At 45.9% G+C, this 71466-nt stretch overlaps 1 protein-coding gene and 2 long non-coding RNA genes across 4 annotated transcripts in view; 1 reads left to right on the top strand and 2 right to left on the bottom strand.

Moving 5' to 3' along the window:
* Positions 1–2606: 2606 nt before the first annotated feature.
* Positions 2607–29875, bottom strand: LOC102941213 (endothelin receptor type B). The gene is made up of 8 exons (XM_007068806.4): positions 29737–29875; positions 16775–17312; positions 13477–13589; positions 11986–12190; positions 10482–10631; positions 8328–8461; positions 7671–7779; positions 2607–5661 (listed from the first exon to the last, which is right to left on the bottom strand). Exons 2-8 carry the CDS (start codon positions 17267–17269, stop codon positions 5512–5514), a joined length of 1356 nt encoding a protein of 451 aa, XP_007068868.2. The 5' UTR covers positions 17270–17312; positions 29737–29875; the 3' UTR covers positions 2607–5511.
* Positions 8383–59980, top strand: LOC122461798. 2 transcript variants are annotated; one of them, XR_006283986.1, is made up of 3 exons: positions 8383–8488; positions 33035–33109; positions 59824–59980. It is a non-coding gene; the product is annotated as an uncharacterized LOC122461798 (long non-coding RNA). The 2 variants fall into 2 exon arrangements; XR_006283987.1 differs by lacking the exon at positions 8383–8488 and adding an exon at positions 27543–27677.
* A 5107-nt stretch (positions 59981–65087) lies between these two features.
* LOC122461771 overlaps positions 65088–71466 on the bottom strand; it is a 10660-nt gene continuing 4281 nt past the window's right edge. Inside the window, exon 3 of the long non-coding RNA XR_006283939.1 lies at positions 65088–65214. This is a non-coding gene — a long non-coding RNA (uncharacterized LOC122461771). The remainder of the gene's footprint in view (positions 65215–71466) is intronic.

A 71466-nucleotide genomic window follows, 5' to 3' on the forward strand; every position in this document is an offset into this window, starting at 1 on the left:
GCACAGGGCCAGCCTGCCTCTAGATGGTGCCATCAGTTTCTCTGCACTCGTGATCACCAGATTTGCTAACCCCAATGAAAGGGGATTGTTAAAAATAAGCATCCTAGTTAGCAGTAAGGCAATTTCCTCGGCGGGGGAACGGGGGGGAGGGTCACAAACAGGAGCTGACTCACACACAAGAGGCTCATCCCATGATTGCTCAGCTGAGGACACCTGACAGAGAATAAACCTCCTTGTAGTTTACAAGATCTGAAACCCAGCTGGCTTCTGGTAGCTGACGGGTGACTTTCTCTGATATCTCAGGGTGTCAGGATATAACAACTGCTGCTTGAGCCCGAAATTTGGCTCTGAAGCCCTTCTTGTCCTCTCTTTCTCCCCACAATGAGAAGAGAGGAATAGCTACATATATGCTTATATTATACTATCTGCCTCTCAAAGCTGGATGCATCAATGTAGATATGATCTTGTTCCACGGATGTCTATGTCATTGCATTGTCATTTTTGCTGGTAGTGATAGCTAAACTTAAGGCTGAAGAATAGCTTCCATTGGAACTCCCAGTTTTCAGGTGCCCATAATTCAGGCCAACGTTTTCTGGGGTTGGTCTTAGTCCAGAGATGATATTTTAAGGCTGGGGAAATTACATTCAGATGCATCTATCATACAAAAGGGTTCAAAAATGCATATACAGTTTCCTGTTGGGCCAAATAAACTTTGAGATCATTTGACAAGAGAATTACAGAGGGTGCTCCAGTGAGCTGCAAGGGACCAGCTATGAACCCCCTTTCAACTACCTGAAAGGGGGTTCCAAAGAGGATGGCTCTAGACTGTTCTCAATGGTAGCAGATGACAGAACGAGGAGTAATGGTCTCAAGTTGCAATGGGGGAGGTTTAGATTGGATATTAGGAAAAACTTTTTCACTAAGAGGGTGGTGAAACACTGGAATGCGTTACCTAGGGAGGTGGTAGAATCTCCTTCCTTACAGGTTTTTAAGGTCAGGCTTGACAAAGCCCTGGCTGGGATGATTTAACTGGGACTTGGTCCTGCTTTGAGCAGGGGGTTGGACTAGATGACCTTCTGGGGTCCCTTCCAACCCTGATATTCTATGATTCTATGATTCTATGATTCTATGCTGAAGGATACTGAGGCCCTCATTAAACAAGAACATGGCTGGAGCCACCAGAATCCGGAGCTGGAATAAATTTGCAGCAGCCTATTTGTTGCAATATTTATAACATGTGGATCTGAGGCTGTTTTGAAAGATTTGAAACATTTATAAAACTAAAACATTGATTTGCATGCAACAGTTAATGTGGAAATGAATAAAACAGCTCCTTTAGGATGAAAAGGCAAGGGATTTGTAGCTCTTCTGTGTCTGGCTGTTCAATATGGTGATCTGCAGTCCCCCAGGGTGCCTGTAATTGACATCTGTCTGGTCCGAGCACTGCAAAGCACCCTGAGCTCTCCTTCCAGTGCCAACGAGAAGCTTGTGGCTGTTGAAAGTATAGGATGCTGTGTATTTACCGCCACCACTCAATGCTTATGGCTGAGAGCTTCAAAGCAGCATTGGGGGATTTAGAGGCACCTTTCCCATTGAAATTAACGGGAGCGGTGCATCTGTCCCCCCACGCTTCCAGCCCAATATGTCAATATGGCACAAGGCAGAAAGGGGGTCTCCAAAGATGGAACAAAATGAGTCACAGGCACAAATTCCTTGCCAGCCTACTGAACATTAGGAGGACTTGGCTGAGGCCCCTTTCCAGGGTCTAGGTTAGTGAGGAACCCTGGGTGCTTCCTTTATGTGATGGTGTGATAAGGGCTGGCTCTTTTGCGTTGGTACGGGCAACATTTTTGCACAGGGAAGATACTAAGAAGGGGCAAAATTACAGCTATAAACTAATGAGCTTCCTTCTTTCCCCAGAATTTTTTATTTCTTTCCATCTGCAAACCCCGCTTGTGCCACTGTGGCACAGTGTTCAGCTGAGTGCTGTGGACCTGCACAATCTGTCGCTCTGCAGCTCATCCAGCAGGCAGTGCTCCAAGCGCTAGGCGGCTTGGACCCTCTTCCCATGCTTGTCCCTTGAAGCGCTAAGCACTTTGGCCCAGATCCTCAGAGGTATTTAGGCACTTAACTATCATTCAAATCAATGGTAATTAGATGCCTAAATATCTCTGAGGATCTGGGCCTCTGCCATGGTCCAAAGTCTCTCTTGAACCAAGAGAAATAGCCCTAGTTACTGTCCTGATGAAGTGAATTAATCCCCCCTTTGCCCCTCCTTCTGCATTCTGAAATGCCGCTATTCCTAAATGAGGCATCCTCTCTGCTCCTGCCACCTGCTCCCCTGACCTGTCCGCCAGGGAGATGGTTGCTGCCAGCTCTAGTTCTTGAGTGCAGCCCTCAGATCCAGGCATCGCAGGGTCAGGCTAAAATGAACTGCCTGAAAACCAGCAAAGGAGCCAGTGAAAGGTCAAGGACATGAAGAGCAATGGCCAGAAAGCCCTGAAGAGCAGAGGGTAGCAGGAAGAAGGCTAGCCAAGCTGCCTGGGAAGTGCTAGCCCAATGGGAATTGACATGCTGGTAAGGGTCTGCTGTTTTTTCTGGGTTGGTTTCAGCTTGTTTGCTGTGCTGATGTTACCATTCGGGTTGACAGCAGTTTGTCCTGCAATGTCACCTGCTTTGCCTCAAAGTCACCTGAAAATGACCTCCAGACTTGTCAAACGGGCCTTTCCTCTCCCACAGGAGAAAGTCTCCAGGACTTTCTTCTCCAATGGATCCTCTCCCCCCACAAGCAGCGGCTGCCCTCTCCAACCCCAGCTGCCCCTTTTTCTGGCCCATTAGAAATTCTAGGTTGCTCCATATACCAAAGTTTAGGGAAACTTAGCCTATTGACTCACTTGATAACCACTGGGGTGGAGAGATCAATTTAATCAGTCAGCTCTCTCTGGTTTTAAGATTCGCTCAGTCTCTCTGCCACTAAGTGTTCTGATTCTAGAGTGTGGGGACGGTGACCCTGTTTGGGGTTAATGCAGGGTGGTATGGGGCTGAGGATATCAGATCACACGCTGAACAGGAACACAGAGACTGGGGTTTATATAAAGTATATACACACACGCTCACTCAGGTCACCTGTAAGCATAGGAAATACCAGGACCCTGACATAAATCACAATGATTTAAAAATACTTGCTGTTGAGAACGTGCCCTCCAGCCCGGAGCATTTCAGCTACCAATGAAACTGCAGCCACCTCTGTGGTGGCGAGGAGAGAACAGAATAGCAGCAGCACTGTGTAACTCTTAGGAGGTGAAGGCAAGAACAGCCCAATCAAGTATCATGGGCATTTAGCTGGGCAGACTGTAATTACTAGAGTGGCTCAATTTTCAAACAATTTTTTCTCATTGCGAATTGGGCTTTTTTCAAAATGGAAATGTTTGCAAAGCATGTCAGTGTATGTGTCTGTGTGCGTAAAGCAAAATACCAAAAGTGAAACAAAACTAGGATTTTTATTTTCATTTTTTTCATTTTTCCCTACTTTCCCCACCCCTTTTTTTTCATGGCAGAATGGAAAAGAGGGCAAAGGAGCAAAAAAAGAAAAGGAAAGAAAGGAGAAAACCTGACCTCCTCCCCCATGAAAATTCCCCATAAAATTTTTCATGACATCATTGGAATAAATGCCAGATTGTTCCTTTGTGGAAGCTTTGGTGTGAAAGCCTGGCTGAACTGGTCAACTATGTCAGTGAAGGCTCTTCACCATATTCTGAGCAGCTTTCGTAAACACTATGCTGGAATCTGGCCCCAGTGCGTGAGAGCTCCCAGCTCTGATGCTAGCACAGAGAGTGATGGGCCTATAGACCACCACAAGTGGGCAGAATTGTGGGTTTATGGCTAGTCCGCCCAATGGCAGCACCAGCAGCACCATGCTGGAGCATTGTTTCAGTACTGCAAGAGAGGGACCAGCACGTCCTAAGGAATCTCCAACACCGCTTCTTGCAGCATCTGCGGTTTCCTTAGCCATCTCTGAACTGTGTCCCTGAGTTTGACGAACCACACAAACAGACTATCAAAGGAAGTGGTGGCTTGGCCATCTCTAGAAGCCTTCAGATCAAGACTGGTCTTTCTGGTTGACAGGCTTAAGCCAAGCACCAGTCAATGGGCTCAAGCCAGGAGTAACTGGATGACATTTTCTGGCCTGCGATATATAGGAGATCAGACAGATGATCTAGCAGGCCTCTCTGGCCTTAGACTCTATGAATGTATGTGGCCCAGTACTCCTGTAACTAGGTACGCAGCAAACATTGCTCAGACCCAATGGTGATCAAGGGTTCCCTTTTACTTCTAGTTCATCTCCTAACTTAGGTGACAAGTGCAGTGAGCTTGCTGGCATCTGTTCATAGTATAACCCCAGCAGAGCTGATCTTTCCTGTTCAGAAGAGGACCAGGACTGGAGCAACATGGGGTGCTGCAGATAGCAATTAAGGACAAGTTGGCAGAGCTGAGTGGTGGATGAAAGCCAACAGTGCCTGGTTTTGGCCCACCTTGACTCTAGCCAAGGCTGCCATTCCTGTGCTTGCCTTTACAAACCCCAATGTGACCAGACACAGCTCTCACTGTGAAGGAGCTGCTGGAAAGGAGAGGGGAGAAGCTACAGCAGCCCATTTCTTTGTATGATACAATTTCAAAAAAGGAACATTTTCTTAACCCCAGTTCTACTAAGAATATAACATCCCCTAAGCAGCTCTATTCTAAATACACTACTGTGTTGTTACACTATAAACATGCAGGGTGAAATTCACCCCTGGGCAGAGGGCAGCGCAATTCCTAGGTACCCTCTGGGCTTAAACAGGGCTTAAATGGTGTCTCGGACTTCTGCTAGCTGGCTGTCCAGGGTGAATTTCACCCCCAGTGATGGTGTCCCAGCAGCAAAGAGGGGAAGGCTATGGGCCTGTGATGCAGCTGCTTTGGTTTCGCCTTGGCTTCTTAATATATCAGCTTGGAGGATCAGAATTGACCTCCGCCAGTGATGTCCCTTGTCAGTTTAAACGTGACATCACCCACAGCACCATCCCCTCCTCCCCACCCCCCCATCTGGTGGCCTTGCCATCTGGAGACAGATAGCACCATGGGTCACTTGGCTTCTCCAGCAGGATTTAAAACCCAAAAGGTCCTTTGAGGAAAACAAAAAAGACGATTATAAAGGAACAGATGAGAAGTGAGGTTCCAAGGCCCTGGCAGTGGCAGGTTCAACGGTAGGGTGACCAGATAGCAAGTGTAAAAAATCGGGACCTGGGGTGGGAGATAATAGGTGCCTATATAAGAAAAAGCTCCAAATATCAGGACTGTCCCTATAACATTGGGACATCTGGTCACCCTATTCAATGATAAGAAGTTCTGCTGCTTTTTCCAATGGATCTGTGAAAGGAAAGCAAGTGACTCAGAGTCAGTCATGACTCTGTGAGTGGGATGGATGACTCCTTTCAGCTCTTGCGGTGAGCTCTCCAATTGATTTATGGTTCTTTAGGAAGAGCTGTACTTGTTACTCAAGTGGGAGCTGCTTCGGTCCAGCCCCAATTCCTGACCGTTGGCTTTCCACTTCCCAGCAGACCCCTTATCATCCATTGGTGCGCTGCTCAAGGCTGGTCTCTGGCACCAGCAGCACAGACAGGACTGGGAAGAGATACATAGGGAGGGGTTAGGAGCCGGGACTATGGGATAAAGCATGGTGAAATATCCCCTAGTACTATCGAGATGAAGGGTGGTCTTGTGGGTAAGTGATTGGCAGGGTCTTGGCCTGGGAGAATAAATACATATATTATCTGGAAATAAATTATCTGGAAACAGACTTCAGTTTATCATACTTTATACTGTTTGGTGACCCTGTGGTCTTAGGGGCCATGCCCTTAAGGGCTGAGCTTCCCAGACAGAGTATGGTCGGGGCATTGTGACGCTCTTGTTGTTATGTACAGCCATTTGGAACAAGGCACAACATAAAGCAGAGCTCTTGCAGGCACCATAAGCACTGAAGACCACAGCACCCTTTGTTTGAAGGGCTCTCAGCCCATGCATTGTCTGGGAGCCATTTGCTTTGACTGCTGGGCCAGGGGAAGACAAAGTTTAAACTTTACTCCAAGGGGGATTCTGCATCACTGCGCATGCGCAGAATTCATGTCCAACACAGATTTCTTTGCTTCCCTGCAGAAAAATGACTTCTGATGGGGAAGCAAAGGGAAGCCCACAAGGGCGGTCATGTGTCCCTCCCCTGCAGCGCAGGCAGATTGGGCGTCCAGAGCAGCTGGTAAAGATGTAAATCACCGCTGGGATGGGATGGGGTGGGGGGCTATGCAGATGTGCGTGAGAGAGACACACCCTGTCCCTCTTGCTTGCTATTGCGGCATGTTCGGTATGGAGAGGCAGGGCTTTGAGGTGTTTCTGAGGAGGTAGGCATGGGGCAGAGCAGAATCTAGCAGCCTGCCTGCTTAGTGAACTGTTCCCATTGTCTTTGTGAATTCCCCCAGGAATATAAAACAGGTGTAAAAGTTTTAAGGCTCCTTTACATTGCCAGAGTGGTGTAAAGGACAGTATGGCCTTACAAATGCTTATGGTGCTTTAGTGATAAGAATTGGTCTAAATTTTTGGACTGAAAAAAATTCCTATCAAAATGTGCTCCATTACCTCTTTGGTGTTGACCTTTTTGGAGATGGTCAATAGCCAATATAAATTGTGAGTTTGATTCCCTAGCCCTCACTTGCTCTTCAGTTGCCTATGATGTAACACTGAGCATATGGCTGCATATATTTGTTGACTAATAGCTCGAAATAAAGGGTCAAACGTCTCTACATTACTATTAGATTTCCTCTAATGCACCCTCACTCCCATTCTCTATCCATTGTATTGTAGTTTAAATAAATTACCAAAATAATTGAAGTTGGCTTGATTATATTGTATTATTTTGACAAATAAAATATGCAGAATTTTGCAGAATTTTAAAATATTGTGTGCCGAATTCCCCCAGTAGTAAAACTTTACTTTGTTTCCCATGTGCCTTAGGTCACATTTCAGTGCTTCCTGCAAGTGCATGGTGTGCTGCTGCTGCTGATGTTGCAGGGAGCATCAGTTCTTGCTGGCTCTAGATTGAACCCCTCTGCTCCACTTCACAGCCCTGCTGAGTGCAGCACGTGATGGGAGCGAGACCATCAGTAACCAAAATGGAGACCCTTTGAGCCATCGTAAAAATAGGTCACTGTGGAGGTGCTAGGGAGAATTCGTTTGATTTTGGTCCCTCCCCAAATGGGAATTCATCCTCTAAGGATTTACTGGGAGGAAGCGTAAACTACTAGACAGTGCACAGGAGTGGGAGTCAGGAGACCTAGGTTCTATTCCTGAATCTGTCACCCACTCCGTGCCTCAGTTTCCTCTTTCTCTGTTTCATTTCTTTCAACTGTAAACTCTTCAGGGCAGGTCCTGTCTCTCACTATGTGTATGTAGCATACCCAGAAAAATGGGGTCCCAGTCTTGCCTGGGACCTCTAGGTTCTTCTGTACTACAATGATAAACACCCCCCAAAGCTCAACCCACACCCTGCTTCATGCTCTTGCTAGCTTAGACATCTTCAGAAGCCTCCACAGCAAGCACATGGCACATGCAGCAAATCTGAGCAAGCTGCGTTTGTTTCACACCTGAAAGCAGTTCTTGAATTTCCGGCTGACGAAGTAGAGAGCTACGGGATTGATGCAGGAGTTCAGGGAGGCCATGTTGATACCAAAGTAGTCCATCACCAGGAGGAAACTGGGGGTGGAGAGGAGAGAGAATGATGGGTGTACTTGGAGTGGTCCGTGTAGCCCATTGTCCTGCTTCTGTGAAGAAGCAGTGACTGGAGCTTCAAAGGAAAGCAAAACAATCTCCTAACACACCTAGCCAATTGTGCAATACTCTGACATGAGGGAAATATTTGCTTCCTTACCCCTGCAGTGACCAGCTCATGCCTGGAAGCATAACATCTGATTACCTTGATCATCCTGCTTTCCGTAAGCTCAAAACACATGCCTTGCTCTTTGATAACAGCAGCTCCCTGCCCACGTACCATAACCATAATGGGACCTCACTGGAATATCTGCCCCCCCACACCTTTCTGTGGCTATTAAAAGGATACCTCACCTTGAAATTGAGCAAATAAAAACAAACAAACAAACAAACAAACAAACAAACCAGTGACTGACAATTCAGGGATAATTACACAGTCGGCAGCCTGGATTCAGAGTCCAGTATTAATATCACTGCGATCACAAGACTGAAGTACAGTACAGAAGTGAGGGTCTTTTTTGGGTTGTCCTCACCTCAGCAATTCACATCTGTTGGGGTCGGTCTGGTCATAGATGGTGTTCTTCAGGATCCTACTCAGATGGAGAGGCAGCCAGCAGAGAGCGAAGATCACCACCAGGCAGAACACTGTCTTGGCAACTTCCCGGCGCTAAGACTCACAAGTAAAGAAGTGTGGGTGAGTATACACTCAGCATGAGCCTGACTGAGGAGGGGAGCAGAGCACCACTAGCACAACCCTTGTAGGGGTCCTTTAAATCCCTAGGCACGTCCAGCAGCATTTAGTGCTCACTCAGAATGATCATTTCAGAGCACTGGTAAAGGCTGGAGACCCCCTTAAATCCTTACATACCTCCAGCAGCACAGAAATGTTCATGATTGCATGATCAGAGGGGTCAGGTGGTACAGTACAAGCAGTACAATACTGGTGGGGACTAGGAACTCTATGGTCAGCCAGAGTCAGCAATGTTTGCATTAGTGAACACTTAAAGGACCTGACCCAAGCATGCTGAATTCAGTGGAAAGACTCCCATTGACTTCAGTGGACTTTGCATCAGGCCTACAGTGAGCTTGAGCCAGCAGGGGAGGTGAGGCCCACAAGAGCCTCCACTGATGAGGCTTGAGGTCTCCCTTACTCACCGACGCACAGCCAAAGACAGAGGAGTTTACACCATCAGAAGTAAGCCAGAAAGCTGAGCACCAGCCTCTCCTAGTGCAGTGAGTCTGCTATGCTGCCTCAAGGGGCAGCTATTAGGAGATGTGAACACACAATGAGGCTACCAGAGCCTGCCCTTCTGCCTGCTAACATAGTGATATCTCCACTGGCAATGTGCAGCTGCTGCAGTAATACAGGCAGTCCTCAACTTTACAACATTTGACTTACGATGAACAGCACTTACAATCTTCTGAATTGGCCCCCTGATTCAACTTATGGCAATTGGTTTAGATTTTATGATGCTCGGTCCCGCAATGGAGTGTATTGTGGTTCCAAGTTATAACATTTCGACTTATGACGCAATTTTCAGGAACCAATTGTGTTGTAAGTTCGAGGACTGCCTGTACAGCATTTCTTTAAATAACAGACAAACAGGACTATTTATAGCCCAGGTATAATAAATACACAGGGGGGCCTTGGCTTCCCCAAGACAGTCAGATTGGACCAGACTGGGCTGGAGACCTAACCTAACACCTCATGATTGCTCTTGTACTGGTATTTGTAGCTATTGGCTGGGTGGCCCTGGAATGTAACAGGGAACGGGGGAGCCACTGTGGCATGGGGAGGTGGAGATCAAGACATCTTAGACAAAGGGACTAAGGCCCAGCTCCTCAATGGGCGTTAGGTGCATTAAACCCCTGTGAAGCTCTGGGCCTCCCTGCCCCTTCTGTCCAATGGAGATAATAATCTGTCCTTTCTGCCCCCCTTGCCTGGCTTGTTTATTTAGACTGTAAACTCTTCAGGGCAGGGACTGGCACTTGTGGGTATGCGCCATGCCTAGGACAAAGGGACCCTGGTTGCCACTGGCCTTTACGCACTACTGGAATACAACTAAGCATAATGCATTAAAAGTCAAACTGGTTTGCAGCCTTAATGCTAGTGCTTGGAGTTGTACCAGACAATCTCTGGCAACGCTCACCACTGGGCAGAAGAGGGGTGTTTCCTACAGCTCAGACTGGCAGGGACCCCGGCAGGAGGGGTTCAACTTCCTCTGCAACATGGAGCATGGTTTGCCTGCTGGGATCATCTGGGCATGTCTCACCTAGTCAATACCCTGCCATCACAGGGAGTCTTGGGCACTGGTGCCACCTTGGTCCCTCCTGTTCCCTGCCCGTGGCACACAACAGTTTAGTCACCTGAGGAAATTCTTTAGTCTAACTAAAGTCTGTGGGCTTAGCAGAGGGATATCTGGGTGCAATGTGGTGACCTGTCATATACAGGAGGCCAGACTAGATGAGCTGATGATACTTTCTGGCCCTAAACTCTATGAAACTGAGAGATGAGCGGTACAGAGCTAGTGGCCCCAGGCCTCCACGAGTGTCAATTTCCATAACTCCACTGACTTGTCCTCCATGGATTTCACACCCACTGTGGACTAGGGCCAGTACATGGTCTCTTGTGCTGCAGCTCTATCCTCTCTCTGTGGGTTGCCTGGCAGAAGGCTGGATCCCCTCACCCGCTTCATGTGGTCATTGAAGGCAATTCTCATGCCGTTCCTCTTGCTCAGCATCTCGCAGGACATGAGGGTATAGAAGACACCGGTGCATGCCAGAGGCAGGCAGAAATAGAAGCCAAAAAGCCACCAGTCCTTCACATCCCTGTAGAACTACACACAAAACAGAAAGGACATGAATAGGAAACAGGAATAACCAGCCCAGGGCAGAACCAGGCTCCATCTAATCCAGTGTCCTGGCTTTTACAAGGCCCCCTGGCAGATGCTTCAGGGGAAGGTGCAAGAATCCTTGCATTAGGCAGATGTCAGATTATGTTTACATTAGGTCTCCTAATCCAAAATAGTTAGAGGATGGCTTATTCCTGTTTAATATGCCTTCCAAAAGCAGCCCTTTCTTATTCTGGCAGATCATATACAGCACCCAGAGGCAGGAAGCAATCACAAGTCAAAATATCATGCAGAGCTCTATCCTGTCCTGGAAGAGGATACATTTTGATGCTTCATTAGGGATTTTTTCCATCCCCAGATACTATGATCTCAGCTCTGTAAAGCCGTAGTAAAAAGTAAATGGAGGGTCAGCTCAGTTCAACACGTCTTGTCTCTGCAGGTAAACATCCATAATGTTAGTCATGGTAAAGCTGTGTAAATAACAGGGTCTTTGGTGCACTGGCCATTCTGAAATGGCCAAAACAATGCATTTTGGGAGGGAACAAAATGTTTCTTTTTGATTTTGAGGTTTTCTTAACATTTAATTTTTTTAAAATAAAATTGAAGGACATTTTGAAATGAAGTAATTATGAAGAGAAAATCAAAACATTTTGAAAGTAAAACAATTTTGAGTGTTTGTCTGTGGGTTTTTTGACAGAAACAATTTGGTGAACTCTGCAAAAATTTGCAAAATGTTTCGGTGTCACTGAATTTTGCCCAGCTCTGAATCCCGGTGAGTGTCACAGGCCCTGTACTGAATGCGTGGGGGATAGTCCAGTCCAGTTACCTTCACTTTTAGTTTGCTTTAAGATGTTTACACTTGTCTGTGCTCCCCACTTGTCTGGTTTCATCCAGAAGCAAAAGGATCCCCAAATCATTAGGGATGTTGCTCTTATAGTATTTCAAACCCAGGAGAAATCACTAAGTACAAAGAACCTCAAAAGACACCCTGATTTCTACACAGGCTTCCAGACTGAGAGGCTGGGCTTAGAGAAGAGTCCAAATCCAAAACCCTTGATCTGAGCACCATCAGACTTCAGAAGAATGTGGTTCTAGATCGAGATCCCACCTGGCTTCTGGCTCCACAATGGGCTGAACCAAAACTCCATATCCAACCTCCACCCTGCGATTTGCAGCTCGGATACACATGTGAGCCCACTCCCTTCTGAGCTTTTCCCAGTACTGTTATCGCCTTGCTGGCACTGAGGGGCTGTGCACCATCCATTCCCATCTGCATGCTGGGAGTGAGCACCAGAAGGGGAGTGCCTCCTCATCACTAGAACAGGGGTGGAGTACACACCAGGGTGAATCTGGAGCTCTGTTTGGAGGACAGCATGCAGACCCAGAGCATCTCCTCGCGATAGTTCAGCTCCACCATGTCGAAGGCAATGGCTTCAGGGACGGCCAGGATGATAGCCACAGCCCAGATCAGCATCACCTCGACTGCCTTCCACATGGGGATCCCTATGCCCTGGATCCGGCTCCAGGAGGCCACTGCCCTGTACCTGCCGGACACAACAGGATGTTACTACCTTCATTTCACAAGCTGCAACTCACTGTGACAGGGTGAGAGCCCCGTCCCCTGCTGGAAAGGGCTAAGGCAAGCCTTGAGCTCAGGAAACCACCCCATCTGGACTGGTGCTGGGTTTGGTCTGAAAGAGGGGGAAATCCAGCTGGGGCCTGGGAAAAGTGCAGACAGGCAGCTCCTACCGGACACTCAGCTGAGGCCTAGCTGGTGAGAATGGGTTGCTGACAGGAAGGATTGAGCCAAGAAGACAGTGGCTGAATCTGAACTATGTGTCTGAGAGGTGCAGAGCCACTGTGCATTGCTGGTCATTACTTACAGGAGCAGGGCCTGGAGGTGCAGCCTGGCTGGTGAAAGAGTTTGTTGTCTTGTACCTTTTGAGCTTTGTTTTGCAGGACTCCTTTCCCCAATGCGTCAGGTGCTTTGGGCTCAGTTGACTGGAGGGCAAGGCTGCTATTTCAGCTGGGTAGGTCACAGGGCACTGTGGGGAAGCTTAGGCAGAACACACAGGACCATGCTGTGCTGTAAGGTGGCAAGTGTGGGCCGTGCACTGTCACACACAGAAGAGTCCAGGGAGCAGAGAGTCTCAAGAAAAGCAACAGGCTGGAGGGCTGAGAAGGTGCAAATTAAAGTAGTCCCAACCCTGCCTTAGACTTAGAGCATCTTCCATCTCTACTACATGTCAGTTATCCCACTGTCTTGGGCGAGAGTGGGTGTTAGAGGGTCTGAGTGAGTCTCACAGCATGTTAAGCATCTTCTCTGAATTTGGCTCAAGGGGAAGCAGGGACCACATGGGACCAGTGGGCTGCACTGTGGCTATGTGAAGGGGTATGCCCCCCCACAGTCATGAGTTAACTGGAGACCGAGGACAAATAGCGCCCCTGATTGCACCAGGCAGGTGGGAGGTGAAGCCTAGCTGGGGGTGGAGCCGGCTGGTGAGCATCCAGAGGGAAGCCCAGGCTGTAGGGAGAGGGGTGAACAGCTCTGCAGTCCATCTCTGCAAGCTGGAGAGTGGAGGAGCGGCCTGGAGAGAGGCAGGTGCACAGGCAGCCCAGGGAGGGGCTATGGGAAGGGCCAAGGTAGGAGGAAGTCCAGGGAGGCAGCATGGAGTCTGAGGGAGCAGAGCTCAGCTGCTCACCACAGGATGCCTGGCCTGGAACCCAGAGCACAGGGCAGGCCTGAGTTCCCCTGCCCTCCAGGACCGGTGGGGTGCCATCATTAAATTGACCTGGGTGCAGAACGTGGTGGTGATAGCAGGTTCATTACCTGTCTATGCTGAGTGCACAGAGGCTGAGGACAGTGATGCCCACAGATGCCTTCTGAATGAACGGAACCAGCTTGCATACCTGGACGCCGAATGGCCAGTCTTCTGCCAACAGCTGAGAAAGAGGACAAAGAAGCACATGATTAACAGGCCTTGTCAGATTTTTTGGAGCAGGTTGTTCCCTTCATGGAAAGGAGAGGTTGCTATGAAACACATGGATGTTACCTTTGCTGGCATTTGGGGTGACCTCTCTTGGGCTGTGTGAGCATGGGGTTGTAAAATGGCTTGTCACACTGGGACTGAGTCCTCTCCCACAAGCACACTTTTAGGAGGAGGGTTTATTGTGCTGAGGGGTGGTTCAGAAGCCAGTGTTTGAACCCAAACACTGGCATTTTTTGAGAGGTACAAAATTCAACTTTGACTCCTTTGGGCCTGAAGCTCCCCTGGCATTTGGGTTCTGGGCTGGGCTCACATTTGCAAGAGGCTCATCTTTAGCTGCTGCTGACATCTCACAAGAACAGCTGCTGAATTTCAGTGCCATCAGATTCCAGTCCAGCCCGGATTCCGCCTTGCATCCAAACTTGAACTTACTGCTCATCTAAATGTAGATCTCAACACCAACTCCTCCTTGCAGTACTAGCTGCAATGGCCAGTAGTTTACTGCATGACACTGAGGCCCAGATCCTCACAGGCATTTAGGTCCCTGACTCCCACTGGAATCAATGGGAGTCTAGGTGTCTAAATACTTTTGAGGATCTAGGCCTAAAAGCATAAAAATGGCCAACTTGCTGAGGGTTCTAATTGATAGAGCACCTGTCGATATTTCAGAAGTCACCAAACAGACTCAGACAAGTCAAACAGCAAGGAAATGTTTAGGATCAGATCCTAATTAAACTTGATTGAGATCACGATTTGTCATTAGAGAATAAACTAACTAGTGTATAATCTTGTATTTGCTAGGGGTCAAATTCTGTTTTACCTTACCCACTTGACTTCAGTGGAAACCCTTACTTGCTTAAGGCAACCCGGGTTAGTCCTAAGTAGCCACCCATAAAGGTTTAAAAATAATAAGTTCTACAATTAGAGAGGACTCATTTTACTCTAACATACTGGCTCAAATTCATCCCATTGAACCCAATGACATTATACCAGGGCTTAATTTGCCCCATTGAGTTTACTAAGGACACAGTCTCTAATTGGGCACGATAGCGTACTCATGCTAAGTTGTTAAGTTAATTTATTATTGAACATCACCATCTGAAATCCAGTTATGGGGCTTGTTGAGTCAGGATTATACTGGAACAACTGTATTGCTGTACATTAGAATAATTGAATTATATACACGTTCTAAAAAGGAATAATGCAACATTACATTAAGACCGTGGCTTGGTCTACATTACAGAGTTAGGTTGATGTAAGGCAGCTTATGTTGACATAACTATGTCAGTGTCCACACTACAGCCTTGCTCCTGCTGATATAAGTGCTGAGGGGTTGAGGTAGATTTGAAAGCCTGAGCTCCAGCTGAGCCGAAACATCTCTACAGTTGTTTTTGATGTGCCAGCCCACTCCCCACAAGCAAACATCTATGGTGTCAGGCTAGGAGGCTTGCTCAGAGGGCTTGTAACACTTGCACTTATGTCAATATAACTGATGTTTCTGAGGGATGTGACAAAGCACTCCCCGAGTGATGTAAATTATTCTGACCTAAGCACTGGTGTGGACAGTGCTATGTCGGCGGGAGAAAGCTTCTCCCATTGTCATAGCTACTGCCTTGTGCACAGGTGGATTTATTTTGCCAATGGGAGAGCTCTTTCCCATTGGCATAAAGTGTCTGCACTAGCAGCATGACAGCTGTGCCGCTGTAGCAATTCTAGTGTAGACTAGCCCTCAGATGCAGCATAGACATACCCTTAGGGTCTGATCCATTGTCTTCAATAGGGTTTGGAGCAGCCACTTAATCTATCAGTTCCCCACCTATAAAGGGGGTATTGTGAAGGTTGACATGCATTACCATTATGTGATGCTTGGATACTATGGAGATGAGGGTGAGATGAGATGTCAGTGGAGTTAATATCTGGTAGAAGGGCCCGTATTATAAACTGACACCTCCGCTCCTCAGGCATAATGGAATATAAAGCTCATCTGTGCAAGAGTCAGAGTTTTCCTAGGGGCCAGTCCAAGCCTATGCAATGAGCTCCTCCAGGAACTAAGAGCCATCTCCAACCCCCACACCCCACCCCTTCTGCTGCAAGTGCCAGGTGCACCTGACCTGCTGTCTAATATGAATGCAGAGCAGCATGGACATTTTAAAATGCAAAACCAAAACCATAACACAAACAACTTCATGGCACACACAATGACAGCAGGAGATAAAGGAATTTGTTAGGCTGCTTAATGGGCTCCTGGAAGTGCTGAGCAATTGCAGTGATGAGGGTGGCATAAGAATCTGAATAGAACAGAATGGAAGGCATGGTGCTCAGCAAACAGGGATAACTTTATAAAGTATTGTAACACCTGTGATTTCCCTTTGTTTCCAATTGGGGTCTCGTGTGCTGCTCCTTGTCCCCTACCCCTCTGGCAGTCCCTTTTCTGGAAGCCTTGCTACCCACCACCCACCTCATCTCATTACCATCTGGCAGCACCAGGCTCAAGTCTTTCCTCAAACCATTCTTCCCTCTGCCATTAGGGACCTCTGCCTCCTGGTCAGTACAGAATTGTTCTCCAGTCTGGTGCTGAGTAATTTTTATCACTTCCCTGGAGAGATTGTTCATGGTCCAATCAATCTCCCAGCTGATATGTGGCCTAACTGTTTCTTCAAATAATTTCATTTCCCTAAATGTGTCCCCCTTCACCATGCTAGGATCCATCTCTGCACCAGGTGGCACTCATTGCTATAATAGCATCTCCAGGCCTTGGCTGTGACTGTATTGTACTAAGCCCTGTCTGTAGGGAGAGACAGTCCCTGCCAAAGAATTTACTCCCAAGATAGATAAGGACAATGGAGGCTCAGAGACTGTAGTGACTTGCCCATAGTAGGTCAGTGGCAGACCTCAGAAAGGAACCCAAGTTTCTTGGATCCCCACCCAATGCCTTCTCCACTGGCACAGTGGTTCTCTGACAGTTGCTTCAGATACTTGTTTATAGTTATCATACCTCTTGGTGTGCATTAGCCATCCAAACCCGTGTTATCTGTCCAGGTATTTATCATGGAAGGATCTGAGCATCATAATGTGGGAGGGTTGAAGTCCCCCTTGCCACCTTCCCAAATGGCAAGATTATTAGTGCCCCATGGTGCCTACCTTGTACACATTGATGGGAAGAGCTATGAGGATGTAGAGAAGGTCCCCAAGAGCCAAGCTAGCAATGAGGACATTGGGCCCATTCCTCATGCATTTGTTCTTGTAAATGATCCTCAGCAGGGTGGAGTTGCCGATGATGCCCACCATGAAAATGGTGCAGGACACGATGGTATTTATGTACTTGAAGATGTGTCTGATTTCAGCAGGCTTTATGCACATAGTGGGCAGGGGTAACTGTGACTGGGCGTTCCCACTGGCGTCATTCGACTGGTTGGAGGAGGCTTTGACATCCTGGAACAAGCTCGATTGGACAAGACTGTAAACCTGCTCCTGGTGTAGAACCTTAAATGGAATCGTGCTCTCCTTGACGTTCCTCGGGGTCTGACTGCAGACGCTTGAGAAGAGGCAAGTCAGGGAAATGGCTAGTGCTACAGAAGTTGGGATTCTAGCCATTGAGGATGGAACACCAAACCCCAGCCAGATTCCTATGTGCATTTGCTTACAGCAGTATGGATGTCTGTTTGAGTCTTGGCTTCTCCTGTAGAGAAGGAATGGGGGGAAACCAGTTACAGGGGGAAGGGGAAGCAAAATGAAACTGAGGAATTGAATGATGAATCAGAGAAGAAACCCCACTGCCATTATTCTCATAGGGCCTGACCATAAGTCCAGTGTAGTCAGTGGAAGTCTTTCAAACATTGGTTTTATTTCAAGTGATGGCCCAGTAGAAGCTCAGTCAGGTTCAGCCACTGATTGGCTGTCTGACCTCAGTCAAGTCACTTCACCCATCAGTGACTCAGTTTCCCTGTCTGTAAAATGTAGCTAATGCCCTCACTTATAAGGTACTCTGAGATCTGTGGTTGAAATGTGCTAGCTAAGAGCTATCATTGTTACAAGAACCAATGCAGAAAAGGCCAGTCTCCTGTTGAGAATTCTATGTCCTATTGCTCTCAGAACAAAACCAGATTGAATGCTGTGAGTCTGAGGTTTGCCAACAAGCACTGATCTCAGGCCTGCCTTTTATATCTTGCTGGCTATCATCCCATGCCCCCACACTCCTTCCATCTATAATTTGGTCTCAGATAATTACATCTGAGTTTATCTTTAAACAATCTTCTCCCATTCCAAAACCCAGAAGAAATGCTAGTCGGTAAGAGAGCAGCAGTAATATCCATCTAGCTTAGGCATCACCATAGTATCTGAGAACATAATCTTTAATGTGTACTTATCCTCACAACTGCTCTGTGTAACAGGGCATTCATAGATTCATAGATACTAAGGTCAGAAGGCACCATTATGATCATCTAGTCCGACCTCCTGCACAACGCAGGCCACAGAATCTCACCCACCCACTCCTGCGAAAAACCTCTCACCTATGTCTGAGCTATTGAAGTCCTCAAATCGTGGTTTAAAGACTTCAAGGAGCAGAGAATCCTCCAGCAAGTGACCTGTGCCCCATGCTACAGAGGAAGGCGAAAAACCTCCAGGGCCTCTTCCAATCTGCCCTGGAGGAAAATTCCTTCCCGACCCCAAATATGGCGATCAGCTAAACCCTGAGCATATGGGCAAGATTCATCAGCCAGATACTACAGAAAATTCTTTCCTGAGTAACTCAGATCCCACCCCATCTAACATCCCATCACAGGCCATTAGGCCTATTTACCATGAATATTTAAAGATCCCATGTTATTCCCATGGTACAGAGAGGAAACTGAGGATAGTGAGATGAGATGACTTGCCCCAAGTAACACATGCAGTGCCTGGGAGAGCAGAGAGTTGAACCTGGGTTTTCCACGTCCCAGGCTAACACCCTAACCAATGAATCCTCCTTTCTCTTTGATATCCTTGGTAACACTCGATGTAAACCCCTTCTCCACACCCCACACAACAGCACTGCATTATGACATTCTCTCAGGTGCCCACTGTCCTATTGGAACCGGACCTGAGGCTAATGTAGATATTCCCATTGTCTTCAATAGGCATTGGAGCCAGCCCTTGTCAAGGTCCCAGGTGCATGGGGAAGCAGTAGAGATTTGTCCAACAACCCAGCTGTGTGAGGCAGTTGTGAAGCAGCTAAAGATCCATTTTCAGCATGCTCCATTCACATTTTAATCACTCCCTGGCTCCCTGTAGTACTAAAAGAAACCATGTGGCTGAATCCACTCCTGAATAGACCACAAGATTTTCTCCCACTACGGTGTGTTTAAACCAGACATCTAATACCAATTAATATGGTGCAGGAATATTTTTCCCCTCCATTGGTATAGTTCTTTGACTGCAATGCTTAATTTCAGAATCTCCCACAATATTCATGTTCAGGGCTGGCTTTACCATGAGGCGAACTGAGGCAGTCGCCTCAGGTGCCAGACTGGGGGAGGGAGTGAGGGAGGGGTGCCACTAGGACCCAGAGAGTAGAAAATTGTGTCTGCTGCTGGTGCATATGTATTCTCTCTGCTCTAGATGCACAGAGATGGTGGAGTGCTGTGCTGGAGGAAGGAGGGTACAAGAGACATAACAGGCAGACAGGAGAAAAGGTGAGAGGGAATAACAGAAAGCAGCAGGAGCTGCAGGGAGAGAGAGGAGGAGGAGCCTCTTATGTACCTCTCTAGCACCCCCCCGGAGCCTGGACTGATTAACACCAGCTTCTCAGGGAGCTTCCTGTTTCCTGCTGCTTCCCTGAACCCACTTGAGGAGAATAGGCAGCCAACTGAAGTAGTAGGAGCCAGGTAGGCCCTGAAGACGCTGATATCTTTCCTCACTCAGGCCCTGCTACCAGCCTGCTTATTTGTCCCCTTCAATTGAGCATTGAGAGCCACTATAGCTGGCACAGAACAGCAGTCATGAGTGAAAGAAGAAAACGCCCCTCTGGGGCAGCATTCAGAAAAAGAAAGAAAGCAAAGGAAACTTTTCTATCTAAGCAGGAAGGAGCTCTCCTGAGATACATAGACACAAATGTTCACGGTGAGCCTTCCGGCCCCAGGGAGGATGTGAGTGGTGAAGAGATGCCTGATCTTCCAGTTACTCAGAGTGCAGGCAACCTGGCAGCTACTGCAGCATCCATATCTCCATCTCAAATGGATGGAACCATGCACATTCCTGAAGAAAAGTGTAGATCAGAGAAGAGTGTGGTGGAGGTGCAAGAAACAGCTGCTGCTGAGTTAGGTTCCTTAAGTCTAGATGATCCAGGACTGTGAACCCACTTGAGGAGTAGCCAGAGGGACTTCCTTGTACTGCATGGGCCACAGCAAGTGAAAAACTTCTTGTTCCCCAAAGACAATGAAAATAGAAGTTTCCATCCAACACATTACTGGCGTGAAATCCCCAATGGTGACAAAGTGGTGAGGCCATGGCTTATGTATTCAAAAACCTAGAATGCTGCATACTGTTTTTGTTGCAAACTCTTCTGGTCTAATGTTCCAGCCACATTGGGTTCTACAGGAACAAAGGACTGGAAAATTCTGGCTAGAAATCTGACATGCCATGAGAAGGCAGCAAATCACCAGAGAGCATTCCATAGGTGGAAAGAGCTTGAGATGAGACTAAGGTTAAAGGCCACCATAGATGATCAGCATCAAGAGAAGATTGCATCAGAGTCTCTTTACTGGCAAAATGTTCTGAAAAGGCTCATTGCCATTGTGAGGATGCTTGCTACCCCAAACCTAGCACTGCGTGGCACTTCAGATCAGCTGTATGTGCCAAACAATGGAAACTTCCTTAACATTGTGGAGCTGATGGCTGAGTTTGATGCTGTACTCCAGGAGCATCTAAGAAGAGTCACCACCCAAGAAATGTACACACACCACTACCTTGGAAAAACAATTCAAAATGAGGTTACATAGTTACTGGCAACAAAAGTCAAACAGAAGATTGTGGCAGATCTGAAGTCAGCAAGATATTACTCTGTTATTCTGGACTGCACACCTGACATCAGCCATACGGAACAAATGACTTTAAGGGTGTGTTTTGTAACAACAACAGAACCTAGTGAAAATGTCCCTGCAATGGTGACTATCAGAGAGCATTTTCTAGAATTTATTGACATTGATGATACTACAGGAGCTGGTATGACAAATGTGCTTCTTAAAAAGCTGGAAGATACGGGAATTGCGATAGCTGACATGAGAAGTCAGGGCTACGATAATGGTGCCAACATGAGAGGAAAGAACAGAGGAGTGCAGACACGGATCCGAGAGTTAAACCTTTAACTTGAGCTTTTTTTGTCCCATACAGTTCTCATTCATTGAACTTGGTGGTCAGTGATACAGCACCAGCTTCTAGTAAGGCTGCTGAATTTTTTAATCTAATTCAACCACTATGTATTTTTCTCTGCATCAACTCATCAATGGCAAATTTTGAAGCAACATCTGGGAACATCCTCTCTGACACTGAAACCACTGAGTGCCACAAGATGGGAAAGTCGAGTGGCGGCAATAAAGCCTATCAAACACCAGATTGGGAAGATAGATGGTGCCATAGTTGCCATTATGGAGGATAATGCTATGACAGGAACTGTTCATGGGAGAACGGTGGCAGAGGGAAATGGAAGAAACATGCATCACTTCAAATTTCTGTGTGGCTTAGTGTTGTGGCATGATAGACTGTTTGAAATAAATGCTGTAAGCAAGAGACTCCAAGGTGTTGACCTTGATATATCTGGAGCAATGGAACAGCTGGACAAAGCAAAGTCATTCCTACAGTCTTACCGGTCAGATGAGGGATTTCAAAACGTTCTGAAGAGTGCACAGAAGTTGGTGGAGGAACTTCACACTGAAGCTATTTTCCCACCCACTCAAGAATACAAGAGTCACCGAAGAAGAAGATATTTTGATTACAAGGCACAGGATAATCCCATCAGAGACCCCAAACAACAATTCAAAGTTGAATTCGTTAACCAGGTGCTAGATTGTGCAATACAGTCAGTTGAAGAACTTTTCATGCAGCTCAAGGGAACACAACAGTATATTTGGGATGTTGTACGATATTCCCAAACTCCTCACTGTACCTGAAGAAGACCTACACCAGCAATGCAGGGCACTAGAGACAGTGTTGACACATGATGACATGGGGGGAAGGGATAGCTCAGTGGTTTGAGCATTGGCCTGCTAAACCCTGGGTTGTGAGTTCAGTCTTTGAGGGGGCCATTTAGGGGTCTGGGGAAAAAATTGGGGATTGGTCCTGCTTTGAGCAGGAGGGGGTTGGATTAGATGACCTCCTGAGGTCCCTTCCAACCCTGGTATTCTATGACATGTGCAATATTGATGTGAATGATTTAGGTGATGAACTGAAAGCCCTTTCAAGATACATTTTAGTAGGATCAACTCCAAAGGCTGTTCTGGAATATATGTGCACAAATAAGATGACCACCCTCTTTCCAAGTGCTTTTGTTGGTCTGCGCATACTTCTAACACTTCCTTTAACAGTTGCCAGTGGAGAATGTAGCTTCTCCAAGCTGAAGTTAATAAAAACATATCTACGCTCCACAATGACACAGGAGAGGCTGGTCGGCCTTGCAACCATCTCAATAGAGCATGAGCTGGCCCAGACTGTGGACCTTCGGGAAGCAGTTCAAATCTTTGCAACCAAGAAGGCACGGAAAGCACCACTTTGATTATTAAAACAGATAAAAATGCCAGTTTTTACTATACATACAAGAAAAGTTACATTTGCTGTTCAGGTGTTTGAAAGTTAAGTGTTACTTAAAATTTTTGAACAAGGCATTTTAAGTTGTTAGTTCTCCTTTATTGGGGTAGGTAGCAGAGCAGTACCATGAGAGGAGTAGAACAGGAAGAAGACAGAATTGAGACCTTTCAAAGTTTTGGCTCAAACGAGGGGGCATGGGGGTGTCATTTGAGCTCCCCGCCTCAGGTCCCAAAATATTGTGGGCCGGCCCTGTTCATGTTAAATATTAGCGGATGCATGTAACTATCCCAAAGCAATATGCTGCTTTGAGGAATGATAGCACTATGGTGCTCACCTCCCCAGTTGAGGCCTCTAGGTGCTCCCATAATGCAAATAATACACGTTAATGCTTGTTCCACTTCCCAGCTCATGGCCACTGTTTTAAAATAGCAGTGTGAAAATCTCAGGATTTCAAAACACTAAGCCATTTAACCTTGTTACTCTTGTTAAGAGTAACAAGAAGGGTTTCTTCAGGTCTGTTAGCAACAAGAAGAAAGTCAAGGAAAGTGTGGGCCCCTTACTGAATGAGCGAGGCAACCGAGTGACAGAGGATGTGGAAAAAGCTAATGCCTCTGTCTTCATGAACAAGGTCGGCTCCCAGACTGCTGCACTGGGCAGCACAGCATGGGGAGGAGGTGACCAGCCCTCTGTGGAGAAAGAAGTGGTTCGGGACTATTTAGAAAAGCTAAATAGGGGCCAGATGCGCTGCATCTGAGAGTGCTAAAGGAGTTGGCGGATGTGATTGCAGAGCCATTGGCCATTATCTTTGAAAACTCATGGTGATCAGGGGAAGTCCCGGACGACTGGAAAAAGGCTAATGTAGTGCCCATCTTTAAAAAAGGGAAGAAGGAGGATCCTGGGAACTACAGGCCAGTCAGCCTCACCTCAGTCCCTGGAAAAATCATGGAGCAGGTCCTCAAAGAATCAATTCTGAAGCACTTAGAGGAGAGGAAAGTGATCAGGAACAGTCAGCATGGATTCACCAAGGGCAAGTCATGCCTGATTAATCTAATTGCCTTCTATGATGAGATAACTGGCTCTGTGGATGAGGGGAAAGCAGTGGACGTGTTGTTCCTTGACTTTAGCAAAGCTTTTGACATGGTCTCCCACAGTATTCTTGCCAGCAAGTTAAAGAAGTATGGGCTGGATGAATGGACGATAAGGTGGATAGAAAGTTGGCTAGATTGTCAGGCTCAACGGGTAGTGATCAATGGCTCCATGTCTAGTTGGCAGCCGGTATCAAGTGGAGTGCCCCAAGGGTCAGTCCTTGGGCCGGTTTTGTTCAATATCTTCATAAATGATCTGGAGGATGGTGTGGATTGCACCGTCAGCAAGTTTGCAGATGACACTAAACTGGGAGGAGAGGTAGATACGCCGGAGGGTAGGGATAGGATACAGAGGACCCTAGACAAATTAGAGGATTGGGCCAAAAGAAATCTGATGAGGTTCAACAAGGACAAGTGCAGAGTCCTGCACTTAGGACGGAAGAATCCCATGCACCGCTACAGACTAGGGACCGAATGGCACGGCAGCAGTTCTGCAGAAAAGGACCTAGGGGTTACAGTGGACAGGAAGCTGGATATGAGTCAACAGTGTGCCCTTGTTGCCAAGAAGGCCAATGGCATTTTGGGATGTATATGTAGGGGCATTGCCAGCAGATCAAGGGACATGATCGTTCCCCTCTATTCAACATTGGTGAGGCCTCATCTGGAGTACTGTGTCCAATTTTGGGCCCCACACTACAAGAAGGATGTGGAAAAATTGGAAAGAGTCCAGCGGAGGGCAACAAAAATGATTAGGGGACTGGAACACATGACTTATGAGGAGAGGCTGAGGGAACTGGGATTGTTTAAGTCTGTGGAAGAGAAGAATGAGGGGAGATTTGATAGCTGCTTTCAACTACCTGAAAGGGGGTTCCAAAGAGCATGGATCTAGACTGTTCTCAGTGGTAGCAGATGACAGAATGAGGAGTAATGGTCTCAAGTTGCAGTGGGGGAGGTTTAGGTTGGATATTAGGAAAAACTTTTTCACTAGGAGGGTGTTGAAACACTGGAATGCGTTACCTAGGGAGATGGTGGAATCTCCTTCCTTAGATATTTTTAAGGTCAGGGTTGACAAAGCTCTGGCTGGGATGATTTAGTTGGGGATTGGTCCTGCTTTGAGCAGGGGGTTGGACTGGATGACCTCCTGAGGTCCCTTCGAACCCTGATGTTCTATGATTCTATGATTCTATGATTCTCACAATGTCCCAGGCAATAGGTTAATATTACAGAGGCGAAAAATGGCACAGATAGCACATGACACCTCCAAAATCACACAACAAAACCACGGTGGAGCCAGAAATACAGTCCAGGTCTTCTGACTCCTTCACAATTCCCTTAATTACATGACCATCCTTCCTCCTGCTTTAGCTAGTTGCAATTATAAAATAAGTTTTAGATAACTACAGTCCACCATACAACAGACTCAGACAAATATAACAGAATTAAAACCTGAGATGTACCAGGGCAATACATTGCTGATCAGATAAATAGATATGAATTTGGCCTTCTGTATTTAACATTGTACAAAGTGGCACAGGGCTTGATCCCTCCTCCAGTAAAGTCAAGGGGAGCTTTGACTTAGTATGAGTCACAGTAAGACCATAACCTCTGGCAAGTTGCTTGTTTAACTATGGGACCATTTGTGACAGGGATATTCAGAGTACCGGTAAGGGATGGTGTGTGTGAAGCAAGGAGATTCTTTTCCCCAAGAATTGGGCAGGCACAGACAATACTGAAGGGGTTTATTTCATGGTGCCGGGAAGACTGATAAACAGCTTCAAAAGTGTGGGGTTACAGTGACCAGTTATATATCTTTCTCTTATCAGTTCATTTGCATTTATCTTGTTCTTACAGAGACAAACATTGTTTCAGAGACAGAGAACGCACTTAACATGACAGTGACAGGAACAGAACATACTCATTAAAACTATTTTGATTACTTCAATTATCTATAACTGTCCTTTAGGCGAAAGGGTGGGGTGGGGGTGAGTACTTACAAATATCCGGAGGGCTGTGAAGGGAGCGTTTGTTCTGTTCTAAGAGCCGAGTTACTGGGTGGACATTTGACCATATAAGATTATCAAGTGTTTACAGCTACCAGTGTCCTTGGGCCTCTGGTGTTTCTGTTTCTAACTCAGCAGCTAAGTAAATTTTTAACTCTTGCCTAACAGGTGGAAAGAAATGTGGCAGGCCAAGATTCCAGGAAAGGGGTATGGAGTGGGGGCATGGAGATGAGGGCCAGGGACTGGGAGGGATGTGAAGGGTAGTGACAAGGTGTGCTGCTTGGTCTCAGGATAGGGAGGGCCCAGGATAGGTAGAAGGAGGGAGTGTTTTTCCCCTTTCTATCTTGAATTGGGACAAAAAAGCTAAAAACTAGAGCATTTTTATAGAACTGAAATCCCACAAAGTCTTGTGTTTCTGAAATGAAATATGCTTCTGGATTCCCTGCTGACTGAAATGGATTGATTCTTGTCAGTTTCACAGCTGCCCACAACTAGCTGCAGTGAAACTAACCAGACTCTTGTTGGGAGGCAGGGATCCTAGATAGCCAGCTGACCCAGAGCTGCAGACCCTAGAAGCCCTGAACTCACTAGTTCTGAGACAGTCTGCACGGTGGGGCTGCCTCAGAGCCCAGCCAACAATCTGGCAGAAAACCAGGCAGTTTCTGTCTCTGCTTATGTTCTGCTGGAAGTTCACTGAAACGGAACCATTCCAAAAGTGTTTCTCCTTCCTTTTAACACCTTAATCCTAAAGGCAATTGAGTCCTTGGTGGTTTAAATCATAAACAAACAACTTTGGGAGGGAGATTATAGCATTTGTTTCTGATTATATGCCAAATATTGATAATAAAAAATTAATCAAATCTTTTAATCACAGAATGGAGCTTCTAAGTGATGCTGGAGAATTCAAATTGCTGCAGAGGTTATTAAAGGGATTAGTAATGAAAGCTACTTTTTAAAGTCAATTCCTTTGTATTATAACTGCTTATGATAGAGGAGAGGAAGTCAAAATGCCCCATCAATTTTTTCACCAGCTGATAACTGGGATTGCTTCTGTGTGCTAATGATCACACATGTGCATAGCGACTTTCATCCAGAGGGGGCCCAAACAGCTTTACAAATATAACAGTGGATAAACTATATGCCCACATTACTCCATTCACCACTGTGGTAAAGAGCAGCAACTGCAAAACTGCACAACAGTTTAGGACAGAAAGTGAAGAAGATCATATTCAGTTGCAAGGGCAAGGGAGTTGGGATTTTAGGCAGAATATAATATATCCCAGTTGGGAATTCAGTCAGGACATCAATCTATTGATCATCATAGTATATAAGGTCCTATGGCTAATACCCCATCTCATGCAAAAAGTGACATAAGATCTTTAATGACCTCAAGGGGTCATGACCTTGGTTTTATGTCACATCCAGAAAATGGCAGCTTATAGCCAAACAAAATGATATATTTGAAAATTCTATCTGCCAATATTATTTAATTGTTTGCAGCACTTTGTGCCAGGCTAATGTAAGATACTGACTAGATGCTCTGTGTCCCTCTCTAGGGGCTCGTCCATCTATAGGCTAACTGATGCTGCCAGCCAACAGAGTTGCTTGGTCTGTGCTTTGACACTAAGGGTCCAGGATTTCAACATGGCTGATAGTGGGGGATCCTTACATATGCAACTCAGTGGAGTGAAAGACATTTATCAGCTGTTAACCAGATAGACACCCACCAAACACAGCTACACTCATGCCTTAATTATGTTAGCACTAGAGCTGAGTGAAATCTTGTTTGGAAAACAATGCCGATTCGGTGTTACCGAAACACTTTTCAAATTTGTGTCACTTTTGCCAATTTGCTTCATTAGAAAAAAAATTCCAAAAAAAGATCCAGATGTTTCAGTTTGACATTTTTGAAACAAAATGTTTCATTTTTACAATTCAAAATGACTATCCTTTAGTTTTATTGTTTAAATTAAAATCAAAATGAAATGTTTTATTCAACCTGAAACTTTTTTTAATGTTTTTTCAGAATTGCCAACAAACCAAAAAATCAGTTATCATACGGCTGTAATTAGCACAAGAGTTGCCTGCTACCGAATGCTGCCCCCTTTTGCTTTGCCAGCCTTTGGTCCTACTATTCTTATGCAAGTGTGCCGCCACATATACTTCAATGGGACAGCTCATGTGAGTAAGGGGAGACTGATCAGGCAGTTCCAATCCCTACATATTCTTTTCCACAAGGTGCTTGTAAAACAATTAACTGAAAGCAGCGATTGTCTTTAAGACTGCTTGGTCTTAAAAGTCTGAAAGTCCAAAAGTTAATGAAAAAGTGTCTTTGTTGATTCATATTTCCAGGCTTTTGTGAGTGTCTGAAACGTTAGCATGCTGGTCTGAAACAATACAATCTCTTTTAAAGGGAGACCACCCAGATAAGTAATCATTGTAATATCTCTTTATAGGACTAATAGGTGAAGGATATGGTCCATGCTTCATCAATCTAATTTTACAGATGGGGTAATTGAGGCACAGATGGGAAGAAACTTGTCCAAGGACACCCAGCAAGTCAACTAGAAAGCCAAGGGTAAAATCCCTGGACCATGCTATGCTCCTCATAATAAAAAAAAAATCCATCCTGGTGTTACTAACAGCTCCATTAACTACCATACTGACAGAATCATTTACATTCTCTTTTTGGAAAAGTAATAGGAATTAAACCAATATGGTTCTCTAGAAATTCAATAGTGGTATACAGAAATTTCTGTAGAAAGCTAAAGAATTTAATGGAGAATGAGATCCTCTCTGTAGAATCTTTAAACCATTTTATAGATGGTAACAGAAAATTATATCCCCGCACTAGAAATCTGTGGGTTGGTTAAAAATGTTATTCGAAGGTTAGCAGCATTTCCTACTAAATCCTAATGGGTTTTCTCCCAAGGCTTCCTTTTTGATTTTATGTTTTTTCCATATAATTCTTGCATTTCACTCAGCTCCAACAATGAAAATAGACTGGTCAATGTCACTTTCTGGGTCTCATGCACTAGTGCAGTGCTGCAATGTTTGCATTGTCAACACTGCAGGGAAACATTTAAATGCAAACAAAAACTGTTTGGACTAAAACAATTGATGAAAACGCTTCTAATACTATCTGGTTGTGTAACTCTCCCCCCACTACAAGTTGGGCCAGATCCTGAGCTATTGTGGAGCTGTGCCGATTTAAACTAGCTGCCGATGTAGCACCTTTGTGACAGGAATGTGTCACCAGTCCGTTTCCTTCTAAATAGCATGAAACATATCAGATCAGAATTATACCTGTACCAAGCTGGAATTAGACTCCGCAGAGGAGAGCCCCTAACTGACCTGATATGCTTGAATGTTAGAGTTTTTTGCAGGAAGACCCTCACATTAGTATATACACCATATGTGTAAAAATATCAGCATCCATCTCCAGTCAACTCTCTGATTGAGGCGTTTGGGATGAGGCTACAGAGCATAAATGAATCCACATAAGGTTGTGTTCTGTTTATACTCCTGAGGTAGCCTTCATTGAAACAGTTTGCAGATGTGAGGCTAGCCACAAATGGAGCAAAAATCACCACAGCCCTACCCCATACCGAATGCTTGCATCCCAGAGGTGGCATAAGCCTGGGAATTAAGACCTCTCTTGAGGTAAGGATGAACCCACTAGATCCTTAGTTAGCCATTCACTTTGATGCAGCCTCTCCCTTATCTACCTGCTGTGTGATGGCATGCTGATTTCAGGGGGACAGACATATGTACCCAGCAGCACTGCCGGTGTGTGCTCTTCCTGGACAAACCTGACATATTATACAGCAGACAACAGGGTAAGAACCTTTCTGGAGATAAACACCTATTGCCATGAAAGATAACTGAAATAAAGGGCAGAGTATTAACATCACATGCCCAGCTGTCTATTGGGTCCGAACACAATCAGATTCCTACACAAACAAGGGAAAAATGCAGGGTTGGCCCTATAAACTGCTGAACGCCCTTTCTTGCTTTCCAAGAGACTTATTGCTCACACCCTCTTTCTCACACACCTCAGGAACATCTTGAGCAGTTCTCAACCTCCTTTTTAGCTTGTCACCCAGAGAAGGGACTGGGGAGAGAGAGGGAAAATGACATTCAAACACGCAAAAGTTCTTATTAGGAGGTTCAGTTGTTGGATTGGCTTGTTTGCAAAACACAGCATGGAACTACACAGCCTTCATAAGGATTAAGTTACCTTTCTCGTCCTTAGGAACTCAGAGGTTCCTTGGGTTAATTTCATTCACTCTTATGGCTTTTTCTTTCTGGATAGGCAGCTGGGCTTGATCTGGAGGCCCCAAGGATGTTAGATCCCAGAATTTTCTTTAATGTGCATGAGCTGGGCGAGGATGCTGTCACCGAGACTGACTGCTTTTACCAGCTGAAGTGGCTTTGAATGGGGTGGTTAGTTATATAGCAGTCCCTCAGTGCCCCCCCCCCGCCCCCCCCCGGACACTAGCACTACAGCCAATGGTTGAAGGCCAGGGTGAGGCTGGAGGAGGAGGGGGAAGTGGGAGAAATAAAGGATGGCTCTCATAAGGGAGATGAAAATAATAAACAAATAGTGTGCTGCAGGCAGGAAGGAGCAGGGGGAGGGATCCACAGGCGGGGGTGGGGAGGCAGGGGGATGGGGAGGGAAGGCTGGTTTGGACGCCTCATTATTACAAGAAGCATAGCTGGTCTGATACTGCACTGGAGCATTTTTGTAATGGGGCCCGAATTCCTGCGCTGTTTAACTGTCTTTCAGAGTGCAGGTTGCAGCCAGAACTGAGCCTGTTTGGGGAAAGGGTGCTGAAGAGATACACACCCTGCTGCCAAGGGCTGGTCAAAACCATCTGCTCCCATAAGGAGCTGATAGCTTGCTCCCTCTACACCAGGAATGTGTCACCAGAGTGTGCTCTAGCCCAGGTGTGATGTGTCCATTAGCACCTGAGCCCAGCAAGGGGTGAGTAAGGCAGGATGCAGACGCTTCATCCAGGCCAGCACTCCTGATGGAGGAGTGTGACAGCGGGGCAGATGGCAGCTCAGTTGATTGCCTCCCACTGGAGACAGCCTCGGCTGCCTCACTTGGGAAGAAAGTCAAGCACTCGTGAGTGGGAAGAGTCGATCTGGAGGGGATGAGAGGGCTAGTGCTAATGTCCCTTGCAGCTGGGAAGAGAAAGTACTCAGCTGTAATGAATATAAAGGGGATTCTTGATTGAGACAGACCTGTGGTTTTCTCTGGATCACAGACTGACCTACCTAACATCTCCCTATGTTCTGGCCTGGAGTCAGCAGTCATAGAATGGTTGCAGCATGACACTACTTTTTTAGAATTCAGAGTGATAACACACAAGACCCACAAAACAAACAGAAATCAGGCTGCTCACTAAATCAAAGATACAATTCACCTCACTCTAGGCTTGCAGCAAACTGACTGCTGCTAGGCCCATGCATCCCTGAAATTTAAGCGAGAGTCTACAATTTCAACATGTTTTTTAAATACACCACAATGGTGAGATCAGGTATAAGGCAAAGCAACTTCTCTTGAGGACTTCGGAGTCATTCATCTCAGACGCTCAGGCTGAGAAAATGCATGGACACTAGAGCCAAGGATCACTTGAAGCACTGCTATCCAAACCCACCGAGCTGTGCCCAGCTCTCACTGGATTTCCTGATTGTTACTTCAGCTTGTGGAATAACAAATGTTAGTTGTGTTCATGTAGTTACCTGGTCCGTTCCCAGATTTGGCTGCAGTATTGGCCTTGGTGTGACTTCCTGTTACAAGGGATTTTGCAGGCTGGCTACACAATTATTATGGCTGTGTATGGCACTGTGATAGTGATTCTAGAGTGGAAGTTGTAGCTTGCTCTAACCTGCTTTCTCCCAGCTACCCAAAACAGCTTTTTTAAAGCTGAAATTCCACATGTGGTTTCCATCCAGAGGAGACTTTTATTTTTCTGATCTTCACTGGACAAGATGAATGTTTTTCATTAATGATCCCTTAAGCCACTCTGTCACTGTAAAGGGGCTTTAAAGTAGGTGGGAACAGCCCCTGAGCATGCCCCCCCCCCGCCTCCCTGGCTAGTGCAGAGCTGGTAGAGGGGCTCTACCTCAGGCATGATCCCGCTTCTCAGTGTAGGGACCATGTGATGGTGGGCCGGACCTCAAGAGTGGGAAGGAGTGGGTATAACCAAGGCATGACTGAAGCGCACTGCCCTATGGCTATTCTCATCTTCCCAGGTTATAGGGAGACATGGAAAATAAAGCATAATTTAGAGCAGCCCTGAGGCTGTTCTAATTCAGGGGCCAGCCAGGTCTCCAGCTGCCCCAGAATATGCGGAGTACAAAGGTAGCTCAAGGCAACTTTTATTCCTCATCTGTTCCTGCCCCAGGTGAAGGATCAGAGAGATTGAGAATCAGGCTTTTTTAATGTCTTCTCGTGTTATTTGCAAAGTCATGCAAAATTCACAACTTGGACGAGAACTTTTCCCATTGGGCTGTAGTCAGTAGTCCTGGATTAGATGCACAAGGAATTTTCAAATAGTTTTCTTTGGGTGTTCTGCATAGGATTGGGCTGGCTAGTTTTCAAGGAGAATTTTCAAAGCAGCATGTGGGCAGTGCATGGCCTTTGAAAATCTGCTCTTAGATGGGTGATTTTGTTAGGAACTCCACTATATCTGATGCAACCTTATGAAACTGTCTCAAACTTTTAGCAGTCTAGGCACAAAACTTACCCTGTGCTACGTGGGTTGACAATAATGAACAAACAAAACAAACATTAATGATATAGTCCTGACTCATCAAACCAAACCAAACCACTCCTCCTCCGGGTGAATAGAATTTGTGAATGAAGTTCTAAAAGCACTCAGGGAGAGCTGTTCATAATGCTTTCAGTGGAACCTGCTTCCATGTGAAACAGCTGGTTCTGCATTTCACTGTAAACTCAGTTAGAAACTAGATCACCAGCTGGTGTAACTCACCAAAGATCCAAATCTCTTCTGAGATGCATCTGGTCCCTCTTTGCCCTCACCAGACCCGTGATATAACTCTTGACCTGTGTGCTGTCCCTACAAAGCAACTCTAAGTTAAATTGGAGGACCCAATTTTCAAAGCTGTCTATGGGAGTTAGACACACAATTCCCGTTAATTTTGGTGTTGGGTGTGTGGCTACACCTCCAAGCTCAGTCTTAACCTCAAAACTGACCAAAGTCTTTAAATCAGAGGACATAAAAAGATCAGAGTAAATTAAAATCTCTTCAAGAAACTGAAATAACAAATCTGCTCTAACTGAAGAAAATAAATAACAGAGCTAGGAATTAATAAAGCACTGCTTCATGCATCATGAAGACCAAACCATGGTTGGGTCAGGCCAACATTTCCCAGCAATGGGAACTTCAAAGAGTGTATTTTAGTAGTTACAATGCAACACGGGATGCTACATTAAAGTTTTCTTCTAAAATGATACCAATAACATTAAAAATTGTGGTTATGCTTTTTCATCCTTTTCATATTAGTGATGCTCTGAAATGTTCCTGCAATATCTATGCTACTTATGGGTGAACATCAAAAAGTTCTGAGGCTCAAGATATGTAAGTATTAAAATGCATGTAAACTTTCTGTATCAGAGCCCTTTCTCTGATGTGTTCCGAGTGTTCCTGTATGGAATGGAAATCCCTGCTCCTCCTCCCCCAAAAGGACTTTGCTGAGAGATTTCTGGTGCACTTCTTTAAGATGGAATCATCACTTACATGTCTTTCCTTGGGAGATTTTGATGCTTTCAGTTCTGGTCAGGGAACCAGTGACTTGGCAGGGGTGAAAATGAAAAGTAACTCATTTTTACCTCAGAAATTGTCTCAGTTTTGGATGGTAATTGCAATTTTTTATAGGAACTTTGAACACCTGAAAACTGAAAAAAATTGAAGTTTTGGCTAAAACCCAAAATATTTCTCTGGAAAAACTGAAATATTTTGATTCTGAAATGCTGTTGCAGTACCTCCTGGCAGTTGTAGTGCAGCTGCCTCATGCTCCATTTTCTTTTATGGGCTGAGCTCCCCAGCTGGACTTCCTGACCCATGGTGCACCCCAGCCATGCAGCCGCCATGATGTACCTTCTTTGTGCTGTGTGGTAGGAGATATAGTCTCACCAGGGATTTGGGTCTGCAGAGGAGAATGGGGGGGGGGGGGAGCATGAGGCACCATAGCAGCATTTCTAAATTGAAATATTTTGTTTTTTTTATTTTTCACTCAAAACTTGAAATGTTGTGTGTGGGATGGGGGGAGGGGATGGAGACCCATTTTTCAACCAGTTCTAATTAGAACCTAGGTTTCCTGATTTCCACTGGCCTGGCCATTAGCTACCACTGCCTCCTACGTGTTCTTTAGTCCACTAGCGAAGGCTGCAGGTGTGGCCAAAATCACTGCTAGCGCATGCTGCAAATGCCAGTTGGAGGCTCAGTTCATGTGATATTGGCATGAATCTCCTTGAGAGGGGCAGGAGCACTTCATTTTTCTGTTTGCAAATCAATCTGTGACTGAGTCTAACACAGAAAACTAAAAAAATCCAGCTGAAACTAGCTCTTGAATGAAAGGGCCAGTGGGAGTGAATTTGGAGCCAGGAAAGAACATCATAGAACCATGGAGAAATGAAGGCACAAAGAAATTATCTGAAACCAATGTCATTTACCCTCCACTTTGATTGAAAATGTTTGTTAGAGCTGAAGCGCGAAGACAGGAAGCAAACTCTTCTGAGTGGGAAAGGGATGTGGGACTGTTAGTTCAGTCTCCAAAGGCTGCTTGAGGACAGAGGGAATGTATTTAGCAGCTCAGTGAAGGAGCAGAGAAGTGGGCACTGGCCTTATGGCTGTCAGGCTAGCATGTAGGTTTCTGACACCCAAGATTAAAAAAGTCTATTGTGCCAAGCCAGCCAGCCACCTGGAGCCCTGGGGTTTTCTAGAGAGCCCCAGCTCCCAATTGCCTGTATCTTGGGAAGCCAAGCAGCCCGGGAGTCCAGTGCACCAGGGAGCTGGACAGCCAGGCAGGGAACTAGTTTCTGTTTAAAGTTTTGACAAATCAGCACATGCCCCCAGAACATTTAGATTCCATCGAATCAGCATTTTCTGACTGAAAACTGCCCCACCTGAAATCTTTTATCTTTACTAGTCAGCCCATAGATAGGGGATGTCATAGTAGTGGTAGGAAGCTGTGTTGGTGGTGGTCTTCTAACTCAGCACTGAGCCAATAGTGACAGGGGATGCCTACTGGCTGGAGGCTTTCTTTCGGATTAGACAAAAAAACGAGGGCCTAGTAATCTTTAGAGCCCTACTGGGGCTATCTGTAAGAGTAGCAATGTTCACTGTGGTATTCTGGCCAACTGCCAAAATCAGTAATTAGCTCCTTCTTCCAATATTCCTGTTGCAATTTTAATTGGATGCATGTTCTATTTCATGCCCTGCCCTCAGCGGTTGTGTAATGGTGCTGTGCACTATTAAACATTGCCATGGTTCACAGTAGAGTGATGGAAGTACAAGATCAGATTCTTTCCTACATTAGGGCCTTACTATGTGATTCTGCATGGTAGATATACCCAGCCATGGGAAGATTATCCCAGCATAGGGGGATCCTGTGTATCACAGAACCAGCATGACAACTTCTAAGCCATCCCCCTCCCTGTTGCTGAAATGGGGGCACGGCTGGCCAGGGAAAAAGGGCTATGCCCACAGTTCCCTTAAGTCTGTCTGATACCTGGCTGCCATTATGGTTGCTTGGGACCATAAGCAGCTGGCAAAAGTTAGAGTAGTCACCAGGCTGGAGCAAAAAGCAAACAGCAGCTGCAGGATCAGTGACCCCAAAGGTGGCTCAACATGCCTCCTTACTCTTGAGTTGCACTGTGTGTTCCTTATCTGCAGGCAAAGATTTGGAGCAAAGTCAATAAAGAACTTTGGAGGGAAAGGTACAATATGCATGTAAGAATCCACATGCCATATGAGTCAGAGAGAGAAGAAAAGTCCTACTAACTACTTCCTATTGTGCATTTCCTGGTGGTTTGTCAAGGCATTTTGGAAAACCAAAAATCCTCTCATGTTTCTAACTCCCATTTGGTTTATAACCTCGGGATCAAGCTACAAGCTTTATTAACCTGAAATCTGATTGTCCTCTGGCAACACACCTGAGAAATTTCAGCAAATTGGTTTGTTTGGGAATCTGGTGAGATGTTTCCAAATTTAGCTTAGAATGGAAAGCTAGTTATACTCAGAGCTGGCATGGACATCTTCCCCTGGAGAACATTTTTGACAAAAATGAAAATTTCCTTTGAATTTTTTTGGGTTTTCATCAAAAAAATATTTTTGGTCACTGAAAATCAAACCATTTGGAGTGTTTTGAATAAGACGTTTTGACAAAATGGGAAATTCCTCCCCGCTATTAACCCAAACATTTAATGGAATTAGAAAGTGTCACGGAGTATTGGGGAGTCCAGGCCCTGCACCCCTCTTCCTGGGATTCACTGAGACTCTCAGCCAGCCAGTAAAACAGAAGGTTTATTGGACAACAGGAACACAGTCCAAAACAGAGCTTGTGGGTACAACCAGGACCCCTCAGTCAAGTCCTTCTGGGGGAGCAGGGAGCTTAGATCCAGCCCTGGGGTTCCCTGCGTTCCTCCACCCAGCCCCAAACTGAAAACTAAACCCCCCCAGCAGGCTCTCTCCTGCAGCCTCTGTTCACATTCCTAGGCAGAGGTGTTACCTCCCCTGCGCCCTCCTGGCTCATGTTACAGGCTCTCAGGTTTCCCATCCCCAGGGCACATTCCCAGGTCAACACTCCCCCCTCCCTGCTGCGTCACATCGTCACAGAAAGCCATTCTGTGTTTCAAAAACAACAATCCCAAAAAGATCATTTTGGTGAAAATTTTTTGTTCAGCCTTTGTTATAATCTTCACCAAGGAATGACTGTACATAATAATAATGGCTAGTGCTGTGCAGCATAAAAGCATGAAATTAATTTTCCTACGCATGGCTCACAGCTTGGAAGGTGCCAGTGTTAATTTCATAGCTTCTGGATTTTTTCCCCTTAATTACATTAATTTCTTCAGCAACAATTCTGTGTACTATATCTGAAAGAATGTCTGTTTGCTTTGCATTGATCTCTGGCCATGGCCTTGCTTTTTGGTTAGCATGGCTTCCAAATTGCATAAATCTATTTCTCTCTCTATTTCCCATAATTAGGATATCATCAGTACAACTTAAGCAGATAAGGATATTATATTATCTAGCTATCCAATTAGCTTGGTTATCCTGTTAGCTAACTTACCATACAGATATCCTGTTAGGGCTTAGTTATCATTTTAGCTCTTGCAATGTACGGCTCATGTTCTAACACATTGGAAATCAAAATCAATGGGGCAACAGTCCTGCCACTCAGTAACTTGTTCTATTACAAAACATCTTTTAAGATGGATTAATGACAAGGCACTGTTTACAATTTTATTTGCTGGTTTGCCTTTGTCATATCTAATTTGGTGGCCTTTCCTCTTTTAATAGTGAATACCAGTCCTGAATTTTAGATATGGAGCTTTGATCTACAGGAGAAATTCTCACTTAATAGGAGAGCGGCAGACATTACCAATGTGGTCAACTTAATGTATCCTGTGTATACAAGTGCACATCATACATTATTTGAAAGACTTTAAGATGAGGTATGATGTGGAGCTGTCAAGTGGTACTATTTCCACAGAAATGGGACTAAACAATAATACCATGAACATATTAAAATGTCCACTTTGAAATATTTGCATTAGTTTCTGAACATAAGAACATGAAAATGGCAATACTGGGTCAGACCAAAGGTCCATCTAGCCCAGTATTCTGTCTTCAGACAGTGGTCAATGCCAGGTGCTTCTGATGGAATGAACAGAACAGGCAATCAAGTGATCCATCCCCTGTCGTCCACTCACAACTTCTGGCAAACAGAGGCTAGGGACACTCAGAGGATGGGGTTGCTTTACCATCCTGGTTAATAGCCATTGGAGGACCTATCCATCATATCCCCTTTTAGTTGTCACTTTTCCAAGATGAAATGTTCCAATCTTTTAAATTTCTCCTCATAAAGAGCTGTTCTAGATTCTTAATAATTTTTGTTGCTCTTCTTGGTTCGTTTTCCAGTTAAAATATATGTTTTTTTGAGATTGTGTCATTCATACATCAGAACTGCATGAAGTATTCGGTGTGTGGGCTTACCATGGATTTATATAGTGTCATTATGATATTTTCTGTCTTATTATCTAACTCTTTCCTAATGGTTCCTAACATTCTGTTAGCCTTTTTGACAGCTGCTGTATATTGAGTGGATGTTTTCAGAGAACGATCCAAAATGACTCCAAGATCTCCTTCTTGAGAGGCAACAGCTAATTTAGACCCCATCATTTTATTTGTATAGTTGGGATTATGTTTTCCAATGTGCATTACTTTGCATTTATCCACACTGAATTTCATCTGCCACTTGGTTGCCCAGTCACCCAGTTACCCAGTTTTGTGAGATTCCTTTATAACTCTTTGCAGTCTGCTTTGGACTTAACTATCTTGAGTAATTTTGTATTGTATGCAAATTTTGCCTCCTCAGTGTTTACCCCTTTTTCCAAATCATGTACGAATATGTTGGACAGCCCTGGTCCCAGTACAGACCCTGGGGGACACCACTATTTACCTGTCTCCATTCTGAAAACTGACCATTTGTTGCTACCCTTTGTTTCCTACATTTTAACCAGTTACTGATTCATGAGCGGACCTTCCCTCTTATCCCATGACAGCTTACTTTTCTTAAGAACCTTTGGTGAGGGACCTTGTCAAAGGCTTGCTGAAAATCTAAGTACACTATATCCACTGGATCACCCTTGTCCACATGGTTGTTGACTCCTTCAAAGAATTCTAATAGATTGGTGAAGCATGATTTCCCTTTACAAAAGGTCATGTTGTCTCTTCCCCAACAAACCATTTTCATCTATGTGTCTGATAATTCTGTTCTTTACTATAGTTTCAACCAATTTGCGTGGTACTGAAGTCAGGCTCACGTCTAAAGCCTTTTTTAAAAATTGGCCTCACATTAGCTATCCTCCCGTCATCTGGCACAGAAGCTGATTTAAATGATGAGTTACATACCACAGTTTCTGTTAATTTAATGACTCTATTTCAAGACATAAAAGTGGATTTCTTTGTGACTTCACAGCGTCACAACAACAATCTAAAGGGTAAAAAAAAATGTAATAATAAATTTGTACAGGTAGTCAACATCATTATCATCTTGTTCCTCATTATGATCTCCGTCAAGAGTGCATGTGTTACCACAGTCCTCACTGCCTTGGTATGGACATAGTTCTGTGCAGGGAAGACTGTTCTGACTACAGACACAGTTGATTGTGCAGTGACCCCTTCTGGTACAGAAGATAAGATAAGGCCTTGTAGAAGCTCAGATTCCAAAGGGCCCTTGAAGAATCCAGGAAGTATTTCATCATTCACATTTTTCCATCCAGGTTGCAATGGTGATACAATATCTGACTAACCTATGTGCAAAGACATCCAAATCTGTTTTGTCAAGATGCTCTTCTGACATACTCCTCACATGCTGGCAGTTTGGCTAGTCTAGATTGAGGAACAAGCAATTCAGGTCTCTGTGGGTCTCCTTTTCTTTTTCACTCTGGTCAGACAGCACTGCTACCAACTTCCATGATGCAGAAATTGCGACTTGTCCCTCACTCTCTCCCAATTTGGTAAGATCTGTGAGGCGGTACATTCCCTTTGTTTTGACAACATTAAACACAGATTTTTCCCAATACCAAACAGGGATGACACAGAATCACATCCTATTAATGCATGTACAGCAGGAAGTATGTTGCAGAAGTAAGGAGTGAGTGCATCATAAATTGCATGCATGGGTATGAAGTGATGCTTGTCAGTTGTGCTGGTAATGGTGCCTGTTTCAATACACATGTTATCAACATGTTCCATTTTTGGAAAGTAGTGAATAGCAAGGACCAAAACATCTGTACTGGGTGACCTAATTTGACACCAAGAGTCCCAAAAGCCATACTGCTATATACAGCATGCAGGTATATCTTTGTGTACGCTTCCTGTTGAGTACAGTAGAAGTCTTGGGTTTCTTCAATAGCTCTAATGGTGATGGACTTTGCTACTTCACCATTGGAAAAGCCTGCAGTAAGAAGGAGTATTTGTGTTGGGTGTGCTCCTACACTCTCAGGTGCATTTTGAACCACATATTTGGAGGAATTTTACCAGTGACTGCTTATTGGATGCCAGGTTTAGAAACTTTTTCCATGCACACACAGGGAAAGCACCAATCACCTGGTATTTCTTGCACCTAACCTTAGATCCTGTCCTGTGCTATCTTTCTACAGTTTTCATAGAGTTATTGGTGTCATATCTGTTAAAGACTTTGATTACAGAGTTAGCTTTTGGAGAATTTCAACAGGACTACTTGTGAAGTTACCTTCTACTCAGAGAGTGCCTGAACCTAGCCCAATTATCTTTGATTAAATAAAGTCCCATATCAGTATTTTCAGTCGCTGTAATTCCCATTTTTAGATTGTGGGGCTTCTAATGTTCTCTCACTAGTTTGAAATTGTTTCCTCAGATCTTGCATTGTGACAGTGCAGGGATGCCTTCTTTTTCACCCACTAATTTCATAGTTTCGTAGCATTTAAGGCCAGAAGGGGCTATTAGATTACACAGTCTGATCTCCTGTATATCACAGGCCATTAAATTTAATCCAAATACCCCTACATTAAGCCCAATGGCGTCCTTTAAGTCAAAGCATTTTAGTCCTTAGGAGGTGTGACATTATTAACATAAACTGTGACCGTATAGATCATTGTTGCAACCAAGGTTATATAGTGGCACTAAATCTTGTACAAAGGAGGTTAAGTAAGGTTAAGGTAGGTGTCTATGACAAGGTTATGATTTTCTGGTTATGATTATGCTATCTGTATGCATATATCATTTTTGTATTTAAAGTTATAAGTATTGGCTCTATACTGTCTGTATTTCGAACTTGTGCTATGCTTCTGGGTGACACCCCAGACATTTTGGCATCAGCACTGCCTAGCCTGCTTGATGGCCCATTAAGGACCATCAGCTATACAACTGACCCATTGAGAGAAGGCAGATAAACCTTATGAATCAGCAAGGCATGCAGGGACATGTCTATGGACAGAACTCTAAGGTTTTTCCATGCCATGTGTTGGGTGGCTTGTGGTTGGAACAAAGAAAGCACAAGTCACATGGCAAAGGGACTATAAAAGTCAGCATCATCATCTCCATTTTGTCTTCAATCCTGCTTCTTACTTCTGGAGGAACCTTGCTACAAACTGAAACTCTGAACAAAGGACTAAATGACTTATCCCAGCTGTGGATGTACTCTAGAGACTTGATTTGAACCTGCAGTTTATTCGGTCACTGCTACAAGCCTGAACCAAGAACTTTGCCATTACTGTATGTAATTGATTCCATTTAACCAATTTTCGCTCTCATTTATATTTCTTTCTTTTTTATGAATAAACTTTTAGATTTGAGGGGAAGGGATAGCTCAGTGGTTTGAGGATTGGCTTGCTAAACCTGGGGTTGTGAGTTCAATCCTTGAGGGGGCCATTTAGGGATCTGGGGCAAAAATTGGGGATTGGTCCTGCTTTGAGCAGGGGGTTAGACTAGATGACCTCCTGAGGTCCCTTCCAACCCTGATATTCTATGATTTTAGATTCTAAAGGATTGGCAACAGCGTGATTTGTGGGTAAGATCTGACTTGTATATTGACCTGGGTCTGGGGCTTGGTCCTTTGGGATTGGGAGAACTTTTTTTCTTTTACTGGGGGTATTGGTTTTCATAACCATTCGTCCCCGTAACGAGTGGCACTGGTGATACTGGGAAACTGGAATGTCTAAGGGAATTGCTTGTAAGACTTATGGTTAGCCAGTGGGGTTAGACCAAAGTCCTCTCTGTTTGGCTGGTTTGGTTTGCCTTAATAGTAAAGGAACTCCAGCTTTGGGCTGTAACTGCCCTGCTCTAAGCAATTTGTCCTGAATTGATACTCTCAGTTGCGTCCCGCCAGAGGCAGCATCATTACACTGGCGTAGTCATGCTAGGATCCATGCCAGGTCAATTAAGCTTTGGATCAGAACCCCACACTATCCAAATTTGAATTTTGATAGTGAGAGTATTGTTGGTTAAAGATCAGTGACCATGAGCCAAAAAGCAGCAGCAGAAAAAATCAAGCTGCAGTTTGAACATGAACAAAAACTGGCAGAAATTTGAATGAGAGAGGCAAGACTTGGCCCAGCTGGAGAAGGAGGCTGATGAAAGAAAGAAGGAGGCTGATGGGAAAGAGGAAATGGCTCGTAGGGAGTGTATTGAACTACTCGCTGCTGAGGAGAGGGTTTGCCAGATGCAACAAGAAATTGCCAGACTTCAGCTCCAAGTCAAAAAAGCAAAGGAAGAACAGGAGAAACTGTATCATCTTAAAAGTCCAGGTTATAACAATATTGGTATGTTGTATTACTCTGAACAGTTGTCTATGTTTAATCAGTTTTGCTGTGGCCAGGGAGAGGGTGACTCTAACCTGGGAAATGTGGCAAATAGCTGTTTGTCTGTGAATGAGGTTTCTGAATGTCGATCTAGTGTCTCAGAAGTGAATCTAAAATTAGATAAAGCACAGGAAGAACTCACTGATCAGGAAAATGTTTATCTAGAGCAGATTAAAGTTGATGGTCAGGTTGAAGCCCTAACTGAGGAAGGAAAGGGTAGATTTTTGATGGGTAATGGATCGTTGGCTAGTACAGCTTATAAAACCTGAAAAGGGCAACTATGATTTGCTGGAAGTAGCTCAGTGTAGAAGAGCAGCAGTTTATCTTTTGGGAGTTGCAATGTACCTGGTAAGGAAAGTTTGGATAAGCCTAGGAAGCCTTATGAGCTGATGGCTTTGTCTACCAGCAGTTTGGGAAGGCAAGGATAGTGGAAAATGAATGTCCCTATACCTTACCTGTTACCTGTGTGGAGAATTGTGACAATGGAGGAAATGTGCCTGTGTCTGTTGTGGTTAATGACTTGCCTATGGTGGGAGCTACCGCAGTCTCCAAGCAGTTGTCTGTGAACAGCCCTGTGTGCTGGGACAAGGGAAATGAGACCCCAAGCTGTGTATCTGGTAAAGGAGAATGTGTCTCCCATTCTTTGTCTATGGAGCGGACAGAAGGTGCCTTTAAGCCTGTGATGGTTGAGGGTAGTACAGTTCTCTCAGAGTTGGTTCTGGATTCAAGTAACGCCCAGGAAGGGAATAGTCCTAAGTTTGTGTCTGCTAGGGAGAATGGCACTGTAACTAGGTTGCATCCAGTTAGTGTCCTAGCAAAATTCCAGACAATGCTGGTGCTTGTATTTTGCCTATTGTTAATGTGTGGCTGGAAAAGGGTGTAGCAACTCTGTCTGATCAGAATGATATCCTAGCCCTGGTCTACACTAGGAGTTGAGGTCGAATTTAGCAGCGTTAAATCGATTTAACCCTGCACCCGTCCACACGATGAAGCCCTTTTTTTTTACTTAAAGGGCTCTTAAAATCAATTTATTTACTCCACCCCCGACAAGGGGATTAGCACTGAAATTGGCCTTGCTGGGTCGAATTTGGGGTACTGTGGATGCAATTAGACGGTATTGGCCTCTGGGAGCTATCCCAGAGTGCTCCATTGTGACCGCTCTGGACAGCACTCTCAACTCAGATGCACTGGCCAGGTAGACAGGAAAAGGCCCGTGAACTTTTGAATCTCATTTCCTGTTTGGCCAGTGTGGCAAGCTGCAGGTGAGTGCAGAGCTCATCAGCAGAGGTGACCATGCAGAGTTCATCAGCAGAGGTGACCATGATGGAGTTCCAGAATCGCAAAAGAGCTCCAGCATGGACCGAATGGGAGGTACGGGATTTGATCGCTGTATGGGGAGAGGAATCCGTGCTATCAGAACTCCATTCCAGTTTTTGAAATGCCAAAACATTTGTCAAAATCTCCCAGGGCACGCAGGACAGAGGCCATAACAGGGACCTGAAGCAGTGCAGCGTGAAACTTAAGGCAAGCCTACCAGAAAACCAGAGAGGCAAATGGCCACTCCGGGTCAGAGCCCCAAACATGCTGCTTCTATGATGAGCTGCATGCCATTTTAGAGGTTCAGCCACCACTACCCCAACCATGTGCTTTGACTCCATCAATGGAGAGGGAGGCAACATGGAAGCAGGTTTTGGGGATGAGGAAGATGATGGTGATGATGAGGTTGTAGACAGCTCACTGCAAGCAAGCGGAGAAACCGGTTTTCCCGACAGGCAGGAACTGTTTCTCACCCTGGACCTGGAACAGTACCCCCCGAACCCACCCATGGCTGCCTCCCGGACTCGCCAGGCAGAGAAGGGACCTCTGGTGAGTGTACCTTTTAAAATATTATATATGGTTTAAAAGCAAGCGTGTTTAATGATTAATTTGCCCTGGCATTCATGGCCAGTACAGCTACTGGAAAAGTCTGTTAACGAGTCTGGGGATGGATTGGAAATCCTCCAGGGACATCAACATGAAGCTCTCCTGAATGTACTCCCAAAGCCTTTGCAAATGGTTTCTGGGGAGGGCAGCCTTATTCCGTCCACCATGGTAGGACACTTTACCACGCCAGACCAGTAGCACGTAGTTGGGAATCATTGCAGAATAAAGCATTGCAGTGTATGTTTGCTGGCATTCAAACAACACCTGTTCTTTATCATTCTGTGTTATCCTCAGGAAAGTGATATCATTCATGGTCACCTGGTTGAAATAGGGTGCTTTTCTTAAGGGGACATTCAGAGGTGCCCGTTCCTGCTGGGCTGTTTGCCTGTGGCTGAACAGAAATATTCCCTGCTGTTAGCCACGGGGAGCGAGGAGGGGTTAGCCATGCAGTGGGGGAAGGCAAAATGCGACCTTGTAACAAAAGCACATGTGCTATGTATGTAATGTTAACAGCAAGGTTTACCGTGAAAGAGTGTACCCATTGTTCTATAAAATGTGTCTTTTTAAATACCACTGTCCCTTTTTTTCTCCACCAGCTGCATGCGTTTCAAGGATCACAGGATCTTCTCCTTCCCAGAGGCTAGCGAAGATTAGAAGGCGAAAAAAATGCACTCGCGATTAAATGTTCTCTGACCTCATGCTGTCCTCCCACACTGACAGAGCACAGATGAATGCATGGAGGCAGACAATGTCAGAGTGTAGGAAAGCACAAAATGAATGTGAGGAGAGGTGGTGGGCTGAAGAGAGGGCTGAAGCTGAAAGGTGGCGGCAGTGTGATGAGAGGAGGCAGGATTCAATGCTGAAGCTGCTGGAGGATCAAACTAATATACTCCAGCATATAGTTGAGTTGCAGGAAAGGCAGCTGGAGCACAGACCACTGCTACAGCCCCTATGTAACCAAACACCCTCCTCCCCAAGTTCCATTACCTCCTCACCCAGATGCCCAAGAATGCGGTGGGGGGGGCCTCCAGCCACCCAGCCACTCCACCCCAGAGGATTTCCCAAGCAACAGAAGTCTGGCATTCATTAAGTTTTAAAGTGCTGTGTGGCCTTGTCCTTCCCTCCTCCACTACCCCATCCGCTGCTTCCCTCCTCCACCACCCCTCCTGGGCTACCTTGGCAGTTATCCCCCTATTTGTGTGATGAATTAATAAAGAATGCATGAATGTGAAGCAACAACGACTTTATTGCCTCTTCAAGCGGTGATTGAAGCACGGAGGGGAGGGTGATTAGCTTACAGGGAAGTAGAGGGAACCAAGGTGTGTGGGGGGGTTCATCAAGGAGAAACAAACAAAACTTTCACACCACAGCCTGGCCATTCCTGAAACTGGTTTTCAAAGCTTCTCTGATGTGCACCGTGCCCTCCTGTGCTCTTCTAACCACCCTGGTGACTGGCTGCGCATAACCAGCGGCCAAGCGATTTGCCTCAACCTCGCACCCCGCCATAAACGTCTCCTCCTTACTCTCACAGATATTGTGGAGTGCACAGCAAGCAGTAATAACAATGGGAATATTGGTTTGGCTGAGGTCTAAGTGAGTCAGTAAACTGCACCAGCGTGCTTTTAAACGTCCAAATGCACATTCTACCACCATTCTGCACTTGCTCAGCCTGTAGTTGAACAGCTCCTGACTAATGTCCAGGCTGCCTGTGTACGGCTTCATGATCCATGGCATTAAAGGGTAGGCTGGGTCCCTAAGGATAACTATAGGCATTTCAACATCCCCAACGGTTATTTTCTGGTCTGGGAAGAAAGTCCCTCCCTTCCCTTCCCAGCAGCTTTTGAAACAGATCAGAGTTCCTGAAGATGCGAGCGTCATGTCCCTTTCCTGGCCATCCCACGGTGATGTTGGTGAAACGCCCCTTGTGATCCATCAGTGCTTGCAGCACTATTGAAAAGTACCCCTTGGGGTTTATGTACTCGCCGGCTTGGTGCTCCGGTGCCAAGATAGGGATATGGGTTCCGTCTATGGCCCCACCACAGTTAGGGAATCCCATTGCAGCAAAGCCATCCACTATGACCTGCACATTTCCTAGACTCACTACCCTTGATATCAGCGGATCTTTGATTGCGTTGGCTACTTGCATCACAGCAGCTCCCACAGTAGATTTGCCCACTCCAAATTGATTCCCTACTGACCAGTAGCTGTCTGGCCCTGCAAGCTTCCACAGGGCTATTGCCACTTGCTTGTGAACTATGAGGGCTGCTCTCATCTTGGTATTCTGGGGCTTCAGGGCAGGGGAAAGCAAGTCACAAAGTTCCATGAAAGTGCCCTTATGCATGCGAAAGTTTCTCAGCCACTGGGAATTATCCCAGACCTGCAACACTGTGCAGTCCCACCAGTCTGTGCTTGTTTCCTGGGCCCAGAATCAGCGTTCCACAGCATGATCCTGCCCCATTAGCACCATGATGCCCACATTGCCAGGGCCTGTGCTTTGAGAGAAGTCTATGTCCATGTCCTCATCACTCATCACTGTGCTGATGTCGTCTACTCGCCCGGTTTCGCTTTGGCAGGTTCTGGTGCTGCATATACTGCTGGATAATGCACATAGTATTTAATGTGCTCCTAATTGCCAAAGTGATCTGAGCGGGCTCCATGCTTGCCGTGGTATGGCGTCTGCATAGAAAAAAGGTGCGGAATGATTGTCTGCCGTTGCTCTGACGGAGGGAGGGGCGACTGATGACAGGGCTTACAGTGTTGGCTTACAGGAAATTAAAATCAACAAAGGGGGTGGCTTTACATCAAGGAGAAACAAAAACAACTGTCATACAGAATGGCCCCCTCAGGGATTGAACTCAAAACCCTGGTTTAGCAGGCCAACGCTCAACCCACTGAGCTATCCCTCCCCACAGTATTCCAGGCAGGACTGAATCTCAATTAAACTTTTCAAGGTGCCCTTGACAGACCTCACTGAAATGATTGTTGGCCGTTGATTTCACGGAGGGAGGGAGGGGGCAGCAAATGAATACAAAACAAATCTGGTCTATTTCTTGTTTTGATCCACTCCATCTATCTTTTACATCTTTGGCTGGCAGCAGACGGTGCAATAGGACTGCTAGCCATCCTCATCTCCTGGCTGCTTGCCAGAAGACGGTGCAATACAACTGCCGGCAGGACTAAAGAGAATGACCTGGTCAAGTCACTCCTATTTTAGTCCCTGCGCTCATGTCTGCCCAGGCGCTCCTGACCGACCTTACTGAGGTGGCCAAGAGCACCTCAGACATGATGACAATGGTTATCAGGCCTATTGCACTGTCTGCTGCCACAAGGCAATGAGCTGCTGCTGTGTAGCAATGCAGTACTGCGTCTGCCAGCACCTAGGAGACGTATGGCGACAGTGAGCTGAGCGAGCTCCATGCTTGCCGTGGTATGGCATCTGCACAGGTAACTCAGGAAAAAAGGCGCGAAACAATTGTCTGCTGTTGTTTGCACGGAGGGAGGGCCTGACGATATGTACCCAGAACCACCCGCAACAATGTTTTTGCCCCATTCAGCATTGGGATCTCACCCCAGAATTCCAATGGGTGGCGGAGACTGTGGGAACTGTGGGACAGCTACCCACATGCAATGCTCTGGAAGTTGACGCTAGCCTCAGTACTGTGGAAGCACTCTGCCAAGTTAATGCACTTAAAGCATTTTTTGTGGGGACACGCACAATCGACTATATAAAAACAATTTCTAAAAAACCGATTTCTATAAATTAGACCTAATTTTGTAGTGTAGACATACCCTTAGCCAGGGCATGAGGAGAGCATAAAGGTAATTTGATTGTGTTACCTACTGGCAGTTTGTAAACTAGTAGCAAGAAGGAAAAGATTCCTGAGCTTATGTGTGGCAAAGGGAAGGAAAATGCTTTTGACCTTTTGACAATGAAATCTAGCAGTTTGCCTGAAAGGGGATTGTGTAGGAATCTGTCTGATAAGCCAAAGGTGATCCTGGATGTAAGTGAGACCCAGAAAGAGTCTGTTGCTCAGGAAAGTGTTCCTTTAGAGCAAGCCCTAGGTGAAGAGGGTAAGGGCAGAATTTCTGTGAGGAGTGAATTGTTGCTTAAAAAGAAAAGTAGTACTTGTGGCACCTTAGAGACTAACCAATTTATTTGAGCATAAGCTTTCGTGAGCTACAGCTCACTTCATCGGGTGCATACTGTGGAAAGTGTAAAAGATCGATGAAGTGAGCTGTAGCTCACGAAAGCTTATGCTCAAATAAATTGGTTAGTCTCTAAGGTGCCACAAGTACTCCTTTTCTTTTTGTGGATACAGACTAACACGTCTGTTACTCTGAAACTTGTTGCTTAAAGAAGCTCCTAGGGAAAGGAATCCTCATGGTAGTCTTTGCAAGCAGTTTGCTGGAACTGAAGGGTGTGAAAGTGATTTGATCAAGGAAGTTTCAGTTCCTAACAGCCAGAAATTTTCTGTTATGAATGGATCCACTAACTTTCTTTTTGAAAGATCCAGTGTGGACAGCTTTGAAAAGGTCTCAGGTGGAGTAAAAGCTGTTAAGAAAGTTGAACAGCCCCATAAGCAAGTGGCTGTGCTTGATCAGTTTGTTGGGGAGACAAGGTTGTTGAGAGAGGAATGTCTCCATAATGATTCTTTGAGTGAGCAGTCTGTGCTTCAGGATCTGAGGATAGATTTGGTTACTGGTATTTCAGAGCAGGACAGCTGTGGAGTTAATCTCTCGAGAATTCAGGGGATGGTAGGTATACTCTCATTTCTAGACACTTTGGATATGACTTGTAGTCTCTCAGTGGACTTAACATCTGATTCCATGTGGAAGCAGAGGTTGGTAAGGGAAGGACAGCAGAACTTTGAGTCTAGCTTGCTAGTGAAAATGGATGGTATATCTTTAAGACAAAGTCCAGCCTTGGAATTGGTAGCAGTTAAGGATCTGAAAACTGGTGAACAGGCACCTGTCTGTGTTAATGCAAATTACCTGGCTGACAGGGAGAAGAAAGACTTGCTAAGAGCGGTTAGTAAAGAAAGCACACCCAATCAGCCAGTGAATTCTGTTAAGCAAGAGAAATCAGGGTTTGATCCTTCAGGACAAGGAGGAAAAAGAGAACTTACTTTTGCAAAGGGAAGCCACAGGTTAACCCTAAAATGCCAAAACCCCAGAAGTATTGGGCCAAAGGTGTGGCATGACAAAAATGATTGTAGATGGGCACTTGCAATGGATTTATTGTTATTGCTAAGGGTGATTTTTGTAACTACTGTGTTGCTAATATCAAGAATTGTAAAAATATACAGTGTGCCTAATCTTTTGGAAAATCCCTTGAACATGTTAAGAGAGGCATCACTAATGCCTGAGGACCTCCAATGGTAGTGAAATGGTCATCTGAAATATGCCCAGTTGATCCCAGCAGGCAATCCAAGTCCCATGCAACAGAGGGAGGCAAAAAACTCCCAAAGTCCCTGACAATCAGAATGGGCGGGGGGGGGGGGAATTCCTTGCCAACCCCAAGTCTGGTGATCAATTAGAACCTGAGCATGTGGGCAAGACCACCAGCCAGGCATCTAAGACAGAAAATTTTCTGTTCCACCTTGGAGCACCGATTTACTCCAGCAGGTGTCTTGTCTCTAATGCAACTTTCGCACTGGAATGACATCTAATCTTATTGGTTGATGATCCCCTTCCCGGGTTGGAAAATGACAGTGACCTTCTAGATTAATCAGCAGCCTTTGATACCATTTACCACAGTTCTTAGATGGATAAACATTATCACTTGTGAGTGCTTCCATCCTTTCTACAAAGGCCTGGTAGGCACTACAGAACGTAACCATGCCAGAACATGGTTGTTATTAATCTTATCAGCAGAACCAGGGCTAAACATCGTTTAGCTGTAAATGTAGAGTAGGACAAACCATTTTTAACACTGTTGCAGCTAACCAAGTCCTTGGCACTGAGACATCACAGTGGATAGCTTGGGGTAATTGCTCATCCTTTCCAAAATTCTCTCATTAGGGTTTCTGCAAGTTTCTATTTTGGCTCTTTGGAAACTGTTCTCCTCAGAATGTAAACTAATTATATTCTGTTGCTCCATTGAATGATGTCCCTGGCTCCCTGCAGCTTTGATCAACTGGAGCTGTGGATAATCCAGAGATAAGTAGTGTTTTCATTTACTGTATGCTCTTGTTTACAGAACAGCCTTTTAATTCAGAGGAGCTGAGAACAAACCCCCCATTCAGATGCTCTCTTTTCACCACGTTAAGCATCCCAAATCTGTGGAACCTAACAAGGGACTCTCACCTCTTCCTTGCCTTATCCTCTCTTACGATACATGTACACTTGGAGCTGGGGGTGTGATTCCCAGCTGGTGGAGAAGTATCCATGCTAGTGCTGCTAACATGCTTAAAACCAGCAGTGTAGTTGAGCTAGCACGGGTGGCAGCTTGGGCTGGCAACTGATGTATGAACCTGGGGGCATAAAAGTTGGGCAGCTCAAAATCAAAACAAAACATTTTGTTTGATACACAATTTTTCTTTTACTTTTTGCTTCACAAATTTAATTTTCCATTTGAACCAAAATGCTTCTTTCTTCCATTTGGAATTGCCAGCAAACTGAAAAATCCATTATTTACCCCATTCTAGTGCCCGTAGGAGATCAAATGGGACAAACCAGCATCTGCCCTTGGACATTGTTTTCTTTTGAGTAGGGTCCAAATGTACTCTGTCCATGTCTCTGTGCTGTTCTCCAGCCGTGTTTGTGGTGCAGGGCTCTCAAGCCAGAGGGCAAGCTGGTTCTAAGGGAACTGGAAGCAAAGATATGTGTGCAGTCCTCTGATTAGGTGGCAATGGGAAACAACACTTAGGAAATGGGTATCCTTTAAATCATCGATACAATCAGAAAGTGAAAAACTCTGGACCCAATCCTGCCATCTGGAAGTGACGTCACTGGGAGTTTTGTCTCCATCAGCTCTGCAGGGAAGCTTGTTGCTAATTGTGGCTGAAATTTTCAAACAGGCCTAATTGCTTAGATGCCCAATTCCCATTAAAAGTCAGTGGGAGTTGATAGCAAGATTTGCCAAGCTAGTTAGGTGCCTAATGATGCAGCTAGGCACCTAGTGGGATTTTCCAAAGCCCCTAAGCATGTTAGACACCTAGACCCAGGTTCTCAAAGGTATTTAGGCATCTAACTCCCATTGATTTCAGTGATAAGGCAGGGCTTCTCCCTAGCTGCCAAATGACTCCCTGCCACACTCAAAGTCTTTCTGAGGCAATTTTATTGTCCAGCTTAACTAACAAAACAGGTCCTTAGCGCACCTTTCATATCTCAGGCTCCCTCGCCACTTTTTCCAGGCAACTCTAGGAGTCCTGCTTCCTAGATCTCTCAGCCAGTTCCCTTCCAACTCTATTCTGTTTTCACTTCACTGCCCTCTGGCCCTTTATAGCTCAGGAGCAGACCTGCCCCTTTAATTGGCCCAATGGGAGCACTTGATCTGGCACAGCGGTGCTGGACTTATTTCAAATACAGGAGCTAGCCACCCTGTGTCAATGCCTAAATACCTTTGACCATCTGGGCTCTGATTCCTATTGATTTCAATGGTAGGTAGGCACCTCACAGGCTGAAGTGCTTTTAGTGGGATTTTCCACTAGGTGCCTGTATGTATACTTACATTCGTAAGTAGCTGTGCAGATCTGGACCTCATGCTTATCTGTGTTAGGCCCTTTTCAAATTGCTGCCTCTCTCTGTCTTTCATGCTTTCTGCCTTCAAAGGTGAACACAGCAAATTTCGGACTTGAACAGCTCTCTGGCTCATCTAAATCAGTGTCTTTCACGTAGTGGCCTGCATTTGATGCTAAAGAGGAAGCAAAACTCCTTATCCTCTAAAATAATCTTTAGTGGGCCTAGCCAACTGTGCAATACTGTTTGTGACCCACGTGCCTGTCTCCTCGGAGGCTAGTAGACAACTGAGGCTGATGTGTACATGGTAAAAATATTCTTTGCTAACGATAAGAGAGATCACTTTATCCCCTAAAGCATGCGCTTAAATGACCCTTTTCATTACATTAGGAAGAATGGCTGCAGATGTTGGCTCATTCTGATTGTAATCTCAATGGGATGTTGTGGTAAATGAAGGGGGGAGGGTAGCTTCCTTTTATGGACACTCAGCTAGCCAATTAGCTATAAAATTCCTCTTAGTATTTGTTCTCTAATTGCTTTACCTGTAAAGGGTTAAAAAAGTCCAGATAAAAGGAAGGGAGTGGGCACCTGACCAAAAGAGCCAATGGGAAGGCTAGAACTTTTTAAAATGGGGAAAAAAGCTTTGCCTGTGTGCGCTGTTGTTGTTCTCTGGGAAAGAGGGGAACGGGGAGCAGTTATGCCATGAGAAGCTAAAGGCTAGATGTGAAAATCATCAGATAATATCTAGAACTATTTATTTAACAGCCCAGATATCTAAGTAGATCAGGAATGTTTAGAAAGACGCTATTAGGTTTATTTCTGTTTATTTCTTATTAGCTTGTGGACTCCTCTGTGCTAACCCAAAAATGCTTTTTGTTTTGCTTGTAACCTTTAAGCTGGACCTCAACAAAGTTATTCCTGATGTTTAATTTTTGTAAATGGGTTTTTTAAATCTAGCAAAAGCCTAAATTCCAGATGTATTTTCTTTTTGTTTTTAATAACATTTACCTTTTTTAAGAACAGGATGGGATTTTTGGTGTCCTAAGAGGTATGTGCATATTATTTAATTAGCTGGGGCAACAGCTAATTTCCTTTGTTTTCTTTCTCAGCTCTTCCCTGGATGGGTGTGTATGAAAGGGCTTGAGGGTACCCAACAGGAAGGAATACCCAAGTGCTCCTTCCTGGGTCCAAGGGTTTTTTTGCACTTGGGTGGTGGCAGTACTTACCCATCCAAGGTCAGAGAGAAACTGTGACCTTGGGAATTTAATACCAGCCTGGAGTAGCACGTATTAATTTTTAGAATCCTTGTGGGCCCCCACCTTCTGCACTCAAAGTGCTAGGGTGGGGAATCAGCCTTTACATGGTGGCAGAGCAGTGGGATCTTTTTGAACCAGAAGCACAGACCTCGGGATTTTAAAAGGAGACATTTTTCCTTTTGGCAGCCTGCAAAGCCAGGGAGGTTTTTTTTTTCTTTCTTTTCTTTTCTGCCTGAGGGGGTTCGGCCTGCAAAGCCAGGGAGTCCATCAAACAGTTTATTATTATTTTCTCTACCTTTGTGGCAACAAAATAGCTAGGCTAGAGTAGGGCAGCCTGTGCATGAGGTTGAGGTCGGGCACCAAAATCCCAAAGCAGCACGCCACGGAGAAGACAGACCCAGATCAAGCCCAGACATCCAGCTCCATGACAGAAATGAAGGGAGGGGATGGGGGAATGGGGACTTCCCAGGAGGGAAGGGTCAACCCTCCCCCAACCGAAATCCAGGTGCCAGGATGGAGGGATGTCCTTAACTCGGGCTGAATTCTAACTGAGGCAAAAAGGAATTTCGTCCTAGAGATGAAGCGTTTGGAAGCAGAAGACAAGCGCTTGGAAGGGGAGGCAAAGCACTGGCAGGCGGAAGCAGAGGCAAAGCGCTTGGAGGTAGGAGCAGAGGAGAGGAGGGAGGCGGAAGCAGAGGAAAGGAGAGAGGCAAAGCGCTTGGAACTGGAGCTGAAGCGCTTAGAGCTGGAAAGGGCTAACCTGGATCAATCAGGTAGCCCTAACAATCCTCCAGGTACCGCTCCCCATTCAAAAAAATTCCCCACATACAAGGTAGGCGATTTCCAAACGTGTAATCTATGCAGGGGAGATTGGAACCAATGGGTGGAGGTGGTGGAGAAGAAGAAAGCTAATAGCAGTTGGTGTGGGTACCAGAAGGGGGAACCTGAGACGACACCCACCCATTGTGGTCAGCCCAAAGCCCCACCTTGCAAGGAGGAACCCTCCAAACAGCCAGGGAGACCCCAGATGCCCTCTTGTTCCACCACTCCACTTGCCAAGCACCCACCTCGCCCCAGCCCACAGTCAGCTCGGTGATGCTTTAAATATAATGACTGGGGCATGTGAAGGCCAACTGCCTCAAGAGAACCAGCCGACTGCAACTCATCACCCCAGAGTCCCACTGAGAGCCTTCAGGCCCAGATGCCTCGCAAATACCCACAGAGCAAAGGGAAACTGTGAGTGTGGGTGAGGGAGGAAGAGTACTGCTTGGAGAGACACTTGAGCACAAGTGTCAGCTATCCACTAATCCCTGGTGGACCCCAAATTCATAAACCCAAAGGCTCAATTGATGATGCAACCTTTTAAGGCCAAATCTTTTAACTTGCCTACAGACAAGTTGCCTGTCCAGTACAAGGGCTGGTTAGGAATATGGACTTTTGCAGTCTATGATGATTATCCCATTCCAATGCTGCTGGGAGAAGACTTAGCCAACCATGTGAGGCTAACAAAATGGGTGGGGATGGTCACCTGAAGCCAGGCTAAACAGACCTCCACACCTAACTTAATTCTTGAGCCTCCTACAGGAACTGAGCCAGAACCAGCCCAAGGATCAGAACTGACAGAGCAGTCAGCACCAAAGCCCATGCTTATAACCCCACCAGAGTCAGGGGAGTCAGCACCAAAGGGTGCCACAGAGCCTGCATCTGCAGTAACAGCTAAACCAGTGCAAGAAGCTTAACCGGAGCCTGAAATACAACCTAGTGCACCAGTGGAGAGTGGTTCACAGTCGATGGAAACAACCCCATCACCTGCATCGCTTCCAGTGGGATCAAGCCCAAGTCCACAACCCATCAAGGAACTAATGTCTCCAGCATCAAGTGAGCAGTTCCAGGCAGAGCAAGAAGTGGATGAGAGACTCAAGGGAGCTTGGACAGTGGCAGGGAGCAACCCACCACCTCTCAGCTCTTCTAATAGGTCCAGGTTTGTTATAGAAGGAGGACTCTTATACAAGGAGACCCTTTCTGGTGGGCACAAGGAGGACTGGCATCCTCAGAGACAGTTGGTAGTTCCAACTAAGTATAGGGAAAAGCTCTTAAGCTTAGCCCATGTTCACCCTAGTGGCCATGTTGGGGTGAACAGGACCAAAGATCGTTTGGGAAAGCCATTCCACTGGGAGGGAATGGGTAAGGATGTTTCTACATATGTCTGGTCATGTGAGGTGTGCCAGAGGGTGGGAAAGCCCCAAGACCAGGTCAAGGCCCCTCTCCAGCCACTCCCGATAATTGAGTTTCCATTTCAGCGTGTAGTTGTGGACATTCTGAGTCATTTCCCTAAGAAGATGCCCAGAGGAAAGCTGTACATACTGACTGTGATGGTGCCCCCCCCCTCATAAGGCTTTATGGAGATATGCTTATTATAGAATCATAGAATCACAGAATATCAGGGTTGGAAGGGACCTCAGGAGGCCATCCAGTCCAACATCCTGCTCAAAGCGGGACCAATCCCCAATTAAATCATCCCAGACAGGGCTTTGTCAAGCCTGACCTTAAAAACGCAAAGGAAGGAGATTCCACCATCTCCCTAGGTAACGCATTCCAGTGCTTCACTACCCTCTTAGTGAAAAAGTTTTTCCTAATATCCAACCTAAACCTCCCTCACTGCGACTTGAGACCATTAGTCCTTGTTCTGTCATCTGGTATCACTGAGAACAGTCTAGTTCCATCCTTTTTGGAACCCCCTTTCAGGTAGGTGAAAGTAGCTATCAAATCCCCCCTCATTCTTCTCTTCTGCAGACTAAACAATCCCAGTTCCCTCAGCCTCTCCTCATAAATCGTGTGTTCCAGTCCCCTAATCATTTTTGTTGCCCTCCACTGGACGCTTTCCAATTTTTCCACATCCTTCTTGTAGTGTGGGGCCCAAAACTGGACAAAGTACTCCAGATGAGGCCTCACCAATGTCGAATAGAGGGGAATGATCACTTCCCTCGATCTGCTGGCAATGCCCCTACTTATACAGCCCAAAATGCAGTTAGCCTTCTTCGCATCAAGGGCACACTGTTGACTCATATCCAGCTTCTCATCCACTGTAACCCCTAGGTCCTTTTCTGCAGAACTGCTGCCTAGCCATTTGGTCCCTAGTCTGTAGCGGTGCATGGGATTCTTCCGTCCTAAATGCAGGACTCTGCACTTGTCCTTGTTGAACCTCATCAGATTTCTTTTGGCCCAATCCTCTAATTTGTCTAGGGCCCTCTGTATCCTATCCCTACCCTCCAGCATATCTACCACTCCTCCCAGTTTGTTGTCATCTGCAAACTTGCTGAGGGTGCAATCCACACCATCCTCCAGATCATTAATGAGGTTATTGAACAAAACCAGCTCGAGGACCGACCCTTGGGGCACTCCACTTGATACCGGCTGCCAACTAGACATGGAGCCATTAATCACTACCTGTTGAGCCCGACAATCTAGCCAGCTTTCTATCCACCTTATAGTCCATTCATCTAGCCCATACTTCTTTAACTTGCTGGCAAGAATACTGTGGGAAACTCTGTCAAAAGCTTTGCTAAAGTCAAGGAACAACACGTCCACTGCTTTCCCCTCATCCACAGAGCCAGTTATCTCGTCATAGAAGGCAATTAGATTAGTCAGGCATGACTTGCCCTTGGTGAATCCATGCTGACTGTTCCTGATCACTTTCCTCTCCTCTAAGTGCTTCAGAATTGATTCCTTGAGGACCTGCTCCATGATTTTTCCAGGAACTGAGGTGAAGTTGACTGGCCTGTAGTTTCCCGGATGCTCCTTCTTTCTTTTTTTAAAGATGGGCACTGCATTTGCCTTTTTCCAGTCACCCGGGACCTCTCCCGATCGCCATGAATTTTGAAAGATCATGGCCAATGGCTCTGCAATCACATCCGCCAACTCCTTTAGCACTCTCGGATGCAGCGCATCTGGCCCCATGGACTTGTGCTCGTCCAGCTTTCCTAAATAGTCCCGAACCACTTCTTTCCCCACAGAGGGTTAGTCACCTCCTCCCCATGCTGCGCTGCCCAGTGCAATAGTCTGGGAGCTGACCTTGTTCATGAAGACAGAGGCAAAAAAAGCATTGAGTACATTAGCTTTTTCCACATCGTCTGTCACTAGGTTGCCTCCCTCATTCAGTAAGGGGCCCACACTTTCCTTGACTTTCTTCTTGTTGCTAACATACCTGAAGAAACCCTTCTTGTTACTCTTAACATCTCTTGCTAGCTGCAACTCTAAGTGTGATTTGGCTTTCCTGATTTCACTCCTGCATGCTTGAGCAATATTTTTATATTCCTCCCTTGTCATTTGTCCAAGCTTCCACTTCTTGTCAGCTTCTTTTTTGTGTTTAAGATCAGCAAGGATTTCACTGTTAAGCCAAGCTGGTCGCCTGCCATATTTACTATTCTTTCTACACGTCGGGATGGTTTGTTCCTGCAACCTCAACAAGGATTCTTTAAAATACAGCCAGCTCTCTTGGACTCCTTTCCCCCTCATGTTGTTCTCCCAGGGGATCCTGCCCATCAGTTCCCTGAGGGAGTCAAAGTCTGCTTTTCTGAAGTCCATGGTCTGTATTCTGCTGCTCTCGTTTCTTCCTTGTGTCAGGATCCTGAACTCTACCATCTCATGGTTACTGCCTCCCAGGTTCCCATGCACTTTAGCTTCCCCTACTAATGCTTTCCGGTTTGTGAGCAGCCGGTCAAGAAGAGCTCTGCCCCTAGTTGGTTTCTCCAGCACTTGCACCAGGAAATTGTCCCCTACACTTTCCAAAAACTTCTTGGATTGTCTGTACTGCTCTCCCAGGAGATATCAGGGTGATTGAAGTCTCCCATGAAAACCAGGGCCTGTGATCTAGTAACTTCCGTTAGTTGCCGGAAGTAAGCCTTGTCCACCTCATCCCTCTGATCCGGTGATCTATAGCAGACTCCCACCACAACATCACCCTTGTTGCTCACACTTCTAAACTTAATCCAGAGAGTCTCAGGTTTTTCTGAGTAACAGCCGTGTTAGTCTGTATTCGCAAAAAGAAAAGGAGTACTTGTGGCACCTTAGAGACTAACCAATTTATTTGAGCATAAGCTTTCGTGAGCTACAGCTCACTTGCATCCGATGAAGTGAGCTACAGCTCACTTCAGCTTATGCTCAAATAAATTGGTTAGTCTCTAAGGTGCCACAAGTACTCCTTTTCTTTTCAGGTTTTTCTGCAGTTTCATACCGGAGCTCTGAGCAGTCATACTGTTCTCTTACATACAGTGCAACTCCCCCACCTTTTCTGCCCTGCCTGTCCTTCCTGAATAGTTTATATCCATCCATGACAGTACTCCAGTCATGTGAGTTATCCCACCAAGTTTCTGTGATTCCAATCACATCATAATTCGTTGACTGTGCCAGGACTTCCAGTTCTCCCTGCTTGTTTCCCAGGCTTCTTGCATTTGTTTATAGGCACTTGAGATAACTCGCTGATTGTCCCTCTTTCTCAGTATGAGGCAGGAGCCCTCCCCTCTTGCACTCTCCTGCTAATGCTTCCTCCCGGTATTCCAATTCCCCACTTACCTCAGAGGTTTGGTCTCTTTCCCCCGGTGAATCTAGTTTAAAGCCCTCCTCACTAGGTTACCCAGCCTGCTTGCGAAGATGCTCTTCCCTCTCTTTATTAGGTGGAGCCCATCTCTGCCTAGCACTCCTCCTTCTTGGAACACCATCCCATTGTCAAAGAATCCAAAGCCTTATCTCCAACACCACCTGCGTAGCCATTCTTTGACTTCCATGATTTGATGGTCTCTATCCGGGCCTTTTCCTTCCACAGGGAGGATGGATGAGAACACCACTTGCACCTCAAACTCCTTTATCCTTCTTCCCAGAGCCACATAGTCTTCAGTGATCCACTCAAGGTTATTCTTGGCAGTATTATTGGTGCCCACATGGAGAAGCAGGAAGGGGTCGTGATCCGAGGGCTTGATGAGTCTCAGCAGTCTCTCCATCACATTGTGAATCCTAGCTCCTGGCAAGCAGCAGACTTCTCGGTTTTCCCAGTCGGGTCGGCATATAGATGACTCAGTCTCCCTGAGGAGGGAATCCCCGTCCACCACCACACACCTCTTTCTCTTGGGAGCGGTGATCGTGGAAACCCGAACCCTAGGACAGTGCATTTCATGCCTTCCAATCGGTGGAGTCTCCTTCTGCTCCCTTCCCTCAGATGTATCATCTAGTTCGCATTAGTACCTGTGGAGAGAACATGAAAATGGTTGCTTACCTGTAGCTGCATTGCTGGTTCAGGGATGCTCCCCTTTCTTCTTTTGGAGGTCACATGCTGCCAAATTTCTTCACTGGTCTTCTGTCCCCGCTGCGCAGTGTGCTCTGAATCTTCAGACTGTTGTGTCCATAGAAGCATATCCTGATGTCTGTCCAGGAAATCTTCAATTTCTCTTATGCAACGCAGGGTCGATACTTGTTTCTTCAGACCTTGAACCTTCTCTTCCAATATGGAGACCAGCTTGCACTTTGTACGGACAAAGTCACTTCTGTCCTGTGGAAGAAAGACAAACATGGCACATCCTGTGCAGGTAACAATAGCTGAACACTCCCCATCCATATTACGTTCCTTCTAAGAGCTTGCTCAGGTGCTGTAGTTACTAATCAGAGAAGCCTGCAAGATGAAAGCCTCAGTGGGCTCTCCCAAGTGAATGAATGTATATATGACATAACTAGAATATGTTTTATGCTACATATGCCATGTAACATATCTCTGTAAAGGTTATGATCTACTGAATCTATTAATCCTATTTGTATGCATGTGTCATTTTTGTATTCGAAATTATTAATATTGGCTGTGTACTGGCTTGATTTTTAGGTAACCTTTGTAAAGCATTTGGCAGCTTCTTGAGAAAGGAGTGTGCAAGTGAAGAAGCACTTAAAGTACAATGGATCTTGGAATGCTCCAATCCACATAAGAAGTCTACTTGAGGACGTTCAAGGTAGCATGTGACCCATGGCTGCTACCTGGTAAGAAACTGTGAGTCATGCATGGACATGTGACTTGCCCAGGTGACTCCAGAACTCCATCTTGGAGCTGGACTTTGCATAAGAGGCAGGAAGGGGTCTCCACCCACAAGAGAGTCTATTTAAGCCTGTGGGAGACCCCTCCATTTTGTCTTCAGATGGCGAAGGAGATAGCCTCTCCACCCCCAAAGATACCTGAAAGAAACTGGAACAAAGGACATTAACTACAGGGGGTGTGAGTGATTGCTGGACCCAGACTAGAAAGAGACTAGTCTGTAAAAGAGAGCTTACTGGAACTCAGGTTTCAGAGTAGCAGCCGTGTTAGTCTGTATTCGCAAAAAGAAAAGGGGTACTTGTGGCACCTTAGAGACTAACCAATGCTCAAATAAATTGGTTAGTCTCTAAGGTGCCACAAATACTCCTTTTCTTCTTACTGGAACTGGTGAGAATTTTATCTGTATTCAGTTTGATTAGACATAGACTTGCGTGTTTTATTTTATTTTGCTTGGTAATTTACTTTGTTCTGTCTGTTACTGCTTGGAACCACTTAAATCCTACTTTCTGTATTTAATAAAATCACTTTTTACTTATTAATTAATTCAGAGAATTTATTAATACTTGGGGGGGGGGCAAACAACTGTGCATATCTCTCTCTCAGTGTTATAGAGGGCAAACAATTTGAGTTTACCCTTTATAAGCTTTATAGAGGGTAAAACAGATTTATTTGGGGTTTGGACCCCATTGGTAGTTGGACATCTGAGTGTTAAAGACAGGCACACTTCTGTAAGCTTCTTTCAGTTAAGCCTACAGTTATTAGGGGACGTGGTTCAGACTTGGGTCTGGGTTTGCAGCAGGCTAGTGGGTCTGGCTCAAACCAGGGAGGAAAGCAGGAGCTGAAGTAGTCTTGGCACATCAGGTGGCAGCCCCCAGGGGGTTTCTATGATCCAACGCTTCACACTGACTTTCATGGATTTTGCCACCTAATGGCCAGAAGCAGTAGTTCTAAGCAACACCATGGCTAAAAGTGTGAGCTTGTCATTGACAGACATTTTTGCCGGGGTAGATTGGCCCTTCAACATCCTTTCAGATTCGGGAACTAACTTCCTGGCATGGACCGTGAAACATCTTTGGGAAGCTCATGGGGTGAACCACTTGGTTGCCACTCCTTACCACCGTCAAATGAATGGCCTAGTGGAGAAGTTTAATGGGACTTTGGGGGCCATGATATGTAAATTTGTGAATGAGCACTCCAATGATTGGGACCTAGTGTTGCAGCAGTTGCTCTTTGCCTACAGGGCTGTACCACATCCCAGTTTGGGATTTTCACCCTTTGAACTCGTTTATGGCCATGAAGTTAAGGGGCCATTACAGTTGGTGAAGCAGGAATGGGAGGGGGTTACATCTTCTCAAGGAACTAATATTTTGGACTTTGTAACCAATCTGCAAAACACTCTCAAGGAGTTCTTGCTCGAGATAACCTACAGAATGCTCAACAAGAGCAAAAGGCCTGGTATGAAAAACATGCCAGAGCATTCCTTCAGAGTAGGTGACCAAGTCATGGTCCTGAAAGAGCTCCAGGCTAATAAGATGGAAGCATTATAGGAGGGGCCATTTATGTTCCAAGAGCGCCTGGGAGCTGTTAATTACTTCATAGCATTCCCAGACCCTAACCTAAAACCTAAAGTACACCATGTTAATTCTCTAAAGCCCTTTTATTCCCAATAAATCAAGGTTCTCCAGTTTGCAGCCCAGGAGAGAGATGATGCTGTGTGACCTGAAGGAGTCTACTATGAAGGAAAAAGCAATGGTGGCATAAAAGAGGTGAGCCTTTCAATCACCCTTGGGCATAAGCAGTGACAGTAAATCCGGGAGCTGTGCACCAGCTTCGCACCAATGTTTTCAGCTGCCCTAGGACGGACAGAATGGGTGTACAACTCCATTGACACAAGTGATGCTTGCCCAATTAGAGCCCAACCCTGCCGGATGGCTCCTCAAGCCAAAACCACAATAGAAATGGAGATCAAGGACATGTTAGAGATGGGTGTAATCTGCCCCTCTGAGAGTGCATGGGCCTCTCCAGTGGTTCTGGTTCCCAAACCAGATGGGGAAATCTGCTTTTGTGTGGACTACCGTAAGCTAAATGCTGTAACTTGCCCAGAAAACTATCCAATGCCACGCACAGATGAGCCTTTGGAGAAACTGGGATGTGCCCAGTTCATCTCCACCTTAAACTTATCTAAGGGGTGCTGAAAAGTGCCTCTAGATGACCCATCCAATGAAAGGCCAGCCTTCATCACCCATGTAGGTCTGTATGAATTTAATGTGCTCACTTTCAGACTGCAAAATGCACTGCCACCTTCCAGAGACTGATAGATTACCTTCTGCCTGGATTTGGGGAATTTTCAGTCACCTACCTTGACGATGTGTCTATATATTCAGATTCATGGGCAGAACACTTGGAGCACCTCCAAGCTGTCTTCCAGCACATAAGGGAGGCAGGATTAACTGTTAAGGCCAAAAAATGTCAAATAGACCTAAACAGGGTAACGTACCTTGGACACCAGGTGGGTCAAGGAACTATCTGTGATTTGGGGAGTGTGTGATAAATGAAAGGGGGGTTCCCTTTTATGGATACCCAGCCAGCCAGTTAGCTATAAAATTCCTCTTAGTAGCTGTTCTCTACTTGCTTTACCTGTAACGCAGTGGTTCTCAAACTTTTGTACTGGTGACCCCTTTCACATAGCAAGCCTCTGAGTGTGACCCCCCTTATAAATTAAAAACACTTTTTAATATACTTAATGCCATTATAAATGCTGGAGGCAAAGCGGGGTTTGGAGTGGAGGCTGACAGCCCCAATGTAATATCCTCAAGACCCCCTGAGGAGTCCCGACTCCAAGTTTGAGAACCCATGCTGTAAAGAGTTAAGAAAGTCCAGGTAAAAGGAAGGGAGTGGGCACCTGACCAAAAGAACCAATGGGAAGGCTAGAACTTTTTAAAATTGGGGAAAAAACCGTTCCCTTTGTGTGCTGTTGTTCTCCAGGAAAGAGGGGAACAGGGAGCAGTTGTGCTGTGAGAAGCTGAAGGCCAGATATCATAGAATCATAGAATATCAGGGTTGGAAGGGACCCCAGAAGGTCATCTAGTCCAACCCCCTGCTCGAAGCAGGACCAAGTCCCAGTTAAATCATCCCAGCCAGGGCTTTGTCAAGCCTGACCTTAAAAACCTCTAAGGAAGGAGATTCTACCACCTCCCTAGGTAACGCATTCCAGTGTTTCACCACCCTCTTAGTGAAAAAGTTTTTCCTAATATCCAATCTAAACCTCCCCCATTGCAACTTGAGACCATTACTCCTCGTTCTGTCATCTGCTACCATTGAGAACAGTCTAGAGCCATCCTCTTTGGAACCCCCTTTCAGGTAGTTGAAAGCAGCTATCAAATCCCCCCTCATTCTTCTCTTCTGCAGACTAAATAATCCCAGCTCCCTCAGCCTCTCCTCATAAGTCATGTGCTCTAGACCCCTAATCATTTTTGTTGCCCTTCGCTGGACTCTCTCCAATTTATCCACATCCTTCTTGTAGTGTGGGGCCCAAAACTGGACACAGTACTCCAGATGAGGCCTCACCAGTGTCGAATAGAGGGGAACGATCACGTCCCTCGATCTGCTCGCTATGCCCCTACTTATACATCCCAAAATGCCATTGGCCTTCTTGGCAACAAGGGCACACTGCTGACTCATATCCAGCTTCTCGTCCACTGTCACCCCTAGGTCCTTTTCCGCAGAACTGCTGCCTAGCCATTCGGTCCCTAGTCTGTAGCGGTGCATTGGATTCTTCCATCCTAAGTGCAGGACCCTGCACTTATCCTTATTGAACCTCATCAGATTTCTTTTGGCCCAAACCTCCAATTTGTCTAGGTCCTTCTGTATCCTATCCCTCCCCTCCAGCGTATCTACCACTCCTCCCAGTTTAGTATCATCCGCAAATTTGCTGAGAGTGCAATCCACACCATCCTCCAGATCATTTATGAAGATATTGAACAAAACCGGCCCCAGGACCGACCCCTGGGGCACTCCACTTGACACCAGCTGCCAACTAGACATGGAGCCATTGATCACTACCCGTTGAGCCCGACAATCTAGCCAGCTTTCTACCCACCTTATAGTGCATTCATCCAGCCCATACTTCCTTAACTTGCTGACAAGAATACTGTGGGAGACCGTGTCAAAAGCTTTGCTAAAGTCAAGAAACAATACATCCACTGCTTTCCCTTCATCCACAGAACCAGTAATCTCATCATAAAAGGCGATTAGATTAGTCAGGCATGACCTTCCCTTGGTGAATCCATGCTGACTGTTCCTGATCACTTTCCTCTCATGTAAGTGCTTCAGGATTGATTCTTTGAGGACCTGCTCCATGATTTTTCCAGGGACTGAGGTGAGGCTGACTGGCCTGTAGTTCCCAGGATCCTCCTTCTTCCCTTTTTTAAAGATGGGCACTACATTAGCCTTTTTCCAGTCATCCGGGACTTCCCCCGTTCGCCACGAGTTTTCAAAGATAATGGCCAAGGGCTCTGCAATCACAGCAGCCAATTGAAATATGCCAATATGAAAACCATCAGATCATACCTAGAACTACTTACTTAACAACCCAGATATGTAAGTAGATCAGGAATGTTTAGAAAGAGGTGATTAGGTTTATTTCTGTTTATTTCTTATTGGCTTGTGGACTCCTCTGTGCTAACCCAAAAATGCTTTTTGTTTTGCTTGTAAACTTTAAGCTGGACCTCAAGAAGGTTATTCTTGATGTTTAATTTTTGTAAATGGGTTTTTTAAATCTAGCAAAAGCCTAAATTCCAGATGTATTTTCTTTCTTTTTTGTTTTTAATAACATTTACCTTTTTTAAGAACAGGATTGGATTTTTGGTGTCCTAAGAGGTTTGTGCATATGTTGTTTAATTAGCTGGGGCAACAGCTAATTTCCTTCGTTTTCTTTCTCAGCTCTTCCCTGGAGGGGTGTGTGTGAAAGGGCTTGAGGGTACCCTACAGGAAGGAATTCCCAAGTGTGCCTTCATGGGTCCAAGGGTTTTTTTTGCACTTGGGTGGTTGCAGCATCTACTCATCCAAGGTCAGAGAGAAACTGTGACCTTGGGAGTTTAATACCAGCCTGGAGTGTCCAGTATTAATTTTTAGAATCCTTGCGGGCCCCCACCTTCTGCACTCAGAGTTCCGGAGTGGGGAATCATCCTTAACAGATGTCATGTCAATAGTATTAGTACCATTATCCATCGTTTTTAAAAAACCCAGCGACTGTATTTGTTCCAGGGATTCCCCTTCAGTACTGAATTCCACAGACTGGCTGTACAGATGCAAGATCTGATTCTCAGCAGGTGTCAACCAGCATAGCTACATTGATATCAGTGATGCTGTGCAGGTTTACACCGGTGAAGGATCTCGATCATATATGTCATGGGGCCTGACCTGCAAGAGGCAGGGAACGTCTTTATGGGTATGAATCGGTAAAAAGAATAAAGGCCAGATTTCTAAAGGTATGTAGGTGCCTAAAGGTGGAGGAACGCATCTAGAGAAATTTTCTAAAAAGCATAGACACCTAACTCCCATTGGTTTCTATGGGAATTAGGCACCTAGATGCTTCTGAAATCCTCACAGGCACCCCTCTGCATCTTTACACACCTAAATACCTTTGAAAAACTGGCCCAAAGTGCTTTTAAAATTCCCCCTCCCCGATCTACAAGTCTGATCTCCTGACTTTCCTTGATCCAACTGGACGTTCCGTTTGGGACAAGAGGATTTCCCCTCTGGTCAACCTTGGAGCAGGGGAGGCGTCTGCTTATGGGGAGATACAGATTTCTTCTTGATTTCTTCATCGGTGTTCTAGAGTTCTGTTTGAAAAGCTCTTACTTCATAAGAGCACATTGTGTCACTAGTTCATCCTTTCACTACTCTTCTTCTCCTAAGCACTACCACGTCACCCCAGATTAACAAACACAAGTACCCCTGCACAAATATACTGCAAAAATTGTACAACAAAGGGGTGCTCCCTACCCCACCCCACTTTGGCCAACATAGAGGATTATGACATCTTGGATTATTCCCAGAATTCACTAGTTTGCATGGCTTCTCCACTGCCTATCCTCATGAGAGAGGAATCCTGGAGTCCTATTTAGGGTCAGTCATGTTTCTGCATGTGACTCAGAAATGAATGGCTTTTCTGTTCTGGCAAAAACAAAGGATGACTCCTGACCCTTCAGAGACCCCAGAAAAGCATTTTATTTTACAGTCATACAATTTCATACACAAGGATTCCAATGCATCTTCAATCACCACAGGAAAGCAACTGCTTTTGGGGTAGGGCATGGTACCAATTTAACAGTGCCCTACAAAACACCACAGCAGTTTAGGACAGGGAGAATAGTGTGTCCAGTTGAAGCTATTGTAATACTTTTAAGTAGGCAGAATATAAATTACTCCTGCTGGAATATAATCAAGGAGACATCGGATCTGCCTTCCTTCACCTTGAGCCAGCATGTTACATGCTGTGCCTTCCTTCACCTTGAGCCAGCATGCTCACATGCTGTGCCTTCCTTCACCTTGAGCCAGCATGCTCACATGCTGTGCCTTCCTTCACCCTGAGCCAGCGTGCCCACATGCCGTGCCTTCCTGATACCCTGCTTGGCACAGCACACAGCCCTGCGGGGTCTGGCAGGCAGTGAACTGCAGGAAGGGATGTGGGGAAATGGAACTAGCAAGGCTGAGATAGGTTGGAGCTGGAGATGGGGGAGAAACCCAGTGACTCTGGGCTTGATGCACCGGCCCTAGAATGGCTTCCCATAGTGCCGCTGCCTGGTGCATGGGGGAGCCGAGGCAGTAATGCCATAGGGTGCTAAGGGGAGGTGAGTAACAATGCTGGGGGAATCTAGGGGGATCAGTGGAGGGCCTGGGGACAACCTCCATGTGGGAGTGAGTAGGGATGTGGGGGTTAGAGAGGCAGGGGGGTAGCAGAACTGGGGCACAGAGGCTTGTGGGGAGACCATGGGGGAGAACTGAGGAGGGGCTTGGCAAAGAAGCAGGGCCAGAGATGACCTCTGCTCTGATAACTTATCTGTGGTTCTCCACCGACGAGCTCCAGCTTGATGAAGCATTGGAAGCTTGTCAGAGCAGGGCTCCTCCCACTAATACTCTCATTTCGTGACAGATGTCTCTCCCATCCCCCACAATCCCCCCGAACTCCCTCGTGCTATCCCACAGACCTGCTCCCCCTCATTCCCACTACATGACCTTGCTCACTCTCCCATGTCCTTTTATAGCCCCGTGCCCCCCTTGGTTGCCCTGACACCCCCAGCTCTGTTTCTCTCCATGCTACCTCAGGCGCTTGAGATCTACATAGGTGTGTGGGATTCCCTCTCTCTAAACAATTCCTTAAAATACCCTCAATCACCCCATTCACAGCAGGGAAAAAAGGAAGTAGCATGCATGGAAGACAGGGCTGTCTGGGCGAGCCCTGTTGGTATGGATATAGCTGTTGGACTGGGACTGGTCACTTCTGTGACAATGGGCAACTCCTGAAGGATTTGGATAGGAAAATCTAGTGTCAGTAGTCATCCCTGAGGGATTTGAATACGTAAATACTCCAGGATAGGGAACCATTGAGGACTGGGGTGCTGCTTTTAGAGGTATATTCTATTTTGACTTAGAAATTCATTGGTTTTTGTTTATTATATCCTTTGCTGAAAAGGCTGAAAATTTCCTTCCTGGTGATTAACTGGCCCTTGGAACACCTGCTCATGATGCCAGTTGAAAGGTGAGAGCTGAATTTTTTTACAAAGCAGCTCTAATCTTAGAAACCTGCACATTTGTTTTTGCCAGAGCTATTCCACTTTCCACATCAAACCAGACACCCCCTTCCTCCTCGTTTGCAAACCACTGTTCTCAGGACTGCATTGCTGGCACCATCCTGCCTTGATTTCGTCAATTTCAGCCCTGAATTTCTTGTCACTTTGTGAAGTGTGCTTCCAGAAGGAGGGTGGGGAAGGCACTTCCTTTCACTTCCTCCTCCTGAGAGGGACAAGAGTCCCAGACTGCAGCTTTGGAATCATCCCAAGCATGCTTGGCTACTGTACATGTTTTTATTCTTGTCACGTTCTCTAGAGCTGTTGATCTAGGGAGGTGTTGTGTTACCTAGGGAGGTGGTGGAATCTCCTTCCTTAGAAGTTTTTAAGGTCAGGCTTGACAAAGCCCTGTCTGGGATGATTTAGTTGGGGGTTGGTCCTGCTTTGAGCAGGGGGTTGGACTAGATGACCTCCTGAGGTCCCTTCCAACCCTGATATTCTATGGTTCTATGATCTTTGACCCATCATTATATTGTTTAGCCTGGCCAGGCTGATATCTTTCAGGTTTAACTCATGAAGTCACTGAAGGAGCACATGGGACAGCTAAAGGGAGAAAAACACAGAGTAACCTCCTTGGGATGAAAGGGTGTGCATTACATGAGACATGCCCAGATGATCACAGCAGGCGATCCGTGCCCCATGCTGCAGAGAAAGGCAAAAAGTGCCAGGGTCCCTGCCAATCTGACCTAGGGAAAATTCCTTTCTGACCTCAAATCTGGTGATCAGTTTGACCCTGAGCACGTGAGCACAACACAGGCATCTAGGAAGTGGATTCTCTGTACCACCTCAGCACTTGGCCATCCCATCCAGCGTAGTCAAGCCACAGCAAGTTTCACAGCAGCAACTGCAGCAGAAGGAATGATTGCTAGCTTCTTGTCTTGAAGGTTGATTATTGATGTTTCAGAGGGAGACCAAACAGACAAACAAACAGAATGCCACCCCAACAAACCCAGAACATATCTGACCACTTGTGCATTGGGGGGCAAAATCCTTCCTGACCTCTGTAGATGACAGGTTGAAGCCCTGAAGCATGAGATTTGAGTATATGTCTGTGCATGTGCAATTGTGTATGTACATGCATGTGTTTGTAGTCACATCCCTTCCTAACAATTAGGAAGAGGGGGAGAAGAGTCTTGTTTAAAACTCTCCAACGCCAGTCTGCTGACATGAGCCAGACCTCTTCGTTCTCACTGAGGGATGGGGGTGCTGCAGAACAGAGATCCATAATTCTGAGCCAGTTTTTTTCTGTTCCCATGACAACCCTGCTCTTGATATGTTTTGCCAGCAACGTGATCTACGAGGGGCAAGCAGAGTTGAGCTGGCTAGGGATGACAGAATGTTTGCTGCTCTGACTTCTAAGCCACAGGGAGTTTCACTGTAGCAACTGCAGGAGAAGGAACGATTGCCAGCTTCTTGTCTTTGAAAGTTGATTACTGTGTCCTGGTGTCGGGGGATGGGTGCGCGTGTGTGTGTACGTGCCCGACTTTCTGCTCAGATTTGGCAAATCATGACCCGCACTAGCCAGGGTCCTCCTCATTCTTCAGTCATGTTAAGACAATGAGGCCCCAAGCATGAACTGTGTCTAAGCAGCTCTCAGAACAGTTCTGAAATGGGGTGTGTGTGGGGGAGGGCTTTAGAGCATCTATCAACCCTCCCCTAAACCACTGACTGGGCCAGTCTCTTGTGGGAGTTAGAGGCCTCAGGTCTAGAGCCCCGAGGGGTTGTTTTAGTAGCTGGGGCGTAGATGTCCTGGACACCCCATGTACTGCAGGAAGGTTGCTTACACCAAAGCAAGAAGATGGTGTAGGAGTTGGCCCAGCAGCTCCGTGCAACCCAGGGCATCTCACTGCCCTGGGGGAATCTTGCATTAGCTGGGAAAGCCAGCATTTAGATGGCTTTGCCCCACCAGAGGGGTGCAAAGCTGCCATAGTGGGAGGAGGATCTGGCCTTCAGTGTTGCCTTGTGCACTGGGATTTGGGAGGGTCCTGCTTTACTGCTGAGGGGCTGAGTATCTCCTGATGGAAATTCCATGATACTAGGACTGGTCTCTGCACACGCTTTCTCTCTGCACACTCTCTCTCCATCCCCAAGAACCATCCAGCCCACTCCATGTGTTAACAGGTGCCCTTGCTGGCAGGCAGCTGGGAGGGCAAGATCTGGTTGAATTTCTCTGTCACCTAATAGGCGTTCCTCCAGATCAGAGGTGAGTGGTAGCAGGCAGTGTGGAGGAAACTGCCTATTCTGACCAGCAGAGCACAGTTGACTGATACTCAGAATTGGCTGTACTCAGTGAACCCTTGGCTTATGTGTACAGTCTCACTTTTGGTGTGGTGCCCGAGGCTCTCAGCTGCTTTGAGGTTCTCCTCCTATGAAATGTTGTTGCTTTCAAAAGAGGTCAATCCCTCAGGCATGGGTTTATCTAATACAGTGAGACAGAGAAAAGGAAGGGCCACTGCTTCTGGTCTATGGTTGAAAAGGTTGGCTGTGATGAAGCTAGAGGGAGGGGAGGAACAAATTGGACTCAGTCTTTGAAGAGAACGATACCTCAATCTAGGCATGTTTATTATTAATTTATTAATATGGCAGTGCCTAAAGACCAGCGAAGAATGGGCCCCAGTGTGCTCGGTGCTGTACAAACTCTGAGTAGTAGTTGATGCCTGTCCCGAAGTGCTCAGAGTCTAAATAGCCTTAACAGACCCAGGGCAGAAGTAGGGGCAGAAAGTGCCAATAGAGTGAAAAATGTGATGGCGGCACAGGGGGGAGTAGTGCCACGTTTTCTCTTTTGGGGTGTGGGTTTAGTTAAGATGGGATCAGCTAACTAGAAAGCAAAGTGACGGGAGATGGGACACTGAAGGGAATGGGCTGGGGACAGGGAAAGGATGAGGGGGCAGGTGCAGAGTGCTGCTGAGGTGAAGGGAGGGAGGGCTGGAGCAAATAGACAATCAGCACAGGACAGTGACAGCCCAGTCAGAATTCTAGAAAGTTCTCTGTGTTACTATTAATGCTGGTCAACACTCGGAAGGTCACAGGAAATTCCAACATTTCACAAACATTTCCCTTGCAAATAGGAACAAACCTAGAAATGCTGAAATGTCCTGTGGATTGGAAATTACAAAAAAAATTCATTTCAGAAAAATTGAATGAGCAGCTGGACGCCCTGCCCACCAGGGATGACTGGCACTGCCCCGCCTCCTGGGGATGCCTGGAGCTTCCCCACTCCTAGCTCTGTGGCAGGAACCCTGGAAGCAGCCCTGATGTCCCTGACCTTGGGGCAGTCAGCATGGCAGGGCTGCCCAGAATGGCAGACCATGGAAGCTCAGGCTCCTAGCAGCCTGCTACAGGAAATAAGGCAGGTTTCCAAAGAAACCCACCCAGGCAGAACCAGGCCTCTGTTCTGGTGGAAGTGCGTCAAAATGAAATGTTTCTGTGAAACTGTTTTGTCAAAAAGAATCAGTATTTCCAGGCGAAAAATGGTTTAGCTGGAAAATTCTTGACCAGCTCTGGTTACCTAGAAGCTCAGTCGTGGGCCAGGCTGCCATTGTGCTAGGTGCTGCATGCACAGACACAGACTAGACAGACAGTCCCTGCC

The sequence above is a fragment of the Chelonia mydas genome, chromosome 9 (assembly GCF_015237465.2).
Source record: "Chelonia mydas isolate rCheMyd1 chromosome 9, rCheMyd1.pri.v2, whole genome shotgun sequence".
Taxonomy (NCBI): domain Eukaryota; kingdom Metazoa; phylum Chordata; order Testudines; family Cheloniidae; genus Chelonia; species Chelonia mydas.

What these genes read in the sequence shown, in the direction of transcription:
- LOC102941213 (XM_007068806.4), bottom strand. Translation starts at nt 17,269, where the DNA reads ATGCACATAGGAATCTGGCTGGGGTTTGGTGTTCCATCCTCAATGGCT. An exon ending in TCAATGACCACATGAAGCGG is followed by an intron (nt 8,462 to 10,481) that starts GTGAGGGGATCC and finishes TGTGAGTCTTAG; the next exon opens with CGCCGGGAAGTTGCCAAGAC. An exon ending in AATTCAAGAACTGCTTTCAG is followed by an intron (nt 5,662 to 7,670) that starts GTGTGAAACAAA and finishes ATCTCTTCCCAG; the next exon opens with TCCTGTCTGTGCTGCTGGTG.